Raw genomic sequence first — 69,371 nt, forward strand, 5'->3', positions numbered from 1 at the left:
GAACAGAGCAAGAAGAAAAAAAAGAGAAAACTAGTGACGATGGTACTGCGTTATCTCAGAGTCAGATCGCAACATGTAGTCCATTCCTTTCGGTGGGGTATTCCAAATCTTCAATTTCATATCATTACTTGAGCCAAATTTTGCTAGAAAATCTGCACAAGCATTGCCTTTTCTTAGAGTATGAGACAAATTCACTTCCCAATCCAAATTCAACAACTCTTTAATGTTAGCAATCACAGGAGCATACAAGTGAAATCTATTCATAGGCTTTGAAATGAGATCAATTGCTGTTTTGGAATCTGAGTAACAACAAATGTAGGTGCAACTATAGTTCATAGCCAATTTTAGCCCTTGATAAATGGTCATGAGTTCAGTATAGGTGTTATTAGATATTCCAAGGTAGCAACTGAACCCGGTCACCCAAGAGTCGTCACCTCTTCTAATTAACCCGCCTGTACCAGCCATGCCCGACACACCGAGACAACTCCCATCAACATTAAGAACGAAACAATTTTCTTTAGATGGGTGCCAAGAAACCAACTTGGGAGTAATTTGAGAATCCATAGGAGAGGGAAAGCAAATCAACAACAGGGAAGCAAGTCTTCTAACTTCAGCCACAATTTGAAATAAATGAATGGTGTCTTTTCCCACACAAACAATATTTCTAGCTCTCCAATTCCACCATAGACCAGCTAAGAATAAATTATGCAAGGGACCAGTAGCATTCAAATGCAACCAATCATCAATAATCATATTGCCAAAGAAACTAGAATCCGTAAAACCAAGGCTATACCATATAGATTTAGCCACAACACAGTCTCGGAGGCAATGAAAGATGGTTTCAACATGATTACAACATCTAGGACAAATATTAGAAGGAAAAATGTTTCTAATATTCAGCAAATCAAGAGTAGGTATGGAATGATGACATGTTGTTTTCGGATTTAAAAAACCTTTTAAAAAATAATTTTTAGCCACCGAAGAGATTACTGGGTTGAGTCGCGGACTAGGTCGCTCTCTTTAAGACGTTTCGTGGCACTGCCCAAATTGTGCAAGCAGACTATCAACCACGCCGTCCCCAGGATAAAACAGCCCAGTTACAACTGTATACCGATAGGCTACTGCACGGTAGAAATCGGTCAAAGAATACACTTTCTTGAATGGTACTACAATACCACTCGAATTGATGTTACGACATCATTCTATGTTTCATCGGTGATTCAGTGGTACTACAATACCACTCAGATTGATGCTACAACCTCAATCTATGAATCAACGGTACTACGATACCACATGTGGTACTACAATACCACATGTATTGATGATACTACAATATCAATCAATATAATGACACTAAGATCATTCCAATATGGTACTAAGACCAATTTTAAATCAAAGGGATTATGGTACTAAGACCATTCTTTATTTGAAGGAACTAGTGATACTTTGATCACTCTCAAACCAATTAACACTAATAATAATATTTTTAGTATCACATATAATACATAGAATAAAAATTGTTTTTCTATAAACAATTAGGAACAAAACATGATGCAAATCTAATTTTTCATAATCAAAGAAAGAAACCAATTATTACTTTACTATGGACGACATATAAATATTTTAATGCGATGAAAATGATTTCATACTTTCAAAGGTTCTTCACAATTCTGATTTTTAATGTCTGCATAACATACTTTCAGAAACATGGATACTAGTAAAATAATTAAAAATATAAGAATCAAGTGAGGAAAATTCTCGTTTCATCAACAAACAGTTTTACTTCTATATCATGTTCACAAGTAATCAAATTAATATTTCAATGCCTTTAGCAAGGAATTTAACACGACTTTTTGTATATTTAGATAATTTAACATGAATATAAGATAATCTAAATATGCAACTAACCTCACTGCCAGTACATTGCCTACAGTCAAACACGCATGATAATAACCAAGGACCGTAGCTGGATCGGCAATAGAGTGCAGTGAAGGAAACACATTGTTAGCAGCCACCAATGGAGCATAGCTATAGTATATAGTGCAATGGCCTTTCTTGTGCTCTTTTCTTAAGATGAGATATGGATTTTTTTTCGTTGGATGCAAAAACTCTCATATCACAATCTTAAGGAACATGGTTTTATGAGTTAACTGTACATGTCCATGATTTAATATTTTCGGTTACAAATTGATGGATATATAAATCACAATAATGCTATTAAGTTACACTTATTTATTTCCTCAAAATACACACTAGTATGCTACAACATACTAGTATGCTCTAGTACCCAATATGAGACTCAATTTTATTTTCAATTCACACACCAATGTGAACTTTATTCCAACATGACAGGCACACCAAATAAAAAACATGATTTTTTCAGGGGCAAGAAGCTTCCAAATCCAAAGCCAAGACTTATGAGGATCACAATTTCTCTTTTTGTCAATTAACCACCTATATCCAGCAGCTGCAGTGTAGTTACCATCTAAGTTCCCTTTCCAAATGAAACAATCAGGAGTAGAGGTGTTCAATATTAACTCACACTTTATGATAGAAGCTTGTAAGGAAGCAGGGACCGGCGTATATAATTGATTCAAATGCCAACAATCATGATAGTACAAGTCTTTAATTTGAGTTTGAGTATCATGAATAGCCACATAATCAAAAAGCTTACAGAGAGGCTCATTAGAGAACCAAGGGGTATACCAGAATAATGAGCTACCGTTCCCGACTCTAAAGCAATAACCATCCCTTAGAACATTTTTAGCTTTACAAATCGCATTCCAAACTGGAGAGCCATAGGACGTATCAGAAATTAACAAATATTTATTACACAAGTATTTCTCTGTTATCATGTTGACCCAAGGCTTATTAGCATTATGTTGGATATCCCACACTAACTTCCCCAACATAGCAGTATTAGCATCTCTTGCAATTCGCACTCTGAGGCCCCCATCTTTTTTAGATTGAGTAACCTGATGCCAACCAACCAGGTGGATACCTTTATTGGTGTTGCCTTGCCAAATGAATTTTCTTGTCATCATGTCAATTTAAGAGCATATCCCTGTAGGCAGCCAACTAATTTGCATATAGTAAGTGGGAATGGAATTTAACACGGATGTGGCTAAAGCCAATCTTCCTGGTTTATTGAGGAGCTTGTTCTTCCAAGAAGCTAGTCTAGAATTTAACTTATCCAGAATGAAGTTAAAGTCCTGGTTTTTTACTCTGCCAGTGATCATAGGGAACCCTAAGTATTTACTCAAGGAATTTGTGCTTCTGATAAAGGACAAACTTGTCATTTTTTCAATCTTTCTTCTAGGTACCCCAGCGGAATAGAGAGCCCTGGATTTGGAATAGTTGATATTCAGTCCTGATGCCTTACTAAACATATTAAAAATCTCAGCCATAAGCCTTCCTTGAGCACAGGTTGCTTTAGAAAACAAGAGAACATCATCTGTAAAGAAAAGGTGAGAAAATCTCGGTCCATTTTTTGACACTTGTATAGTCTTCCAAGAATTATTAAGCACAACATCAGATATGGTTAGAGACAACTTTTCCATACAAATAACAAAAAGATATGGGGATAATGGATCCCCTTGTCCAAGGCCTCTAGTGGGAGCAAAATTTGGAAGACGTTTACCATTCCAAATCAAAGACAAAGAAGAAGCAGCGACACAATGCATGATTAATTTAATAGTGATGGACGGGAAGCCAAAATCCTGAAGGCAACTCCTCAGATAATCTCAACTAACATGGTCATAAGCCTTTTCTAAATCTATTTTGTAAGCAACATCACCTTTTTTCTTTTTAGATTTATGCATTGAATGAATTATCTCTTGGAGGACTATAGCATTATCACAAGTTCCCCTCCCAGGGAGGAAACTACTTTGAAAAGGGCCAATAATGCTATCCAACAGATGTCTCAATCTATTAACCAACACTTTAGTAATTAGCTTGTTGATAGTATTACACAAACTAATAGGTCTAAAGTCTTTAAAATGCTTAGGACAATCAACTTTTGGAATAAGAACTAAGAGAGTCTCAGCAAGACAAGGATTTAAATGTCCGTTTGTCTTTATATATGATAAAAAAAAAATTAACAGTACAATTTAGTTCGGTCGACAATATTGAGATTGTAACTAGGTTAAATATTTTGTGGTTATTTGAGTGGAAATTCGAAATCTTTAATTTATGTGTTTCTAATGTTCATATGATGCTTATATATTGACAATTATTAATTTTTGGAAGGACACAGAAAAAATATTTTGACAACATAGTGGACAACTTTTGTGTGAAAGGACAATCTTGTAATAAAATAATAAAAAATTGCTACAAGAAAAAGGTATAACCCATCCATTTTTTGCCACCTCATGTTGTCAAAATTGTTATCCAAAATTTGTTGTTGGAAAATCATTACTCCTAAAAGAATTGACTTATAGTACTACCTCCAGTTTATTAACAACAAACCCATTACTCCTTGATGTCCCTTTATTAGTTTATTTAATGAAGCCTAAAAATCAACTGTTTTTTATAAATAAAAAACTGAAAGTAGTATATTAGAATGGGAAATGCTTTATCTAGCGAATTACTCTTTCACGAAAAAATCACGAATAGATTGAATGGTGCCGTTTTATTCAGTTGGCAATGCGTTTAGCTTTAGTAGCCAGTCACCGCACTAAGCAACACATAGGTGGTATATATACCATTATGTATAAGCAATTCCTATTTTCTTTTTATAGCAGAAATTTAGGATGAGAGGATGGTGTCTCAGTCCAAGACAAAAAATGAAAACCTTAAAGCTCAAATCGTCTCAAACTTAATTACATTTCGCTATATATAGCACCGTTGCATTAGAATAAGAGTGAAAGAAGTATAATGAATACAAAATTTATTACAATGGAGGAAAATATAAAGGGTACTCGACCTAAGATAAAAAATAAAAGGTGTGTATCTACTAATACATATTTCACCTAGTGAGAGAATAAGTGTTAAAAAGAGTGTTCTTCACACTCATTTTTCCACTTTTTAATTTATATTATATATAATTTTTGTTATCTTATCTCTATAATGCAATGCCTCCTCACAAATTATCAAAGGAGTAAATTTTACTTTTTAGATTCATTGAGAATTTAATTTATCTAATATATAATATGGACTAAATATATTAGATTCTTAATGAATCTAAAAAGTAAAGTCTCTTTTATATTAAGGAGCGGAAGGAGTATTTGTGGAACAAAGAACGAGACTGCCATCTTTGTTGTTAAGTGTTACCCTAGTGCAACCTAAACATGGCTTAGTGCAACCTAAACATATGGCTTAGGCTATTGTCTTCTAATTAGATTTTTTTAATTTATTTTCTTTACCTTGTAGATATTTATTCAAGAATATATATAACCAACCAATTGATGGAGCTCGATCATAGCATAACTTGGATTTTAATTTTCATGGTGTGCATGCTGACACTTATGTGGATCTAGAGAAACAAAACAATTTTTTGAAGGATTCCTACGATCATCTGATCCAATATATGCTGCTACTTTCAATATATGGAAAAAAAGATAGTTACAAATTTTCAAAACCGTTAAAATGATCGGTAGTATTACACTTTCTTCATTAGGTGGAAAAAACCATGAGAGATGGCTGAGTAAAGCTTAACTGTGATGAAACTCAAAATCATAAGGTGAGTCTTGTTGATTGTGGAACCTCAAAGGAACTTAAGCGTTAAAAACCAATTTCTGTAAGGCATTTTTGATGAAACACTCTTAGAATTAAGTATCGGGGCTAACTCAATCCTAGAAAATCGACTTGTAAGGTGAAGATTGCAACTACTTTATAAACACCGTTGGTTTTGGATTTTAAAAAAACCGTTAAATTTTTTTTCAGCCACCAAAGATATTACTGGGTTGAGTTGCGGACTATGTCGCTCTCTTTAAGACGTTTCGCGGCACTGCTCAAAATTCTGCAAGCAGACTATCAACCACGAAGTCCCCAAGATAAAAACAGCTCAGTTACAACTGTACACCGATTTGCTACTGCACTGTAGAAATCGGTCAAAGAATACACCTTCTTGAATGGTAATACTACGATATCAATCTATGGATCAGTGGTACTACAATACCACCCATATTGATACTACAATATCAATCTGACTCAGCGGTACTACGATACCAACCCGTATTGATACTACAATATCAATCAATATAATGACACTGATGTCATTCTAACATGGTACTATGACCATTCTGAATTTAAAGGAACTAGTGATACTTTTGTCACTCTTAAAACACATTAACACTTATATAAATATATCAGTATCACACAAAGATATAGAATAAAATTTCAACATTCTCTAAACAGTTAGAAACAAAACTTGGTGCAACTCTTCTTAATTTACATAACCAAAATAACGAAACAAATTGATGTGTCTAATTGGTTCATTCACAATTCCAACACCTGATTTATTAGGGAATGACAGAATTATGATACTAGAAACTTACGATTTTACATTATCACATAGCTTCACAACAATAACATAAATCCAATTTTACTATATTAACACATTTTATCCAACAGATAGAACAAGTAAACACAAAGTTGAAGCCTTCACAATTCCTAATAACATTCATTCATGGTTATAAACTGTTAGCGCAGCACACAATGTAAGGCACGATGCAAGCTCGGCAATGTTGCAGGCCTCGTGAGGCTTGGCAGCGCGCGGGGGCTTGGCTTAGGCAAGCAACCAAGATGAACACAAAACCAGAAAAATGATGAAAGAATGAGAGAATGTAAACTGAACAACAAGAAGAGTTTTTCAATTGTAATGTGTATTATTGATTGATTGAGAATTATACAATTACAAGTTTATTTATAGTAGTTACATACTATTGCTTGTGAGACAAGTAACAACACCTCAAGTAACTAACTCACTTACAAGTTGTTGTAACTAACTAACTAACTTCTAAAACAAGTAAAATCAGTTATGAATTACTAAGTCTCAACATAAACTCTATAAATCAAATGAGTTTCAATTTGAATTAAGCAGCAAATTCATGAATATGTCATGTTAGAGAGAAAGGCACTGTTACTCACTTTTAAAGTGATGCTTGAATGCAGAAAACAAAAAGGCAGAGAATACCTAGCAAATTAGATTGCAAACCAATTGCAGCTAGGGGCAAATTCAATGAATTTCTTTCATGCAGTCTGTGGACGTGTTTTCCTCTGCTGCAATTTTTCAAGACCTCATACCCTCACTTGGAGACTGGAGTGGTTAATCCTATACTCCCTTGAAGGGTGGCGGCTTAAAGAAAAAGAAAGAACAATAGGTATTCTCTCTTTTAAAGTGATGCTTTGAAAAAGTCAAATAGGAAACATTGGGTTTTAAGCAAAGTCTCACTCACAATAAAATTGTGTCAATTAATCTATATGCAATTTGTATTTTTATTCTCAAAATACACATTGGTATATACACACACACGCGAATATTCTCTAGTACCCATTGTTGTTAAAATCACGTTTTAAAGCGTAAACTCGTTCGATTTTACGTTTTTAGGTATGAAAATCGTGTTAAATCGGATGTAAACTCGATGAGGGACCCAAAAATTTTATTTTCAATTCACACACCAATGTGAACTTTGTTCAAACAAACACACATTCATGTCATCTCGGAACCGATATGAGACTTCTTAATACACCCATTCACATGCAACACTATTGGGCTTGGGGCGCGAATATAAATGGTGGATGACCTGTTTAGAAGTTGATAGTAGGCGGTCCAGCGGATCGTGGAGAAGACTTTGATACCATCTTAGAATCAATCATTTGGCCTAATTCAACCCTATAAAATCGGTTTGTAAGAGGATTGTCACTACTTTATAAACACATAACCAGGCATCTCTCGACTGATGTGAGACTTCTTAACTCTTAGAATTGGGAGTTGAGTCTAACTCAACTTTACAAAACCGACTTGTAAGGTGATGATTGCCTCTTATAAACTATTGTCCAGACCAACTCACATCCGATGTGAGACTTCTTAACATGCAACATCACATCAGCAAAGGACTTTCCTTTTTCATTTTTTTTTATGCCAAAGGATCGTGAAAATGAAATTTATAATCTTAACCTAACACATTATAGGCACAATGCACAAAGGAGAATTTAAGTACAATAAGCAACCAAGTGGCTGGAAAAATGTTATACCATCAATAAGAGATAAATATTCAATCAACATAGATATCCAAAAATAGCCCTACTACATAATTAATAAAAGCAAAACATCATATTTCAAGTCATGCACAAAAATCTAAATCGACACTTGCTTTATCTTCATTATTAACTTGAACTTTGTCTGATTCCTCATCTTCATCGTTTGTTTAAGTTGGCTTGTTATTATAAACATTAATAAGTTTTTCATACTCAACTTTCCTTTTTGCAGCCTTAGCTTCAAATGGAGTTTTTTCAGCCTTGGTCAAAGATTTTCATTTCTTTCCTCCACCTTTTCGAACGGCTGATACAACCCTCACATTAAGATTTTATATATGCCTTAAAAATCTTGTTGGAATCCTCAAGGAACACAAATAAAGCGCTTGGAGGTCTTTTTGGTTTGTTGGGATCTTTCTTGGCCGTCTCCTTTTTAGTCATCTTTGGTGCGCCGCTCTTCTCAGGTTTAGAATTGGTTGTCTTTCGCTTTGCTACCTTTTGGTCACCAACCGGTTTCAATACTTCCCTTGAAGTCTTTCTTGTTCCCTTGCCCTTTGTCATCGCCTCAGTTTCTTGAAATGGATGAACCGAACACACAGCAAGCGGAGAATCAAAGCAACAACAATTTATTTTTTTATATATTAATTGGAATAAATTGTTGAAACAAGGAGATGACATCTACTATTAAAGGGGAACTTGAAATAAAAGAGGTGTTAATGTGGATGAAAAAAAAAAAAGATTAAATAGTAGCATTGTCCGAAAGAGAAAGTAAATTAGGGAAGAAATGCAGCTTTCCAGAAAGTAAATTTAAATGTTACCACGGTTTAAATGCCGTTGCAAAATTATAAATTAGTCGTGGCTAAATTTTGTGACGCACACTCTCATAGTTAATGTGGCAAAAAATATCAGCCACAGTCATAGCCCTTTTTAGATGCAGTTTTAATCGTGGCTAAACACCAATTTTAATTGATCCAAATTTTGAATAAATATATTAATTTTTTTTATACATTTTAGCTTATATTTGAGACATAAAGGAATAAATAGTAGGAAAAGTACTGATGCTATTTTTTTTTGGTACTAATAAGATACTCGTGAGTTTTCACAAGTGTCTTTTATTTTTATGACGTGTGCAAAGAGTTCAAAGAAAGGAAGTGAGTGAAATACAAAAGATACCAAGAGAATTAATAGATCAAATAAATAATTAATATTTTGGTTTTGCTAACGAGTTTTTCTGGAGCACTCTTTAAACATCTTATTTAAAGAAATTTTTTATTCAAAAAGTTAAAAATTTCAATTTTCAATATATTGACTTCACACGTTTCTATAAAATTTTCACAAAACATATTATTTTAGATGCTTAAAGAGTGCCCCAAGGATACTGGTTAGCATTTTCCTTAATATTCAGGGTCAAATATGTTTTTTGTCCTATAAAATTAACAAATTTGGTTTTCATCACTATAAGAAAAATCATATGTTTTCATTCCCCCCCAAAAAAATTATTTTGTTTTTAGTCCCTAATACCAATTCATTTTCATTTTAATGTCAATGTTATTACTTTTTTATGTTTAAGATGTGTCTCTATTATATTTATATAGTATGTTCAACATTAAGTCCATATAATGTTCATAAAAATGTAAAAAAAATATTAAACTTTTGTCTATTAAAAATAAAGCATGAAATTTTGGGCGATTAAAACGTGTGATTTTTTATAAGAACGAAAATTATATTTAACCCTAATATTTATGATGCTTGTTTATCAAAGTTCAAAGCGATGACTGCTGAAAATTATAGTTTGTCCAGAAATAATAGAAAGTTACAAAATTGTATTCGATTATTCAAAAGATTAAGTTATTTTTTAAATAATAAATATGTAATACATAAAGGTAATAAGAATTGGAATTTACGATTATTTTTCATTACTAATTTATATATATAATATATATTATCACATGATATGTATGAATCTAAAATTCATTTAATACATAAAGAATTAGAGAGAATGATTTCTTGTAAAAATTTATTACTGGTGTTATGCATAGTTTTTTTTTTTACGGATGTGTTATGCATGTAGTTGATTTGGTGGTGTTTTTGGTGATTATTATGTATGATTGCAAGAGTCATATTTAATATGTGAGAATGAAAGAAAATATATAGTATATGGTTTATAAATATTTATTATTTTTTTTAATTTAAACTTCATAATAATATTTTAACGATGTTAGAAATTTGGTTTGTCCCGCCGCCGAAGACAGGCCCAAGGCCCAAACTACTAAAGTAAGGTCTGGATTTTGATTTTTAGACCCTCCAAAGTCCAAACTATTCGTATACAAGAAAATTATATGTATATTGGCATTTGGCAGTGAAGAATGAGATAAACAACACCAAATAAAATAAGGGTTATTCTACGGTGAGAAAGTAACCATTTGAATACATACATAGTTTGAATCTGAAAAATACACCAAGTCAATCAAATACAAGGAAATTGCTATAGTGGGAAAATAACCCATGTGAATACATAGTTTGAATATAATAAATAACAACTCATATGATTGACAAGATACTTAAAAATTGCTCAAAACTTTGAACACAACTAATACTCTCACTTTAATGCCATTTATCTCCTGACGGAAAAGATAGTCATCTTATCGTTGTTGATTCGACAAAACAAGACAATATAAATATTAGTGGAGTTTTGAAGTACTAATATTTTTTTGCTTGTTTTTAGCCGACATCAACGATTAGATCACTACCTTAGCCGTGACAATTGATAACGCGTAATACTAAGAGATTCTGCTTTCAAGAGGAGTGACATCAATTGCCGTTAGAGTTTCAATCTATTTTTAAGCATTGGTCGCGATATAGATCATGAGACATTTCTCCACCCTAAAAGGAGTACCTTACAACAATTGTACAACTACCAATTATTTCCTCCTATTCTATTCATCATTTTGATTTCCCTATTCTTCCCATACATCTTAAGTCTCCTATACATAATAAAAAATGACCAATACATAAAAGAGTACAAGAAGTTGAATACTTGTACCATAACTAAATTGAAAGTTTTTGTGGCAGAGGTAGGAGATATCAACTTCATATTATAGACATAACAATATGCAAACCAAAAGATTGGTAAAAATAATAAACCACCAACTAATCCACTTGGTGTCAAAAGATATATTGTCATGGTTGATAACAAAAGTGAAAGTGTATTTAAAATTGACAAGGTAAAAAAATCACCTTGAGACATAACTGATTTACCAATTTCCTTAGAAGTAGTGTTTGTGACATTATTATTGTCCCCTGCATTACCTTGATAAACTCCACCAGGGGGACTAAGTGCTGATTGATAAGTTGCGGTCACAATAAGAGTAGCAACTATTAAGAAAGCATTTCGTTGTTCTTCTGATATATCTTTTCTAATTCGTAGAATATAAATTAATATTTTCTCCATAAATGTGACGTTTGATCTTAATTTATCTTCAAGTGTGAGAGCATCCTTGACTTTTGAGCTTGGTTTTGCTCCAAAACTTAGTAGTATGCCCTTGATCTCGGCACTCCCCGCTATGTCTAATGCGGTCGAGTTCTCCAAATTTTTCGCCTTCAAATCTATCTTGCTCTTTAGTAACAATTGAAGCGCCTGTGTGAAAAACTTAGTTGTTATAAATATAGACATCAAATAGAGATTCAAATTATTAATTATAAGACCTATTTTTTGAACCATGAATCAAATATTAGTATAAATAGTAAAAAATAATATAAGTGACATACAAAATTATAATTATAAGCTAATATATCATATACGAATTAACCTCAAAACCATGGTTGTCAAGATCGGGAGTTAACTCCGGAGATCTTACGATCTTACGAGTTGGCCGTCATCCACCGTGCCGGAGCGGTTCGAAACTCCTAAGATACGTCGAAATGGTGAAAGCGCAGAGGAAGAGCGTGAAATCGCAGGATCAGCGATCTTCCACGCGTCGTTTCATACCGGGTTAATAAAGTTTCAGCCCGTTCCGCACCGAACCGACCCGGTTGCTCTGTTTTGACCCGATACGTATGGTACTGCCCCGACCCGAAACTGAACCGTTTCAACTAGAAACCTGCTTGTTTTGGATCGAAAATTGAGGAACTTTTGTTAACTTAGGGAATTGGTGGCTACTTGATACAAATCGCATCCCTATCCCTAATTCATCAACCGTATCTCTAATTTCTGTAGTTACTAATCATTCACTTGTATTCCCTAGTTCAATCTCTTCTATAAATTCTCTTCATCCTATTCTCATCACTTCAACCTCTCATAACTGCACTTGTCTTGTTATTTTTTTGTGTCTAAGTTTATTCAAGTTTAAAAGTCTAAGCTATTTTGATTATGTTAGAGATTAATGAAGTTTTTATGTTTTGATTATGTTTAATATTAATGAAGTTTTTATGTTTGAGAAACTTTGTGGGATCTTACGATCCTTGTTACGATCCTACGATCTACGATCTTTCTATACCCCAACGATCTTTAGTGGGATCCCGATCCTGACAACCATGCTCAAAACAATTCAAAATTATAAGTGGCGGAAGGTTACCTTCGAGTCATTGTTTAGAGCAGAAATGTGCAAAATAGTGTTTCCCGTTTCATCCTTACAATTGAGTATTAACTTTTCGCGCTCCCTAGCACCTCTCTGGCGAGTCGTCTTCAACCAACCAACCAAAACATGAAGAGCTTCATATTGATTATTTTTTACAGCAATATGAAGAGCAGTCTCACCCCTCATAGTAACATCTTCAATAGAATTTGGACAAACTAATAAAAAGTTAGCTAAAAGGTCAATTTCTCCATTTTGAGAAGCAAGATGAAGAGGAGTTAAACCTTCCCTTCCTTTGATTCTAACAAGTTCTTTATTGATATCTACGAAACGAAGCACCGTCTTCTTTTGATTGTTTTGCATGGCAAGGTGGATTGGACAAAACCCTTGTTGATTTAGCTTCCAAGCAAATGAAGGTTTCAATCTCATAATTTCAGTAGCAAATTGGAGGTGCCCAATTGATGCAGCTATATGTAAAGGAGTTTCAACAAATGGTATTAAATCTATATACTCCAAAACATATGGATCTTCCTCAATTAGTTTGTAGAGAAGGTTTACATCACCTTCTAAACTTGCAGCCTTCATCTTGTCATCAATATCATTCCTTGTGTTCATGTTTTAAAGCTTTAAATTTTTTAGATTTTAGAGTAATATTCACAGTTCTTAAATAAATATCCACACACAACCTAAATTTATAACATGTCGCCATATAAGTGATATATTTGATTGACTTGGTATACATATTGAAATGTTTACTAATGTATTTAATTTAATTCAAAGTCAATGGAGTATATGTCTTCCTCTTGCTATTATGAAATTGCATTTTTTTGAAGTTGTGGTTAGAATTTTATTCGTTTTGATTCAAACTCCGACTCTTGCATATATAATGTAATGTTGCTACCAACTGAGTTAAGCTCACAGGGATACTAAAATTGCTTTTATATATATCCCGTAAGCTTAACTTAGTTGGTACGAACGTTGCAATATGTAGGGGTGGGAGTTGGAACTCAGAATTCTCTACTCTTTTACGTGAAATTCAAGCCAATAAATTATTTAATAAAAAATTGCATATTATATTTGTGATGACACAAGGTATGTATTTCTGAGGATGAACCTTTCTCTACACTATCATATTAGATTAGGCTATTCTTTTTTTTTTCCCTAACTGTTTTTTATTGGAGATTAGACTATGCATTATCTTATCGATCATTTAATTTGTATCAAAGAAGTCACTGATACAATAAGTGACACATTAGATGGTTTTCATTTGTTTAATGATCAAGCAAAAACCAATTTGCTCATATTGAAAAGACAAATTGGGGTTTTGACGTGTTCCGAATTGAAAGAATATTATATAGAAGGTTTAAGCTTCAACCCCTAATTTCCCCCTTGCTAATAAATTAATCACCAATATTTATCTATCATTATTAAAAAAAAGTTTAAAAACCACAAAAATTTACGCTACAACATTTTTAAATTTAGACTACACTTTATTTGTCCACGACTAAAGACGTGTGGCCTAAAACAGGAATAAGGCAATTAATGATTTTAGCAATGTTGCATATAACTTACGCATATAGTTCATTTTCTAGCTTTATTTAAAAACAGTCACCTATTCCCAATTTAAACCACAATTTTCAGGTGTTGATGTTTTTGACCACGTCAAAAACCGCTGCCTATAATCATTCTATTGCCACAACTTTTAACCGTGGCCAATATATAACACTTGGGCGTTTGTTTCAAGGTTGTTAATTTTACTCTCAGGAATCATATTCCCAGGAAATAATAATGGGAACTTTATTCCCAGGTATTTTAAAAAAAACATGTTTGGTTCATATTAACTACATTCCTAGGAATTACTGATAAAAGTGGGTAAAAGAGAAGTTATTGGAAGTTATTTAAAATGTATTCCCATTTTCATGGGAACTTTTCTTTCCCACCCATTTCCTTGGGAATAAAATCATGGGAATAAAAGAAGTTATTGGAAGTTATTTTATTCCAAGGAAACTTCATATCCAGGAATAATTTCATGTCAACCTTGTAACAAACATGGGTATATTTATTTCAACCCATATATTCCCAGGAATATTATTCCTAACCTTGAAACAAACGCCCCTGGCAAAATGAAAATATATTGTTCTTTACCAAAAAAAAAAACCTTCAAGAAAACAATTTTCATTCACTAGTTTGAACATGTAAATCCCTCGTAATAACAAAAAGAAATATATTGTCCACTCACCCAAGAAATTGCCACCTTAATTAATTTGATATTGTCAAAGTGAGTTTATTTCAATACTCGTTTAAAGTTTGTTTTTGTTATATATACATGTATGTTGTTAAATTAAATTGTTGAGTTATCTCTTTGTTTTTTCTTTTCATTTTGCTACATTATAATTTTGGAGTCATTGTTAAACAAAATATTATTGTTATTTAATTTTAAATTAATATTTTAACAAAAAAAATATCACGTGACTTTCCTTGGATTTTTTATTTTATTTTAAAATTTTTTTTTTTTTGTAAGTTGTCCAATAAAATTAAGACATGTGTCACCAAAATTTCATGCCATCAATTTTTTGGTCAAAATAGTCAAAGGGACCAAGAAATGCAAAAGGGGGCAAACGTGGGGACTAAAATCGCTCGTTTGAAACTAGGGAGACTAAAATCGCACAATTAGGAAACGTGGGGACCAAAACTGCAATTTAGCCAAAAAGAAAACCCGATAGTAAGCAACAAGGAAAGGATCAAGACTTTGAGTATGAATTTTATGATCACTCATGTGTTTCAGGAGGGTAATCATTGTACAGACAAATTAAATTTGGAGTCGTATTTTGGCTTGATGTAAAAGGCAATAATCACAAATTTTGGAAAACGGTGGGAAAAACATAGAAGTTGTTCCCAATGGATACAACATGACTATTTTAACAATGCAATGCTACTACAAATTGATGTGATTGGATCCTCTCCTTCACTCTCCTCTTCATCTTTCTCAATCCTTTATATCTCTCTCTTAATTTCAATCTCTCTTTTTCTTTGAAACCCTAGCCGCCTCAACCCAAGCCTCTCTTCATCTTTGTAAAATTTCAGACACATCGAAAATCATTTGATATGTTATTGAGAGACTCTTTTTTTATATGTCGTTAATCTTTATGTGTCGCAATAACATATCAAATCATTTTGAATTTGTCTAAAATTTTACACAAATGATCTATATGATATAAACTTTCAATCCAACGATAGATTTTATAAAATTTATATCGGTTAAAACGTTATTGAGAGGTGTAACATTTGGTGTCAAACTAGTTGGTGTTATTTGATCCTGACCCATATATATATATATATATATACCCATAAAAAGGGTGACCCTATGACGGTGAGAATCAGAGGTGGTAGAAGGAAAATCAGCAGCGGAGTACTGCTTCTTCCCAATAAAGAAAAGATTAAAGAGTATAGCAAGTTTTATTCACCTAGAGAGGGACGGACATAAGGGGGCAAGTAGGGCTGAGGCCCACCCCCCCTCTTGTCGTATTTTTTTTTTTTTCATATACTTGTTCTTGATACATATATACACATAAATTGATATTTGAGAGATGTGTTTAAAGATTAGTAACTACCGTTTGGTGCAAAACATGTACCCACAACATAGTAATCGTAAGAATTTAATTTAAAATATTTTGATAATATATATTATACACTACTAAAGTTCAAATTCAATTAAGTTGGTTATGATAGTTTGCTACAAGTGAGAGATTATTTTCTGCTATGAAGATTGTGAAAAATAGGTTGAGAATTTCAAACTAATTATGTGATTACTTACACCGAGAGAAGAATTGCTAAAAAATTTAATACAAATTTAGTTGTTGACGAATTTTATGATATAGAACAATGTCGTGTTCAATTTAGATAAACAATGTGATGTATTTTTTATTTTTTATTGAGTATATTTAAATACTATTATAATTATTATTTATTTAATATTTATTATTTAGTTATTCCGGCCCCGTTTATAGATTCCTGATCCGTCCTTGCACCTAGAGTCACCTCATGCGAGGATTTTACCCATATTCGGGGACAAAGAGGCGGGATGTAATTATAGATGGGGTAGTATATGGATGTAATTTATAAGAAAATTGAATCTCATTATATATATCATATATTTATATCTATATTTATGCTAGCCGGCAAGGTAAGCGCGTTTCGCGCCTGCCTGTGTTTAACTTATGTCCAAAAAAAAGATATGTCTTATATTCTGGTCAGTCTGTTAATAAAAGATTTTTGCATATAAAAAAAGATGTGATTTATGTTATGGTGAGTTTGTTAATAATTTTTTTTTGTTGCTACTAAAAAATTCAAGGGTATTGTTAGTATTATGAAAAATTCACACTAAAACTCATGTATTCTCTTTATATATAGTATAGATTTAAGGGTATTATTGGTATTATGAAAAATCCATGCTAAAACTCATGTATTCTCTTTATACATAGTATAGATATAGTATAGACTAACTGCTAGACAGGGCGCGTTCCGTGCATGTCTATGTCTATTATGCAAACTTATGTTAAAAAAATAAAAAATACTTGTCTTATGTTATGGTGAGTTTGTTAATAAAAGAGTTTTGCTGCTCAAAAAATAAACATGCCTTCTGTTGTGGTGATTTTGTTAATAAAAGACGTTGCTAAAAAAAATGTCTTATGTTATTGTTAATTTGTTAATAATTTTTTTTTACGATTCATAAAAAAAAGTCAAGGGTATTGTTGGTATTGTGAAAATTCCACACAAAAAATATTTATATCCTCTTTATATATAGTATAGAATAGATATAAAGAGATAGTTGAGTTGCGGTTAACTTATTGTGACTAATTAAAAGTTAAAAATTTAAATTGCATAATTAAACCACCCTCAAACTCACTTTCTTCACACTTTTTCTAGAGGAAAAAGACAACCGTTAGCCGCTGCAGACCAATTGATACAAACAATGTTAGCGATATGATTTAGAGATTTATTTTTTCCATCCTATTGGTTACTTGTCCTACGCATTTCTCATTTTATTTTTTCGCTACTTAAGTAGCAGACGTTGTAAAATGAGTATTTTTTGAGAAATTTCACCCTTGTCGTCTGCTGGGTTGTGGAACAGTCGATGGTTAAAATCCCGTTAAAGGCCTGTCAAGTGACCAATTTTAATTGGCCCTTGGTGCGGCCAAATTGCTTATAAATAGCTACCTTCAGAAAATTGAAGGCACACACCTTTCTCACTTAGGTTTTCCTGCATTTTTTTGTTTAGTTTTTTAAAATTTTCTCATTTCATGTGTAAATCATCGGCGGTTAGCCGCGAAGGACTTGTTGTGTTTAAATTGGGTACGGCAAAATTAGTCGAAATGGATTCTACCACATTCACACTCAGGGTAATACAAATGAGACTCTCCCATATCCAAATGGGACTGTCCTATACTGTTGAACCAGTGGGTGATAGGAGGAGCAAGACGATGAGCCACCATAATTCAATACTACGGGGACAAAATTTCACAAGAGGGGCTCAATAGTTTATTTAATAAGAGCGAAAGAATTTAGATGAAATATTTAAATTGATGTAATTTTCCTGTCTAATGTGTTAAAGAAATATATATATATTTGAACTTCATTTTGCATTTATTGATTCTGTGTTATTTTTTTGTCTAATAGTGTCTGCTACTTAAGTAACGAAACACCATACGCTTCACATCCGTAAGCTAAGTCGCGGAACCATTAGTAGTCAATTCCCCCCACACAGTCAAAGGCCTGCCATGCGGCCAATTTTAATTGGCCAATTTTTTTGTGTTTATAGTGTTTAGTTTTTATCATTTCGTGACTAAGTGGCCGCATAGTCCTCCGTCGACTAGTCTTACCGCACCTACCGGTGTTGTTTAGTAACCATGTTGGGTGCGGTATGGTATTCGACGAGGAAGTTTTGTGTCCCAATATTTAGGTACCGTAAGAGTAGTCGAAAACGAAGGCGAAAAGAGAATCATGGTCGGTTAGACCACAATAAGATCATGGTCACTATGGTATCATGATCTACCTGCAGAGTTTTTTGTTGGGGTACACTTTGCTCCGAGAAGTTCTTAGACGTTGCGCAAGTGGTCGATAACATATGGGAGGTCAAATATTTTCATCTTTTTTATAGCACAAATTTGATTGTAATTTTTGTGTCTATCGTGTAATATTTAGTCGGTTCAGACCACTCTTCTGTCTGCCTGTTTCTGATATTGTCAAGTGGTTGTTAAGTGGTTTATCCGTGGCCGTTATTATTTATGTAATATTTGGTTTTCCTAAGGGGAAAATTTCATATAGTTGAAACGGAAAAAGTGTTTAATTTGATGTAATTTTTGTTTTTAATTTATAATGAACATATATTTGAGTAATTTTTCATCTTCTTTATCATTTCGTTGTTCTGTTTATATTTTGTTCCTGAGCAAATTTTCGTATTCTGTAAAATACATTTCTACTTAACAGCTATTCCAGAATTGAATGAGCTCGTACCGTAATGAGTGAAGGCTGTTCTAAGATAAAATCCAGAGGCGAGGCCAAAAGTTCCGACTATTGAATCAAACGCGAGCTCTACTGTATCTACGCTATTGCCCGATCATAACTCTACTGTATGAGAGAATGCCAATCGACACAGGTAGCCGGATTGAGTCCAGCTGCTTTTTTTTTACGATACTGACGAATGGAAGAATGAATGAATCAGATGAGTTCCAGTCTGTACTCTCATTGGTCAAACAGGCGGGCCGATAGACATAAGTTATGACATAAGTTACTCATTGTTTTTCTAAAATTATGACATAAGTAACTCATTGTTTTAAAAGAAAAAAGACTTAAGTTACTCATATTTCCCCTTCTTATTAACTTGTCGTAGGCCTCCATCGTATGACCTTTATTTATCGTAGACGTAGTAGATAATTATGATCCTTTGTTGGTAAACAAAGGTGACAACTCTTGCATAATACTTTTTTTTTTTGAAAAATCGGTATCCGGCCCTAGAACTGACTAATTCGAGGGGACCAATCTCACCTCTCACTTGCGGGGTCCATTTAAAATTGGAGTTTTTTTGACTCTGTATGGACTAGCTCACCGAAATATTCCGTATAATTAATACGCTTATAGAAAATTGAAAGGTACTAGTAGAACTAAAATACTACTTTTCATTTCGACAAATAGCAAATTTTTATTTTAGTCCTAAAAATTTAAAACGCGATGTTTTCACCTCCTAAATTTTGTTGCTTTATTTGCGTAAAAAAAAATTGCTTTATTTTTTGACATTTTTTTAACATATTGTCATAATAGATAGATATAATATATATGTCCACATTTTGAACATAAAATGATCAGACATTAACATAAATATTTAGTTATTAGAGACTACAAAAAAATTCTGCAATTGCGATTAGAAGAGGTTGGAACCACTTGATGCCAGAACTAACTTCGGAACAAGAAAGACAGTTCAGTTGACCAGATATTGTTGGTAAAAAAAATAAAAATTTAGGAGGACAAAAACATCATATTTTTAATTTTATGACCAAAATTTAAATCCGCTATATTCTTAAGGACCAAAAATTAACTTAATCCTTGTAAAAAAAAAAAAAAAAACTTACTTAATCCTATAAATTAATGTACGGGAATGTAATCAAAAGAGCGAAATATTATGACATGTAAGTAAAATTTTAGGCTTAGAAGTACAATATAATTAATTTTCAACTTAACTTGAACCGTTTAAGCAAACATCCTTTTTGTTTTTAGCAAATTTGAATTTGTATTACATCGATGTACTCTATCAGTTTGAATAAATGAATATCCTTTATTTTTAGTCAAAAAAAAAACTTAACTTGAACCGTTTAAGCATATACATTGATAATTAGTACAAATTTCTATCAAAGGAGAATCACACAAATCATAACAATCCTCGTCGTCAATACAATACACAGGAAATGCTGTGATTTATAACAATAAATAATCAATAATTAATAAAAAGAGATGAAAATGTATGTAATTAAGGTAAACCAAACAAAGTTGAAAAAGGTGAGAGAAAGGGCATACCGGCGTTTATGTTCCTTACAACAAAAGTCAGGGAAATCAAAATGATCATAACACAAACAAAATTGACAAATTTATTCATATTTTTTCTCAAAATTGAAATATTTTAGAATTTATGGAGATGCAAGAAATACTGAAATATTTTAAAATTATGGCGATACAAGAAATACTTTTGTCCTTTATCTACATCCATGTGCCATTGCTCTTTATTATATCTTAACTCAATAAAAAAACTAACATAAATAGTTTTTACCATTCTTTCATTATATAGGAAAATGTTTAACATGACCCATATATTATTTATTTTATGGTCTTTCATAATAGATGAGAAAACCCATAAACAACAATATAATAGTATTGTTGGAACAAATGAGTAAAAATGAAGGAAAGTTGGTAAAAAACAATAAACTCATGTGTTGAATTAAGTATGTAGTGGGAATTGATTAAATTTCAATAAGTTCAATATTTGAGGAACATTCACTTTAGTAGTGTTTATATAAGGAAGGGTGGCTTCTTGGGATGTGCCCTAAGGGGTTCCCAGTCAAAACGGGGTACCCATGTACATATCCATTAGTGTGCACGTTCCCAACAATTCAATAATTTTGTTACGGATCAGATCCAATGTTGAGCTGATCCCATGGGTGTACCCAAAGGATACCCAGATAAAAACGGGGTACCCATGTACATATCGATCTGTTAGCGTGCATGTTCCCCACAATTTGATAAATCGATCTGTTACGAGTCAGATCCAATTATGAGATGTTCTGTCTCCCTGAATTCGCTTTTTGTTTTCGGTTCCAAACTTCCTCTATAAATAGAGAAGTTCAATTCTCAGAATTTTCACTCCATATTTCCTAAATTTTAAAATCTCTCCTTCTCTCTCCTCATTTCATCTCTATAATTTTTCTTTTCTGTTGTTTTCAAAGAGTGGCCTTGCCATATCGAATTGATTTTCGTATCATCGTAATCATATAAGGTGTAATTCTGTCCAATTTCTACAGTGCAGTATTAAATCGGTATACAGTTAACTGATCTCCTTCTCTCTCATTCCCTAAATTTGAGCCACATGATTAATTCAATGGTTGACATATTAAAAGCAACTTGATAATTCCACCAAAAAGTGGAGCTGTCAAATTATTCATCAGTTGTTTGATCAAGATAATGCAGCTGCAATTATTAAAACGTCGTTATTGCCTCAAGTCACAAAGGATAAATTAATTTGGAAAGCGGAGAAAAATGGGCACTACTCTGTTAAAATTGCTCTCGATTCAAAGAAAGTGATAGATTATTTTCACAAATGAGGAAATGATATTAGTGAGTTTGGTGATGTTATGATGAAATGTAAGAATATGTTTAGTTTGTTTTTTCATTCTACATTTACTCTATTAATATTTGACCCGCGGAGCTGCTTTTTGGATTCTAATCGGCCGATTACTTTTGATTCGAGATCGGAAATTAGACTCTAGTGTCATCTTTATGGATCGGGTTGATGGTCCTCTTTGGTGGTCTGGAGGTTGAAGAGTGTCCTTCTAAGAATGAGATTAGAAGGGAGCATCTATTAGGTGGTGTTTGTTTTTGGTTTTCTTCATTGGTGTTGCGCTTATATACGCCGTCTTTGTTTTGTAATTCTGTTTATGCCTTTATTCACCTTATGCAAAGACCGATTATTAATAATAATATATTTGTCGTTTAATTAAAAAAACTATGGTTTGAAACTTTAACAACAACTGATGTTAGTTTCTTGTAAGTGAAAATTCATGGTATTATTAGTCCTCGCGACTAAGAAGATCGCTCAGTTGTCGTTGGTTCAATCAAAAACAAGTAAAACAAATATTACTGGTTTGTTATTTTTATTGAATCAACACCGATTAGGTCAATGTCTCAACAGTAAGGACAAAGAGGACCATATGTAGAACACTTCCCCACTCTATAGTTGTCTTGTTGCAAATTTACTGGTTTGTTATTGCATCGGATCGATGATCAGATTATATTGTATTGATGTACAATATAATACAATAATGCCTTGGATCAGAGGTTTAATCAAATGTTTTGTTGTTCAGAAAAAATACACAATAATGTGTTGATAAAAAAAAAAAAAAAGATTATATTGTATTAATGTAGTATTTGTGGATTAAGTCGAAAAGATGAAGTAGTAATATAAATTAATAATCCGCAAAAAGTTTAGAGTTTAAGTCACGACAAAATTAAATAAATATATTAACACTAACAATTACGGAGTAATTATTAATTTTGGCCTTTTTAAAAAAAAAATTAATATGTGAAATTAATCATAAGAGCGACAATATTATGATGTATATATAAAACTCTAGGCTTAGAAATAGTTAGATTATAATTATTACATACAGAAACATTGAAGATTAATACAAATATGGTCTAAATGAGGAGGACAAAATTCTTGACAATCATATTCGTCAATACACAACACAGATGTTCCTGTAATGTATACCAAAGTAATGTGTGTTAATAAAAGGGGATAAAAATTTGTGTATAAGGTAAAGCCAAAATAATTGAAAAGATTATTCAAAAATAATAATAATTGAAAAGATTATTATAAAATAAAAAAAATAAAAAAAATTGAAAAGATGAGAAAAAGCTTACCGGAGCTTGTGGCTCTTACAATAGATAATAGGGAGAGAAACACAATCATAACATAAACAAATTTGAGAAATTTAGTCATTTTGTTTCTTCTGGTTTCTTTTAGAACTTATATGGAGATGCAAGATATTCTTCTAGTTTTTTTTTTTTTTTTGCAAAGTATATTCTTCTAGATTTTAAGTACATTCATGTGTCATGTTTGTCCTTTTAAATCACTCAATAAATAATTTAATATAAATAATTTTTATTAACTGTTCGTTATCTTTTAGTTATTTTTAACCTTTCACGATAGACAGAAAATCAAAAAACAATAAGAGTGTTGAATAAACAACATGATATAAATAGTTTGTATTTTTATTTGCTACTAGGTTACTTGTTGTTTATATTTTGGGGGCGTTTGTTTCAAGGTTGTTAATTTTACTCCCAGGAATCATATTCCCAGGAATCATATTCCCAGGAAATAATAATGGGAGAACTTTATTCCCAGGTATTTTAAAAAAAACATGTTTGGTTCATATTAACTACATTCCTAGGAATTATTGATAAAAGTGGGTAAAAGAGAAGTTATTGGAAGTTATTTAAAATGTATTCCTATTTTCATGGGAACTTTTCTTTCCCACCCATTTCCTTGAGAATAAAATCATGGGAATAAGAGAAGTTATTGAAAGTTATTTTATTCCAAAGAAACTTCATATCCAGGAATAATTTCATGTCAACCTTGTAACAAACATGTGTATATTTATTTCAACCCATATATTCCCAGGAATATTATTCCTAACCTTGAAACAAACACCCCCTTTTAGTAATTAGTAATTCTTATATTTTGACTCAGAATATTTCATCAACATATTTGGAAGGTTGTTGGTTTCATTTGAAATGTAATCTTTTTACTAAAAAACGATATTCATTCATTTCAATAATTGACAGAGTACATCAGATGCAAGTACAAATTCACTTGAAATGTAATTGTCAGCTACAAAGTTGGTTATTCTTAATAATTGCTATATTTTGTGTTTAAAGGTAAGTTTTCATTATTATTTAAATATTGAGAGACCCGTAATTAAGAAAATCAATTTTATATAAGTATAAGCTATTGCTAAATGTTATTAAACCAAATTTTTTTATGCATATTTATCTGCAAAATACGTTTCCCTGAGATTTACCGAAGGAAATTTAGAAGAAAACCGAAAATATTTCCTGCGGATATACGTGCATCTGGTGTTTCTTGCAGAATTATCCGAGGATCTTTTTAGGGGTTTTGCTGGGAAAATTTCCTGCAAATTTTTAAATCACCGGGAAAGAATTATCCTAGAAGGTATTGCATATGGGAACATATATATGAGATAGTTAACAATGTGGTTGTCCCTCAGAAAAAGAACCCGAGCTCGAAAATTAGTCTCATAGCAGAGTCAAATGGCTTAAACTAACGGGATACCTTTGACACCTACCAGAGATCAAAGATTCTAATTACGGTAGATTAGAAAAAAAAAAATCATATAAAAATTAAGATCGGTAGATGCACCACGACAACAAGTAATACTCACATTAGTATAAAAAAATATTCATTTCTCCTATCTTTGAGACCTCATGGAGGAGGAAAACAAAAACTTGACTTGGATGAATGCCACCATCACTAAAATCAATCATGGAGAATATACACACAAATTCCTGTCATATATCTATGGATGAATCAAAATTCTTTACTAATTTACATCTCATAGTATAGTAGTTAATCCAATAAAATAATAAATCTTATTGAATTTGATCAAACCAAAAAATAAAATCACAATCAAAAGTCAATAATATTGAAGAGGGGACTTAAAGGGTGATTCTCAAATACCTATCTCCCCTTCACTTCCCCACCTTGATTTTAAGGTTGCTTATTCCAACATCCACTTTTTCGACACTAGATTCAGTTCTCATGTCATTAGGGATAGAGTCTTTTTCCGCGAGCCAAGGGTGTTTCAGACACTGCTGCGCAGTCGGTCGCTTCTCGGGTGCAAAATCAAGAAGTGGTGTAAGAAACTCCGAAAATTCATTAGCATCGCCCTCTGAAAATTTGTATCTTTCAATCAATAGTTTGTTAAGTGGCCAGTATTTTAGCCTTCGGATCCTTTTGAGATCTCCGTGTCTGTCAAAGAAATCCTTGGATTTCGCTCCTGCGGTAGCAATCTGCAATATGCAAGTATTAGATTTCCGATAGTTAGTTTCAGTGTTGTCAATTGCGGTTTGTTCAGATTTTGCTACGCTACAAAGCTATAGCACTGCTATAACCGTTGACAACACTTCGTACTAAATAAGTGTATCGCAGAACAATATCGATTTGTTCAAATTCCTCAAAGCTAAGTACATGTTATAGCAGCTATTTGACAACACTGATTTTGGTTGCATACAAATAATATGCAGAGAGGGCAAGAGGTATAACCTTCCGCGGCATTTTTCCAAGGAGTTCCATCATCAGGGCAAGGTGATCCTGAAACCAGCATAATGCAAAGATCAGTTACAAGCTATCTGAGGTTTTGTGGTCCACCAAGTTCAAGCAATCATAACTGACGTATCCTTAACCAGCTATGCAATAAGAATAAGTGTTTTCCAATTTTAGGCTAAACAAAACAAAGAAAAATTCCAACCAGTATTGTCAATTGCAGATCGTGGTAAATAGCAGATTGTTCAAATTCCGCTAGTCAAAGTGATATAGCGCCGCTATAGCTTTTATTTCACAACATTTTGTACTAAATAACATATCTCAGAACAATAGTCACTTGTTCAAATTTGGTTATGCTATAGCCGCTATTTAACGACGCTGATTCCAACTCCATAAGATGTACATATAAAGTTCCTACTGATAGAATGAAACTCATAATGCAAACATCTAACTAAGTCTACAATTTTTCTTTCAACATGGTCATCAAAGAATACAAGAGTTTGATAGGCAGTTAGGTATTTTGATAATTACATAAAATAAAGTTTTAGATTTATTCTGTATTATATGACGTGGATCCCACGTAAGAAATATATAATAGTCTTGGGACTATATTATGCAAATTCCAATCAAAATAATGTTCTTGAAGTCAAATGGAAAATACTTTACTATTAGATAGAATGCATAAATATATGCCAGCTTGACATTAAATGGCCGGTAAAACAGGTATTTCACATTAACTTCACTCATATTTTCCACAATAAAGTAACAACTATTTTAAATGCATCTATGACAAAAAAGTGATCTATAAAATCTATTATATTGTCAAAAAAAAAAAAACTATTATATCATGTATAGTTTGGAATTCTTAGATAACGGTCTTAAATTGATCCAGAGGCTTTCTTTTCATATGAGCATACAATTTCTCAAGAAGTCATTACCCAAATTATTAAATAACATAGCATATACTTAGTTATGACTAGCGATAATGGCAAGGAAATATAACGTAACCAGTCTGCGCCCTCCAACAATCATCATAAATACTACCGAGTATAAGGACTATAATTGAGTGCACAATGCTCATTTTGGTCCTTAAATGTATAAGGAAGCTTCGCTAATGTCCTTGAATATATTGAAATTACAAAAACATCCTTGAGTGTATCTTCTTTCATTAATTTGATTGGCAAAACTGACTTGACGGAAAACACATTCAATGACCAAACTAACTAACGAAAAACACATACGAGGACCAAACTGACTAACTAGAAATACATTCGAGGATGTTTTTGTAATTTTGGTTAATTTGAGGACTATAGCATTAGCACCTGACACATTCAATGATCAAATTGATTGTTTACTCAATATAATTTAAACAGCAATATCATACAAGGAAGCCATCATACCTCATCCTCGCTAAAACCTTGTCCGACCTTAGGAGTAAACAACATATCACCAGTGGCAAGCTCGAAAGCGATACAAGCAAAAGACCACATGTCGACAGAAAAGGAATAACCAGCCTGCAGTATAACTTCAGGAGCTCTGTACTGTCTTGTCTGAATTTCTTCTGCAAATGGCTTATCAGCCCAACACGCATTTCCAAAATCTACCACTTTGCATCTCACATTAATCCCATCAATATTTCTCTCAGACTTCGGAGCTTCTCCCATTCCTCCCATTGAAGCTCTTTGTCCAGATATTTTAGCTACTGCCCTCCTCGCTCTCCTTTTCAACTTTTTCTCGATAAGACTAGTAACTGTGCCGTTTATGTTTCCCTCAGGCCTCTCTAAAATTGGGGTTACTCCTGATCTAACAGGGTCTTTGGCAGGATCAATGGTAGAAACCAGAAGAACATTTTCCAGTTTTAGGTCTGTGTGGATAATACCATGTTCTCTATGCAAGTAATCCAAACCAATCAAAATGCATTGACAAATCTCCCTAACTTTATTCAATGGAAGACCTTTGTAACGATTGTATTTGACTAGACGAAGCAAGCTGTCTCCAAGAAACTCAAGTACCATGCACTGGTGCTGGCCATTAGGGCCTGTGTGCTTAAATTGGTCAATCAATTGAACAACAAATTTTAAATTTGACGGGGTGCCATCAGCAATGGCCGAAAGAACCTCTATCTCATGAAGGGCAGCCTGAACAAATTGTGCCGCACTTTTCTGGATCTTGAGAGCAACAAATGCCTGAAAATCACAAACACAAAATTAGATGCTGAATTACCATTGAAACTCAGAACCACGATGTTTCGATATTCAGCTAACTATACACCCGTCAACAAAATTAACACTTATTTATAGATGTACACACAAAAGGCACCAAGTGTAACAGTTAAAAAGGAGCATTACACACAAATTACCCAATCAGCATCAACCTATAATAAACGAAGAGGCGCAAAGACACGTCTATTACTGTTCTAGTCTTCTGCAAACAGACAAATCTATGCATTCCAGATACCCCGAATCCATGCATTTGCTAAACTTTCCACCATTGTACATCTCTAGCCATCCAATCAAGATCAAACAGCTCACATTTTTCAAACCGGTAAATTAGGTACAAAATAAGGTAGATCCAACATCATGAGATGCATAGTTGTAGGAAATTTAGGATTTTTCAAATGCAGGTAATCCAAATCCACCATCACATTACTATTGATCATTCACCAATTTCACCATTCCAACATCACATATGTCAAATCCAAATCATTCCAATTGGATCCATTCAAAATAACACCCTTAAGACACAACCATTGTAATTCAAAATAACAATAAGTTCAGACACATGACATACATTCATATTCGGATCCTCTCCTGTTGATCCTCTCCCGCTGTCTGTCCTGCACTAATTACAACCATTGTGGATCTCTACTGTTGTTTCTCTCTCCAACCACTTTATTTTTCTTTACAATCTCAGCCATTAGATTAAACCAGGAGAGATGGCAGAAGAGGATCCAAACTCCATACATTCAGCCATCATTGTTCATAGAGAGGAACCAAGAAAAAAAAAACATAAAATTTAAAATTCAATTGCATATTAAAACTTAAATATATTCCGTTACACACTATAAAAGAATAACCTTGTAACCTCCACAGCATTTAAAGCAGAAATTAAAAATGAATAAAAAAAACACAGAATTTAAACCAGATTTCAATTTCAATAATATAAAAAGGGGTGATTCAAAATCAAAAATCAAAAGAACCCCTTTTGAAGAAACAAAGATTGAAGAGTAAAGGATCAAAAAACATACAGAAGTTTTAGTATCATAAGCAAGCCAAACGGTTGAAAATTGACCCCAACCCAATTTCCTCTGAGCTATGTACCTTCCTCCGGCGAACTGATCACCGACTCTAACAGCGTGGTATCCACCTTTCCGGTAAGAATCGAAGCCCTCATCATCATCTTCAGACCCAGATGAAGAAGAACAAGACATGTTACTTTGATCTGTTAAAAATTTAATCTTTACAACAGAAACAGAGTTAGTGATTATTAATGATGTTTTTTGTTGTTTTGATGAGAAATTGTGTTTGTGAGATTATTTGAAGCTTTAGTTTCGGAATTAAAAGAAAATAGTTTGTTCTATTTTTAATCACAAGGCTTTGTCTTCAACAATGTTCCACTTTTTTCTCTCTGTTTTCTTCTCTCTTCTTTTCCTTTCAATGCTTCTTCAAATCTTTTTCTTTTCTTATTTTTGTCCTTTATTTCTTTACTATTACCCTTGTCATTTATATTATTATTGGTTTTTTTTTTGACAATAACAAAATGATATTCATTCATTCAAATTGATAGATTACATTAAATACAACCACGAAATCAACATCGCTAAAAACATAAAGGATGAATCTGCGAACAAAATTCACAGCATCCGAGTTAATAGCATACAACGGCAAAATGCCTACAACAAATAATATGATAAAGTTAAAGTCACCGAAGTATCCATGCCTCCGGATCTGCAGCGTTGAAGCCCAAATCATTGGTTGAATCTGTAATTGACTGAAGCCGATCTTTTCAATAGAAATCAAATGAACACCGCAACAATACGGGACAACAAAAACGTCGCACAAGACGACGAACAACACAACGCCGCACTCAGACGGTGAAATCACAAAAAAGAAAACACAAAAGAAAAACTTGATCAATGTGAAGATCACTTATTTAAATAAAAAGAAAAGGAAAAACAATTATGAGGGGTGATTTTGGGTCAAAAATTGACCCTAAAACCACCCCTCCTTGGTAGATCAAGAAAAAAAACTAGGTTAAGGTGGAGGTGGCGGCTATGAAAAAAAAAAAGGTATTATTATTTTGGAATACTGTATTATAGTTACAAAGTTTCAACCGCTATTTAACAGTGATTAATTTATGTTAAAAATTTATAACACGCAAGATTTTATTTTTAATATTGTTTACTAATAAGGATAATAATCTTTTTTTTTTCTTTGCTTTATCCATTCATTTACTAATGAGAGATAATAATCTTAATTTATGATGATTGTTGTTCTAAATTGTAGTCGCAAGCTTATGTTGTTTCGGCATCACACTACAATTGCAATGTGAATTCAAATTGTGTGTAACTAGCTCAACGCCGTCATGGTACCGTCATAATAGATCCTCTTATAACTCAATCACGAAATTTGTTCGAATTTCTTTCAGAAAAATGAGAAAGGGGAGAGTTTAAGATGAAGAAATTGTTGATAAAGGGAGGTTCTACTCTCATCTGCCACTTTTGTTACAGTTGTTGGGAGTGCATTTATCGTCTTTGTATGAGTGTGACCCTTTGCACAAGTAAAGATTTTGTTCTCCACTTTAACATTATTCTTCTTGCTATGGCAATGTCGATACAATTTCTTTGCACATTTTCAATAAAGAGAAAGAATATTTAGACATTAAATTCGATAAAGAAAAAGTTGATTAATTAGCATAATTTAAATATGCCACTCAACATAAGAAGGATTTAATTTATTTAAAAAAAAAATCAAATGTTAAAATGTTGTGACGATCATATTTCAATTTTTATCAAAACTACAATTAAATAGTTTAACTAAAATATGATAAATTCTAATATGGACCACTTCATCAAGTGGTCCATGGTGGACCAGTCACGAATAACATTATAACGAATACGAATTTTACAAAATCCATCGTTGGATTGAAAGTTTAGATCATATAGATCATCCATAGAAAAATTTAGAAAAATTGAAAATCATTTGATATGTTATTGAGACATATCAAGATTAACGGTTTATTAAATAACGTAAATTTTGATGGGTCTCAATAACATATCAAATGATTTTCAAAAAAAAATTAAAAAATTTATAGATGATCTATACGATATAAACTTTCAATCCAATAGCGAATTTTGTAAAATTCATATTCGGTAGATCATTTGTCCACGGTGGACCACTTATGATGCTAGCTTAAGGGGGGGCAAGGATCATATATATATATATGACAGAATCGATTTTGATAAAATTAAGTTTGACAGAATTGATTTATGTTTGGATATATTTATACAAAAGTGAGTTGAACAAAGAATTTGAGTGTAAAAATATTTCTAGCTTCAAGTAGAATCAATTCTAGAGGCAGAATCAATTATACTTTTGACAAACCAAACAAGCCAGAATCAATTCTACACATCTAGTCTAGAATCAATTATGGTTGTTCCAAAATTGAAACCAACATGCACATAGTACAATTTTAAGTTTTGATAATTCTCTCCAATTGTTTTCATGTTTGATGGGTATTTTGGGAAACAAGTTGTGTTAATTTAGGTGAGGAGGGGTAATCAGGATCTGGAAAAAGGTAGGGAGTTGCTACCACTTCCTGTCTTTATACTTTTGCTTGCTTTTCCTTTTTCCTCTTCACTTCTCATTTCTTTCTTTTATTTTACCACATTGTGCTAAGCTTGTAACATGTATGGTTCTCCTTTTTCTTTTGAAAATTTCTTTTGCCTCCCGCACTCTCTCTGAATTTTTAAAAATATTTTCTTCAAGTTCTAAAACTTGAACCGTAATTTATACATTTAAGTTATGGAACTCAAATATCTCCAATGCATATCTGAAAATATTAGGATTTTACACGCACAAGTTCTAAAACTCGAACAATATATGTAAGTTATAGAACTTGAGTAGTCTGTTTTGAATTCTAGAACTTAAAACTTTTTTTTTACCGAGACAATTATGGTTTTCTAAGTTGTTTACGGTGCTTCAAATGTTGATGCCCCACAAGATTGTCCTGCTGATGCGAAGTTAGACATTGCCACAATTCTAGTTTTGTGGTTGAAATGATCAACAATTTTAGAAACATCGTAATTTTCAATTTTAAACATTGACTGACTTCGCATAAGTGGGAAAATCACAAGGAGCGTCAATATCTGAAATAACTTAAAAAAACATAATTGTCTTAGTAAAAACAGGTTTTAAGTTCTAGAATTTTACCGTGTAAAATCCTTAAATCTTAAACATGTATAATGGGTGTTCGATTTTAAAACTTGAACATATAAAATCCTAAAATTTCAGGTTGGATTCTAAAATGATGGAAAGTGTGGACATTTATATTAAAATGATGTTTTTTGACTTTTGAATCTTGCATATTAAGAAAAACGGTTAAAAGAAGATAATTCACTTACAACAAGAAATGGTAATAACATTCAGAAACATCAAGCTTATATTTACTTAAAAAAAAAATTTTTTGAGGATTTACTTAAATTTTTTAGTACTAATAATTTAACCTTTTTTTTTTGTAAAAAAAAAAGGTAATTAAACTATATTTGAAATTTGAATGGTTCAGCTCTCCCAGCCGTATACATGGATTCATACAATTTATTTACATGCATATGTAAAAATGAATGAACCTTGTGAGAAATTACAGACAACTTATTAATTAGTTTAAGTAAATATTTGAGTAAATAGTTTATTAAGGGGATTTTGTTTAGGTAGACTAACAAGTGAGCAATAAACTTTGCCGCTAAATCTTTTTAAATGACAAAATCAATTTTTCGAAAAATTATATCCATATGGATTTAGTATCCCTTGTAATTTAACTAATTTATATATAATTCTTCTTTGTTGTTTAAAAATAAAAGTTCAGTAAATCTTTGAACCTATTATCACATTCAAGTCTTTTTTTCCCTAGTTATTTGCATATGCATCCCAGCCTCAGGTGCTCATTCAGTGTGCTATAAATTGCACAAAACACAAATATAAGCAAAGATAGTAAGTAAATGAACTATATTTCTCATGGAATTAAAGTTCAAACAAATCATGAATCTCTTTATATATTTTCTTATCATAAATATTAAGAAAATATGTTGCAACTGTTACAAAAACAACAAAATGCAACAAAAGAAATTATAGGCTGATTTGTTGTGGACCACCCTCAATTTTAATAATAAACTATGTAACACCGATGCTTCAGGTCGAAGGTGTTCTGGTGTCTGACACATCCAGATTGGAGGTGTCTCTAGCTCCATCAAGAAAACATCAACTTTAAAATGCAGTTGTTGTTGTAATTACGTTGCGAATTTTTCTAACGTGACAAAATGCCAAAAAATGCAGCTGATATGGTAAAAGTTGCAGTTTGTGATGTCGTTGCAGAGACCTCAAAATCTTCTATATTGTAGCAGTAATTGCAGTTGCGAACTGCAATTTGAAACCATGATCAAAACTTTTTATCCTTTAATCAAGCCTTAGGTGAAAAAATATCCATTAAGCAAGACCAAGTTCCACTAACTGCAATAACAATTCCAAACACAACAATTGCTCCATCCAAAATCAAACATTTCCAACCCAATTCATCTTTGAACACCAAAAAATGAAACAAAGCAGGAAACACAAAGCTAAGAACAACACAAACACTACTCCCAACTAGTGACAAAAAATCAGCAAAATTAGGAACCAAAAGTGCCACCAAAGTTACCATAAAAACCAACAACCACCTTAGCCACAAACAATATTTAGAATCACAAAATCTTCTCTCAACAACTTCATAAACAGGATTCATCATCATTGGAAAAGTAAAAAAGAGATTAATACAAAGACCCAATTGTACCAAAGCACTTAACATTCCATGTCCTAGATTAGTAGTAATAATCCCTTGAGTTTCTTCACCAAAAGCAAAGTAACCTAAAGTAGCAAAACCTCCATACAACAAAGAAATTAACATCATTCCCAAACCTAAAATTCCACCAAATTTATCTTTATCTTTTGCTTCTGATTCCAAAGGCAAAACCATTCCTATACCTTCAAAAGCATAAACAGCCACACCTATACCATATAGAAAAACAGATAAACCACCAAAAGTTTTCAAAGGTGGCCTATTTTCTAAAAAGACAAAAATATCCTCAACAATTACAACTCCCATTGCTCCAATATCAACAACATCAGCAAATATACTCAAAGGAGCTAAATGGGTCAAAGTTGGAATTGCATTCAAACCCAATTGAAAAGGAAAACAAGCCCATATAAACAAAACTTTTGGTGTTAAACCAAAAAGTGATGAACTTGTGTTGTGATTAGAAAGATGTATCAAAGTGGATGAGATGAAAATAAGGTAGCTAACACAAAAACCACATTGAGAAAGCAAAATCATGATATCAATGCAAATTTTTCCAAAATGGCCACTTGTTGCATAGCCTAAATCACCAAAAGAATTGATTTTGCGGAACCCCACGTTTAATTCGAGCCTACGACGAGTGTGGATAAGGAGCATCATGCAATGGTAAGTTAGAAATGCAACAGAGAAAAGCATGAGCAATCCCATGATCCATCCTGTTTTCTTGAAACTATAAGGGAGACCAAGAACACCAGCACCAACAATTGAAATGAAGATGTTTGCAAAGGTTTTGAATTTTGAGGATAGAGGGGGTGGAGAAGAAATAAGAGGGATGTGTTGTTCTTCTCCATACCCCATTGTTGCGTTTTGTTGTGTGCTTCTTCTGCAACAGAGATTGATAGTTGATTGCAGAAGAAGCAACAACAAAATACAAATATGCAAAAATGAGAATGTTTTATATTATGTTTTGTTGATGTAATTAGGAAGAAAGAGGATGTGGTGTTACCTTAAGTTAAGGTTTGGAAAATGCTAATATAGTAAGTTGACTAATTAAGGATTAACATCAACAACATTAATCATTGGCTTAAACATTAGAGATATTTGTATATTGGGGTCATCTTGCATTGCATTGATGTATCCCTTTCATTGGACAAATAAGTAATAAAATAATATTCTTGTTACTTGGACATACAAAAGTAAACATGATACCGTATTTGAATTCCTACAAAATACACACTTGATCTAGTTTGTTTTTCATGAAAAAATAAGGATTAAAAAAATCCAAACTTATGTTTATAGGGTGTTGGATGTTAAATTGTGTATCCATAAATATAGAGCATTGTTATTTACACACATTTTTTTTACCTCTTCAAATGATATAAATTCATAAAGTTATCATGCAAAGTGAAATTTGGCACGCAGTGAACACAATGCTGCACAAGATGCTATAGCACACGTTGCAGCAAGACAGTCGCAGAACACAATAAATAAATAAATAAATTGCAGAACAATAAATAAGACAGGTAATTGTTAACCCAGTTCAGTGCAACGTCACCTACTTTGGGGGATACCAATCCAGGAATGAATCCACTATAATAGCTCTAGTTCAAAGCCCTCGACCAACACCCGGTACTTGACTTATCACCTAGACACTACCCGTGCAATCCTACCTAAGAACCTCTTAGATAATGAGACCCTGTCCCAAATTCCCTCTAACAACACATACTATGTTGCTGTCAATAACAATAATCAGGATGAAGATACTCTCCTAGAAACTAGACCACACTCTTGCTTAAAAGCTTATGAGTGAAACACACACACTAACTCCGTGCTTAAAAGCTTAGGAGTAGCTTACAATTAACAATAAAAACACAGTCCTAAACTTGCATCAAAGTGACACAAGAAAGGCTGACAAAAGACACAAACTCTAAACCTTAAAAACTCACACTTTGTAAAAAACACGGTTTAGAATACATGAGTAGAATAGCTTGAGGCTTCACATATTTATAGTCTTCAATTGTCTTGATGTCCAAGTTAGGTCTTCAGACATGTACAGCTGTAGGAATTGCGGCTCAACCCTAAATTATTTTTAGAAATATAATTCCTGTTGTTCCAAACAAAAAAAACGCAAAAATATAATATAATTATATTTTTGTTTTAAATAATGTTCCTTCAGCCGACTTCAATAAAACTTGCTGAGCAAGGCTCGTTTTGCCCAGGCGCACGTGCTTGAATATAGTTCTATTTTTCCTTTCTACTACACCATTTTGTTGTGGTGTAATGGGAGATGAGAATTCATGTATGATGCCTTCAGAGGCACAGAAGTCGGAGAATCTGGAGTTTTCAAACTCCTTACCATGATCACTTCTGATCCTTAATACAACATTGTTTTTCTCCCTTTGAAGTTGAATACATAGATCTTTGAACACATCAAAGGTTTCTGATTTCTTTCTAATAAAATTTATCCAGGTGTATCTAGAAAAGTCATCAACAACAACATATGCGTACCTTTTACCTCCCAAGCTTTCAGTTTGCATAGGACCCTTCAAGTCCATGTGTAGAAGTTCAAGAACTCTGGTGGTGGTAAGATGCTGCAGCTTTGGATGTGGCATCTTGGTTTGTTTCCCAATCTGACAATCTCCACATATGCTACCTTCTTCAATTTTGAGATTTGGCAGTCCTCTGATGGCTTCTTTAGATATTGCTTTCTTCATGCTTCTTAGATTAAGATGACCAAGCTTTTGGTGCCATAGTTTTACTTCATCTTCTTTAGTGATTAAGCATGTTGACATATTTGTTTCTTCTTGGGGAACCCATAGATAGCAGTTGTCTTTTGATCTGACACCTTTCATCAGAATCTCACTTTCGTTATTTGTAACCAAACATTCAGACTTGGTGAAGTTTACTTTCATTCCTTGGTCGCATAGTTGACTAATACTTATCAAGTTTGCAGTCAATCCTCTTACTAACAGCACATTGTTTAGTTTAGGCAAGCTATTACTTCTGAGCTCCCCTATCCCAACAATTTCTCCTTTTGCACCATCACCAAAGGTTACAAAGCTTGTTGAATAAGACTTTATACCAACAAGAAATTTACTTATTCCGGTCATGTGTCTTGAACAGCCACTATCGAAGTACCAGTCTTCCCTTGATGAAGCTCTAAGTGATGTGTGAGCAATCAGAGCAGTAGTCTCTTTTTCAGGTTGAGTTGTATCACTTTTCTTCTCATTTTCACCTTTAGGTTTCCATTCTTGTTGAGTAGAGACAGTTGTGGAAACAGGTTTATGCTGAGGACGTCTGTTAGGGTACCCATATAGTTTGTAGCAGTAAGGCCTTATGTGCCCTTTTCTACCACAGTAATGACATCTCCACGCATGGTGTTTTCTTCTATTTCTTGACATGGAATGCTGCTGATGATGCTGCGGCTTTTGATAAGGCATCCTTTGCTTTTGAGTTTCTCTAGGATCCATGTACATGAGGTCAGGACTATAATTTTTGAATTTGTTGACATTCTCATAGCTAAGCCCAATATTCCTAGGCTTTCGAACATTTTTCTCTAAGATTTCCTCCAGTTGACCATCAGCCTTATGAAGTTTGTCAAGATGCTCATCATCTTTATACAACATGTCAGAGAATTTTCTCAACCGCCAAATGTCAGCATTTAATTTTTCAATGACTTCCTTAGCTTCTTCAAGATCAGAGGACAGATAATTTACCTTCTTTTGAAGTTCCTCCATCTTTGAGATATTCTCAAATTTTTCTGCTTTTAACTCATTGATGGTTACCTTTTGTTTCTCAATAACCCTGCAGATTTCAAGATCAGAGGATAGATAATTTACCTTCTTTTGAAGTTCCTCCATCTTTGAGATATTCTCAGATTTTTCTGCTTTTAACTCATTGATGGTTACCTTTTGTTTCTCAATAACCCTGCAGATTTCTTCACTCTTAAGACAAAGTTCCTTGTAGGATTCAGCAAGCTCTTCATAGGTTACCTCTCCATCATCAGATTATGTATCAGATGTAACAATACCTGTTAAGACTGAGATATGTTTAGCAGTTACAGATGCTGTATCATCTTCTGAGTCATCATCCTCAGACCAACTGACAGTTAGCCCTTTCTTTGTTCTCTTCTGATATGTTGGACACTCAGGTCTGATGTGGCCATATCCTTCACATTCATGACATCGAATGTTTCTGTTTAAGCTTGATTTTTCCTCACCTTTTGGTTTTCCTTGATTTTCATTGCTGCGCATAGTGCCTGGAGCATTGTTTTTGAAATTTGATCTGGGTCTCTTATCCATTCGTTTTAGAACTTTGTTGAATTGTTTTCCCAATAACACCATGGCCTCAGAAATAGTCTCATTAGATTCTTCTTCATCCTCCAGTTCTTCTTCATTATTTTTAGATGAGAAGGCAATGCTCTTATTTTTCTTTTCACTTCTTCCATTTGCAACACTTTCATAAGTTTGGAGTGATCCAACCAGTTCATCCAGCTTCATCTGAGATATGTTTTTGGCTTCTTCCATAGCTGTGACTTTCATATCAAATTTCTTTGGAAGTGATCTAAGCATTTTTCTTACTAACTTTTCTTCGGGAATTTTCTCTCCCAAAGCATCAAATTGATTATCATAGTCTAGAATAGTCATATGAAAATCTTGAATTGTTTCCTCCTCCTTCATACGTAAATTTTCAAACTGAGTAGTAAGAATCTGTAATTTAGACATTTTTACCTGAGGAGTACCTTCATGAACAGTTTCAAGAATCTTCCAAGCTTCCTTTGCTGAGACACATTTTTTGATCAGTTTGAAGATGTGTTTGTCTACCCCATTGTATAATGCATATAATGCTTTTGAGTTTCCCAAAGCAAGCTCATCCTCTTCTTTAGACCAGTCCTCCTCAGCTTTTAGTTCAAGTGTTGGCTTTCCATCCTTGTCTATGACCACAGGGGGGTCCCATCCTTTCAGAACAGCCTTCCAAGTTTTGCTATCCATAGATTTTAGGAAAGCAATCATGCGTGATTTCCAATAATCATAGTTGGAGACACCAACTAGAAGCGGTGGTCTGCTTACAAGCCCTCCTTCTTTTTCCATGTTGCCAGACATTCTCCCTAGAGCTCACCCTATAACCAGAAAGGGTGCCTGCTCTGATACCAATTGAAATCTGGCACGCAGTGAACACAATGCTGCACAAGATGCTATAGCACACGTTGCAGCAAGACAGTCGCAGAACACAGTAAATAAATAAATAAATTGCAGAACAATAAATAAGACAGGTAATTGTTAACCCAGTTCAGTGCAACGTCACCTACTTTGGGGGATACCAATCCAGGAATGAATCCACTATAATAGCTCTAGTTCAAAGCCCTCGACCAACACCCGGTACTTGACTTATCACCTAGACACTACCCGTGCAATCCTACCTAAGAACCTCTTAGATAATGAGACCCTGTCCCAAATTCCCTCTAACAACACATACTATGTTGTTGTCAATAACAATAATCAGGATGGAGATACTCTCCTAGAAACTAGACCACACTCTTGCTTAAAAGCTTATGAGTGAATCACACACACTAACTCCGTGCTTAAAAGCTTAGGAGTAGCTTACAATTAACAATAAAAACACAGTCCTAAACTTGCATCAAAGTGACACAAGAAAGGCTGACAAAAGACACAAACTCTAAACCTTAAAAACTCACACTTTGTAAAAAACACGGTTTAGAATACATGAGTAGAATAGCTTGAGGCTTCACATATTTATAGTCTTCAATTGTCTTGATGTCCAAGTTAGGTCTTCAGACATGTACAGCTGTAGGAATTGCGGCCCAACCCTAAATTATTTTTAGAAATATAATTCATGTTGTTCCAAACAAAAAAAACGCAAAAATATAATATAATTATATTTTTGTTTTAAATAATGTTCCTTCAGCCGACTTCAATAAAACTTGCTGAGCAAGGCTCGTTTTGCCCAGGCGCACGTGCTTGAATATTTAATTGGAGCAAATCTTGACTCAGATTTGAAATAAAAATTCTGCACGAAAACAGAGTATCAGTATGCTGTACTATAATGCTACAGCATCTCAGTCCAGCATCTGGCTGGTTGGCTTTTGCAAAATGTAGCCAATCAAAATACCAACACAAAGATTGACATAAAAACATAAGAAGCAATAACCATCGATAAAACACAAACGAAATTATAGATATGATCAATTAACCACTTCAACTCCACTTTCATTAGGTTCACCTATCAACACTGAAAATATCGGTTCAATCAGGACAGTACAAATTATTGGTGCTATCAGAAGCGCACAAAAAACTACAAACTAAAATTACAAAGAAAAAAAATTGAACTCTAGATTCCAAAACTTTTTGAATTTTTTTAAGTTTAAAAAACAAATTCCAAATAATTCTAAAGACGCAAAAAAGTAATTTTAGAAGTTTAAGGAGAAACATTGAATAAAGAAAAAATTCTTATATATCCATGTTAATCACGTACTCTTATAATATCAATTGTTTCTCCACTTTAATTAGTAGGATATATTCACTATAAAATTTTCAATATAATACTACGATAATCATATTTATATACTCATTCCATTACAAATATAAACAAAAGTTGATCAATAAAAGTGAATGTATTTGGTCCTAATTTTGAATCACCTATATACATCAAATTTCCTCGACTCATTTTGCTTATATTTTGGGACAGATGAAGTATGATATATAGGAAAATTCTACTATATAACTCTTTATTTTGACAGTCTTAAACCCAAGTCTTAATACTCCTATCTTGTTTTTCACACCGTTCATGACAAGAGACTGAAGAGAGAATCATTTCTGATTTCTAAAGAATCATTTCAACTATAAATAGTCTCAGAATTGTCCAAAATCCAAATAAATCACATGTTTAGAAATCAAATCATAGGTGGTGACAAACTCTAAAGCCTGCATATTTGTAAAACGAAAAAGTACATGTACTAGGTATGATTAAGTATTGGGTACACCTCAAATGATCAGGTATTGGATAGGATATCAAATTGGAGCGGTTAGGAATGATTAGGTATTGGATTCAACAGAGGATTTTACAACAAGCATTACAAGGAGCTCTTGGAATTCTGAATAGTTGCTTAAACGAGTTACATTTACGGACGATCAGTGCTAATATTGGTATGTTTGGGGTATTGCTCAATGATCACTTGACATCTTTGGATATTAGCAAATAACATGTTGACACCTCTAGCTTTACATTCATTCAATAATTCTTCGACAAATGTCTCATATGGACCCCTCTAAGGCATTCCAAAACAATTGACTGGTTTTATGATTGCGGATTTATGCAAACAACTGGTTTATGCAAACAATTGGTTGGTTTTATGATTGATTTCCCAATTTTTTTCATTTGTGAAGTTTTTTTCTCTCTCTTCTCTCTTGTACGCTCTATCTCTTTTCTCACCATCCTCACACTTCCATCTCTCTTTACCCTCAACCATTCCAAATCTCTTCCTCTCTGCTCTCCCCATCTCATCCTTCACCATAACATCCGGGTATGAAATTGGAGCGGTTAGGATTTTGATGCATTCAGTCAAGAACATCGATAGTCATCCGATCTTGATTAGATAGTTCAGATAGAAACAATTTTTTATTTTTATTTTCAAATTAAAAATATCAATATTAAATTTGAGTCATCTAAACTTTAAAAAACTATTGATATCCAAGTATTAAGGGTTCGTTTGGTTGAAAAGAAAGAAAGTGAGAATAAAGAAAAACACGAAATCGAGAAATAAACTTGAATTAAGAATTAGTTTAAATTCATTCATAATTTTCGTGTTTTCCTTCCTTCACACTTTCTTTCCTTACAACTAAATGAACCATAAATTTCGTATTGTCCTGACATCGGGAGCGAATTGTCTCCCGTGAACAATCCATCCAGTCAAATCATCACCTTCCAATAAAAAATTTAAAAATATAAAAATAAGAGACAGGATGATCTAATAGCTGTCATTAAAACTGAAGAGGATCCTTTCCCCCTGACATCACTACTTTAGCCCTATATCCTCACAGTTAGTGTATAAATTTAAATTTCCCTTTGTCTTTGTAAATATTTCTAAGATATCCAAAACATCACTTCTATATAAATGCAATTAAAAAATCCAACCACATTTGAACAATACATTAACCACGGTTGAAATAGGAACCATGATTAAGACTGTCAGAAGATCCAACCATACATAAACCTTAGATTTTACTGTCATTAATAATAATAATAATAATAATTATTATTATTATTATTCCCTATTATTAGGAAAATGCTAACCAGTGCCCCGGGGCACTAGTTAAGGATACTAATTATAGTAAAATTACATTGAAATTTGTGTAGTCAATATTTGTAAAGTATAAAAAGTGTCATTTTTAATGCAAAAATTACTTTTTTTTTATCCTTAACTAGTGCTCCGGGGCACTAGTTAGCATACCCTTATTATTAATACTATTATAACAATAAAAGTTGTTCAGCCATCAGAATAATTTATCCACCCTGCATTCAGCAATTGACATCAACTTCATGGCAACTACTCTTTGTCCTTTTGTCGTTTTCACACACAAGTGGATAATTTTGATCAAAGTTACCAAAGAAACATATGCCTATGATTTTGTTGTGCAGAGTGGCATTCTTCATTATTGTCTTCAAGTGAATGAAGATATTTCCTTACTGGAACCTTTCACTGTTCCAAAAAATTTGATGCTATTGGCTTTGTGAAAACAAGAATCAAAAGTGAAAGCAACAGCCATAATAGCAACACCTACCTCTCTCAAAGTGGGTACCATTCATTCAATTCATATTTTCCACACAAAACAGTCCTTTTTTAAGATCTATCATTTTCTTTATTTAGTGTTTCTTTCCACGTTTTATTAATGTTCAGGTTTCCAAAAATTGATATTTTTTCAACTGGGTATAGTAAAGTTGATTTTTTTTTCTTCATATGGGTATGTAAAGTTTCTATTTCTATGCTCAAAATTGAAGAGAACATAAAGTTTTCTGCATCATTTTGCTGCTAAATGTTGGTCTCAGCTATCCAAACTACAGGTACATTAATCTTTTTGAGTAAAGTTATGTTCTTGAATTATTATTCCCCTTTAAAATTTGATACTTTTTGCTATAATAATGAGAGCCACTTTATTGCTTTATTCTCTCCCACGTTGGTTGAGTATGATATGTGCTTTGCATCTGTAATTATGTTATTAACTTCCAAAAATAGATAGAAAAAAAGGTGAGTGTAAAAATGGGGCATGAAAAAAATCTAGAGTTGTGCTGTTTTTTTTTTTTTTTCAAGCTTAAGTTTGTGAGTAATATATATGCATCCTTTCTGGGATGAGTGGTTTACTTTATACTTTTTTCATTTTTGTTTTGTATTTGTTGAAGTTTTTTTTTTTTTTTTTTGAAGTTGTTTCTTTACTTGTTTCTTGAGCAGGTGATTTATTTTTCTGACAGTTTCTTGAGCAGGGTGATTGTTACTAGCTTTTCAATAGGAAATTGCAACTATGATTAGAGTTTGGATTGTACTGTTGATGCTTGTCTCCAATTTGTTCTCTTCAAGTGTGGTTGGCTTGGATAATTCCACAGTACCTCCAGTTGTAAATATTGGGGTTCTCTACTCTTTCAATACCAGTGTTGGTAGAATAGTGAAAATTGCGGTAGAAGCTGCGGTTGCTGATATAAATTCTGATCCTTCTATTCTTGGTAATACTAAGTTGAATCTCTCACTGCAAGAAGATTCCAAATATAGAGGCTTTTTGAGCATTGCTGAGGGTACACCCATCATAATCCCTCTTTTTTTTGTTTGTTAAAAAATTAACTTTTACTGTTAGACAAATGACTTCGTTTTCAGGTATGCTAGTTACGTCTTGGGCTCTGTTTGGGTAAATAACTTAATTAAGCGCTTATGGCATAATTGCTTATCATATAAGTGTTTATGTTTAAGTCATTTTGATAACAAAATATAAAATAAAGTCAAAATGTTTTGATTTAACCTATAAGCTATTTTCATATGCTATTTTTGAGAGCTTATAGAGATAAGCTGAAAATAGTTTATAGACATGTCATAAGTTGTCTCCATAAGCTCTCTCAAACTATCTCACAAGTACTTATGTCAGTAGATAATATAGAATAGGTCAATCCAAACAGACCCTAAGTCTAACAAATTATGGTTATTGTATTTAATACATTGTAATTGTAAACAGCGTTGCAGCTCATGGCGACACACACTGTGGCCATTATCGGTCCACAGACCTCTACAACAGCTCATGTCATATCTCATATAGCAAACGAACTCCAGGTTCCTCTGTTATCATTTTCAGCAACTGATCCTACTCTTTCTTCGCTTCAATTCCCGTTCTTCATTAGAACTGCCTTCAATGACATTTTTCAAATGACTGCAATAGCAGACATTATAAGCCACTTTGGTTGGAGAGAGGTTATCGCAGTCTATGGTGATGACGACCATGGGAGGAATGGAATTGGTGGGTTAGGGGATAAGCTTGCTGAGAGACGTTGCAAGATCTCGTTTAAAGCACCGATGCCTCCTGAGGCAACAAGTGAGGAGATTACTGATGTGCTTGTTCAGGTGGCGTTGGCAGAATCCCGGGTTATAGTTCTTCACACAAGTACTGCTTGGGGTCCAAAAGTGTTGAGCGTGGCAAAGTCTCTTGGAATGATGCAAAATGGTTATGTTTGGATTGCTACTACTTTTCTCACATCTTTTATTGACATAGATAGTCCTCTCTCTTCAGAAGAAATGGATAACATGCAAGGAGTTATTGCACTAAGAATGTACATACCAGATTCAAAGCTCAAAAGATCGTTCTTTTCTAGGTGGACGAATTTGACTAGTGGAAAGGAGGGAAACGGTCCTCTTGGTTTGAGTACTTATGGTATCTTTGCTTATGATACTGTTTACGTTCTTGCTCGTGCCCTTGATACATTTTTCAAACAAGGGAACCGAATTACATTTTCGCCCGATCCAAAGATATCACAAATAAGTGGAGACAGCTTGCATCTTGATGCTGTGAAAATCTTCAATGAAGGAAATCAGTTGCGCAAAAGTATTCACGAGGTTAACATGACTGGTGTAACAGGTCCATTCAGGTATACATCTGATGGAAACCTTGCTAATCCAGCATATGAGATCATCAATGTGATTGGAACAGGGACTCGCAGGATCGGTTATTGGTCTAATTACTCTGGATTATCAATTGTTCCTCCAGAAACACTTTATTCAAAACCACCTAATCGTTCCATTGAAAACCAAAAGCTACTCACTGTGTTTTGGCCAGGTGAAACAACCCAGAGACCTCGCGGTTGGGTTTTTCCAAACAATGGAAAGATGTTAAAAATCGGAGTACCGAAAAGGGTTAGTTACCGCGAATTTGTTTCTCAGGTACAATCCACCGACACGTTCAAGGGATTCTGCATTGATGTATTTCTTTCTGCAGTAAACTTGTTGCCCTATGCTGTCCCCTATAAGTTTATTCCATATGGTGATGGTCAAAGTAATCCTAGTAACACCGAGCTTGTGCGCCTGATCACTACCGGGGTGAGTATCATTCCATTAATTTTTACAAAAGTTTGGATGTTTTATGTTACTTTTCTGAGACAACTTTTGTGTCTTTACCATACAGGTCTTTGATGCTGCAGTAGGTGACATTACAATTACTACAGAAAGAACAAGGATGGTGGATTTTACTCAGCCATATATAGAGTCTGGTCTAGTGGTCGTAGCATCGGTTAAGAAGACGGATTCCAATGCTTGGGCATTTCTGACACCATTTACACCAATGATGTGGACTGTAACAGCTATCTTTTTCCTACTAGTGGGAGCTGTTGTTTGGATTCTAGAGCATAGACTGAATGATGATTTTAGGGGACCTCCTAAAAAACAAGTAGCCACAATTTTATGGTAATCAAAACTGGTCTTTCTCTATCTCCTCACTTTTCTCGGGCTCATCGTATTGAACCTTTTTCGAATTCAACCTATGTTACTGATGCATGAAATAATTATATATCAACACTACAGTTTTCGAACTGAAATTACATATAGCTCCATGTTTGTAACTTATTTGTGTTTTAATTGGCAGGTTTAGTTTTTCAACTATGTTCTTCGCTCACAGTAAGTCTCGTTTCTCTGTCTTCTTAAACACTTATGATCCATATATAAGTGATAGAGACTTCGGGTGAATCAATTTTCTCTTTTCTATACAATGTAGGGGAAAATACTGTAAGCACTCTTGGTCGTTTTGTGCTACTTATATGGCTATTTGTAGTACTAATAATCAACTCGAGTTACACTGCAAGCCTGACGTCAATCCTCACAGTGCAACAACTTTCTTCACCTATAAAAGGAATTGAAAGTTTAGTAAATAGCAAAGAGCCCATTGGTTACATGCAGGGTTCTTTTGCCCGGTCATATTTAATTGACGAAATCGGTATTCATGAATCCAGACTAGTTCCTCTAAAAACACCTGAAGAAACTATGAAAGCACTGGAGAAAGGTCCCCAAAAGGGTGGTGTTGCTGCATACATTAACGAGCGTGCTTACATAGAGCTCTTCCTTTCAAGCCGGTGTGATTTTTCTATTGTAGGTCAAGAGTTTACCAGAAATGGTTGGGGATATGTAAGTTCCTCCATTCACATACTCCTTATAGTCTTTTTAGTGGTTGGTCTTTACAATTTATTTTGGAATTACGACATGCTTTTCTCTTTTGCCTTCCTGTTTTCTTATAAGACCCCTACAGTAGACACGTAATAGAACCAATCCACAAAAAAGTTTACTGCCAAATCATAACTTACAAGTTTATTCCCAATTTCATAATATTAAATAGAGTCTTTTTTTGTGGTCTACTAGAAATTCCATGTTTGGTGATGATAATGGAAGCTTCTCTAAGCCAACTCAAGAGTTTTACTGAACAGGTTGTGATCATTATACTTGATTATGTTTTACCAGAACATATTAACTACTGAAACAGCTCAACATGTTACTCTAAAACAGGAACAAAAAAGTTGTCGGGACACTATCTTCCCTCCATTTTAAAGTTTTATGTTTTGTCAGTATTACAGTAAAGTTCAAGGTTAATTTACCATGCTTAATTGTTGGTTCCCTTGTTCAAATTTATCAACTGATATAGTAGTAGTCTTTATCTATTTCTTGTAATAAATTTTTCTTCAGGCCTTTCCACCAGACTCACCATTAGCGGTTGACCTGTCAACTGCCATTTTAGAGTTGGCAGAAAATGGAGATTTACAAAGAATCCATGACAAATGGCTTTTGAGCAGTGCTTGTCGATCACAAGGTGCAAAGCTTGAAGTGGATAGACTCAATCTCAAAAGCTTTTGGGGCCTCTATCTAGTTTGCGGTTTGGCATGTTTCCTAGCTCTCCTAATATATCTTATTCAGACCATGAGGCAGTACAAGAAACACAATCCAGAGGAACTTGAGTCTTCTGGCCATGGTTCTGGATCTTCACGTCTGCGGACTTTCCTTTCATTTGTAGATGAAAAAGAAGATGCAGTTAAGAGCCGCAAGAGAAGGCAAATGGAGAGGATGTCATATAGAAGCACAAGTGAGGTTGGATCCAACATCATCTCCAATAAAGATTTGTCTCGATCATCGACATCATTAAACAGAATTGATTCTGCTAATGAAGTCTGACCAACTGTTGCATGTTTACTTTTACCCTAATATTTTGGATCCACTGCAGTCAAATCTGCATTCCCTAATGCAGCTGCTGGGTTCCTACTACATTTCTTTTACTTAGAGTAAATATATTTGTAGGATATATCAACTTGTGCCTGACTGTAGTGTAATTTCTGGGCGTCGGTATAGAACAAGATCCCTTTGCAATTTTTATTCTTACCTGTGGTTTCTGTAGTATATATAATATATAATTTAGAACAGAGTCACCTCATTATTATTTAAAATGCAATAGACCAATTGGTGGCTCCATTCTCTTTGTTGTAGCATAACAGCTAATATTTACTCGGCACAGTAAATTGTTAGGTCTCTGGTATAATTGATATCACAATGTAAGCCTTTTTACCATTTATATATCTAGGCAATTTTATTTTACTTGACTATTATTTTTAAGTTCTGAGAGGGTAAAGAGCAAATCAAAATGATTGCTTGAGTGTCTTAACTTGGCTTTGCGTTATAAATTGACATATTCAGTTTATATACTAAAACCTTCTAATGCTAGAGATTACATTTGAATATCAACAGTTCATGATAGCATGATACGAAGTCAGAAATATATTTCTACTCAATTGTGATAAATTGGTGAAAAAACGAAATCTAGGCGCAAATTAGATTGATCAGGGACCATATATACATACATATACACATATCATTGTTTTTTTTATAATAAAATATTGACATAATTTGCTATTCTGCTCCATACTGCAACCGGTCTTCCCCATATGATCTATTTTCAGGCCATACAATAAGTCAATGCAATAAATCATTTTTAAAATACCTTTGAAAACACTCTTCCTCCTTGCAATGCTTGCATATAACATTATAAACTTCAATCAAGAGTCTTGGGAATCGGTTTGCAAAGTAGTCATTGAATCCTTCAGGAACAGGTCCAACTAGTTCCTGAAAAGCCGGTAAAAAAGTTAGAAGCCATAGATATGGATGTATAGCTTTCATGTCCTAAAGTAAAGATGTCCAACTAGATATCAGTATTTGTTTTTCATGTGAAACACTTAAGTAACAAGAATAATTATAGTTTTAGGATACTTGTCTCGGTCCTCACATGTTAGTTCTTCAGGTATTTCCATACCTCTAATTATCCTTTGAAAGTATTTGGATGAAAGATAAGCTGAAAACAACTTATGAATTATGTCAAAAACTATTCTAAACATTTCCACAAATATCAGTAGTAAGATAAGCCCAAATAAACTCTACCAACAACCTTAATATGCTACCTAAGTTTGGAATGCTGACTGCTTTGAGCATTTTTGTCACAAACCATCCATCTTATGGAATGTAAGGAATTTGATTTTACCATGAAAATGTACCACCGGTTTAAATTTAAATATTGGGAATTGATTCAGTAAAAATTGAAAAACATAGTCTGGGTGGATACTGTAATGCAACATGCGTATATGGGACCTCGGATATCATGAGAATTAATTATTGCAAATTTGTCAGGAGTGAACGAAAGTTGTAAATACATGTTTCTGGACAATGAACATTTATACCGCTCGGCTATAAATGTTCCAACTTTATTAGTAATAGTAAAAATCTCATCTGCTAGGCAACTTGAAGTTGAACCCACCCAATGGGTGTCCAACCTGACCCTGGGTTTTGGAATCATTCAGAGTTATTTATTCCCATATATACAAATTGGGTGCTGAGTTAAGCGCCAATCCTGCCCACGTGCCACATCGATTTAAAACCTATAACTAAATTTTATGATTGGTTATTTATATTTTAGCTTTCAAGATGTCTTTTTAAGTTATGGCAAGCTGCATCATGATTATTACATATAAAAAACAATGAAAAAATAAAAAATCTATTAAATGCTACTAGTCCAAAAAAGAACCTGGATTTCTTGAGGCAATTCTCCATAATGATTTAGCTTGTTTCTCATAACCCGCAACAAGTCTCGAACACTGTTAAACTTATAACGCCGGTAACGACTAATGTTAGCAATGAAAGCTGGTTCCATATTTTCATCCCATTTACCGCCTAAGGCTGTTGTGGCAATGCTTTCTAACGCCCTCAAAAGACCAGAACTAAGATTTTTATCTTCCAGTTCCACCCTATCACTGGTGTCACGTAAAAATGAAAGTCTCGTCTCGGAACTCCAGAAAAAAGGATGGTGCAATACTTCAATTGCTTTTGGCCTGGAAATAAAGGAAATAATTTCTTAAATGAAATCGCTAATTTGAAACCGAAATAATATTTGTGATTCTTTATAACGAGAAGCAGCAGAAATGACAGAGTTCAGTGGCTGACCATGCTTATATTGTGGAATGCCCTAAAGTGCCAACCAACAAAATTAACACATTTGCTTTATGATTTTTAAAATTATATTGACTTTTAGAAAGAAAAAAGGAGAAGAAAAAAATAAGGACTTAAATATGATAAAAGTGTAATATGATTGATTTACTTATACTAATTTAATACAAAAGACTGTACCAACTCCTATATATAGGGATACAAAGCTCCTAATAAGAGTAAAGTATATTGTCATCCTCCAAAAACAAAATGAATGACAAAAATTTACCTTAGATCAGGGTCATGGTTTAATAAACAACTAATAAGATCCTCAGCTTCCGGAATGAATTGCACTAAGCAAAGATTTTTTTTATTTTTCACGATATTGATATCACGTTCAATATGTTGTCCGAATGGATGTCTTCCTCGAGTCATACAGAAAAAAAGAATACATCCTAAACTGAACATATCAACCGCCCGTGTTTGGCGCCCTTGATCAAGCTGCTCTGGGGCTTGCCAACCAGAACTTCCCCCACCTGCAATTAAGCCATTAAACCTTAGTGCAAGAACATTAAGTACAAATCAGTTAAATGTAGGCTTTGACTAAAGCAGGCTGCCCTATTTTTAAAATTTTAAAAAATGAATTTGGAAAGAGAAAGGAGAGAAACAACTCTGAATAACATTAGATTGGATCGATATGGAAACAAATTTTAGAAGAAAACGAAAATTAGGAAATAACTCCTAAGAGCCTGTATGTTTTCTATTTTCATTCCTTTTCAGTAATAATTATAGAAGTGCATCCTTGATTTCATATTGTTTTCTAAAGCCTTGTACAATGCAGTGAAAACATGATAATTTTGTAATTATTATTGCCAGTAAGACAAAAATAAAAAGCATTTTATCAAACCAAACATAATTAAATAAGGAAACAAATTAGGAAGAAGAATAAAATTAGAAAACAACTCATAAGACTTTCCTCAATTAGATGACTAGTTGAGACTTGAGACCACAATAATTATAGTAAAAGCAGAATCTGTCTTCGGTGGTTCAGCTCAAGCATGAATGGCAAAGACTCGTTGAGGCCCCAATAAGTAGGGTAGACTATAAGGAGGATAACCCAGCCGTTGGAGGTAGAAAGACCAAGAAAAACAAGGCCAAACCATCAAGAGAGGTTTCATTTTAATAGTCTATGATTAAATATGATTCATGATAGGACATTATGTCATCATTTGATACATATCGTCAATCCCCCTAGTTTAGAAAAAGATTTGGCTGTTGATTTTCTAAGATATGTTGAAGATAAACCAAGAAATTTAAAATACCCTAAAGATATTAAGAGATATCTAACAATCGCCATATTGTAATTTACAGATGCTAATCTCATGCTAGACATAATTGGCCCTTCCCATGGCACATGCAAGGAAATGCTAATAAATTTTAATTCTTCTGAGAAGTTCTTACCAGTAGCATTATGACCCAAAGAGGACATATTTTCAAGAAGAAGTTTGCTAATGCCCATGTCAGAAAGCTTTGCACATAAGGATCTTTCGTTGTTTATTAGAACATTTTGGGGTTTCAAATCTCGATGTATTATTCCTAGATCATGCAAATGAACAACCCCGGAAACAATATCCCTAAGTTACAAAAAAAATGGAATTAGTTTATAATTTATAATAAAAATGTGTAACATAAAGTACACTTAGAATGTAGGCAACCAAGAGCAAACAACTTGGATCAACTACAAGAATCCAGATGGAATCTAAATAGGTTTTTTCTTAATCATCCTTTTCTAGTCACTATTATGCTTTCCTCCTTTCCTCCAACCAGGACTACCATATTTTATTACCTGCATTTTGTGTCATCCAAGGTCCCCTCTTATCATCCTTTTTATAATCATCCTTGGATTATCCTACTAATACATTGTACTGCCAAATAATTCTAGCCAATTTTGCCTCATTTTCTATTTACTCAATTTATCTCACCCTTAGATGTCAAATCCAACATCCCCATTTTCTTTTACAGTTATCTTTTCTCACTTGCAGCAATGATCCAACACATCATTTGCTAAGCCTAAAACCAAGCTACAGTATAAAACCATTGTTTCAAATCTCAAACTAAATTTATTAACTGTCCCACGAAGGTTCATTGTTAAAAGTTGAAGAGTTAAAGTTAAAACATTAAGTGCATGCGAGTTCTTAACAGACACCACCACCGTTCTCCTCTATGCATCAAGTACCTCACTAGTCAGCAAAATCTAGTATCTAGTCCGCAACATCTAGTATAATAGCATTCACTAACCAAATTTTTTCAGAGTTGAATGCGAAAGAAATAAGAAAATTGCAATATCATATGTCTATTGGTATTATCTTTTGGTTGAATGTGTCTTTTAATAAATCAGTAAATCAAGAAGAAATAATATCAACCTCATCAATTTCAGCAATAGAGCTGATGGATAGCCATTTTCTTTCCAAAGATATTGCGTATTATCCTTCCCTGTCTCCATTTGGCCCTTTATCAAATCATCCAAGTTGCAAGTACAACGTTCCAGTGCAAGGTAAATAAAATCTTGATCATACTCCACCCCATGCCATCGGACAATGTTTGGATGACGGTCAGACACAATGAGGTTTCGGATTTCTTTATAGGCTACCTTGTGATGAGCTTTGACAAGACGCTTAACTGCAACTGGTCGACCTTCATATCTTCCGTCCAGTACAATTGTACCATTGCTTCCCTTAGCAATCTCTTCATTTGAAACGAATAATTTACCAATTTTCCGTCCATCAAAACCTTCATCAACTTGATTAAAGTTCTCCCATTCTTCTCTATTAGTATCGTTTCGTGTCAGTGCGTCTTCATCTTCTGAAGAAAGATAGTTTTCCATTTTATCAATAGTGTCGCTGTTCTTTCCTGACTTGTGCATTTTCTTTCTCTTCTTTCTCTTTGCAGGTGAACTTTTCAATTCATACTCTCTGTTTTGGTCCTTTGGTATATCTTGATTCTTAACCACCTTCACCGTAAGAAAGCAGATGACTGAAAAGCCCGACACCAGAAGAAAGACCGTAAGCACTATAAGATGTAATGGAGTTGACCATCCACTCTTGTTCAAATAAACATCACCTGGTGAAGTAATCTCAATGAGAGGCTGAGGGAGTTTATATGCCTTATCATTATTTTGTTGCAGATAAGGCATAGAATATGGCAAAGGCGTAGGAAGAAATGTGATAATACCATCATAACCATAAAAAGGCCCAGGTAAACTTTCAGTGATTAAAGGTTCTAACAGAAAATTCTTTTTCAGGCGAAAGACGTTTTGCATCTCTTGACATGGGTAAGGCATCGCAAAATTGAGGCCCCTGTCAGAAGGAATTTCATCCTCTACATCAACTGTAGTGTGTTGGCATAATAATACAGCTTCAAATTCAGTTACTGTCAAATTCCACAATACTATTTTCGAGCTGGTGTTAACAGACTTCAGAGTATAATCTTTCCTAAAAAGCATGAGCAGCGGCTGTGATGAATTTAGCTTCTTAGGATCAGCAAGATCCTTATTATCTTCAGTGATGATATTTTTAGCACTCAGCCTGTCATCTCTCAGAGGTGCAGAAGCATTACCAGGATCAGATTTAGCGTGAATTTGAATGATCGACCCAGTTTTAGCTTCAACTTCAAACAGACTGTCTTCTTTGTATCCAAATATAGCAGTTCCGTCATCTGAAATGATAGGTGCACGATGTACAAATTCTCCAATAGATTCTGACAATCTCTGCATACAGCATGATAAACAATCAAAAGAGCATCAAGCTCAGAATTCCTCAAAAAAATAATGGCACTTAGCTAAACATAACCTTGAAACAAATTGCCAATGAATATAGTATACTTTTTTATAATAAGAAAAAGAACCCGCTATGTTGTTGATATCATTAGGAGAAGTATTAGAATATGGTATTGTTGGTTACATGCCATAACAGAAATTTTCTGAACAATGCAGGATGAGAAAGAAATTATCTGTTGAATTAGGTCTATTGTTGGACTTGGTAACAACTGCAACATTACTCAAAACCAACATGCCACATGAACAACCTGACTCATCATTGTAAATTTGTAATATCTCTTGGAGCTAACTTCTTAATTCGATAACAATATCTTGAAACAGAATTCTATTTTGGGATTCCTACCACTTTGTATGCCATTCTGATTAAATGCAAAACATAAACTGCAAAATTTTCATCCATATTCAATCAAGAACAAGGGTAACTTCCTAATGCAACAGTTAAATTCATGAAATCACCGCCAAAACACCATCACTTTACAAAATCCATGAATACAACAATTACAATGTTCAACTTCAAACATATATAATATACGTAAAGAGACAAATACCATTTTACCGAGGATCTTGTCGTGCATGTACAAAGACCAATCATCCCCACACTCCACGAACCCACTAGTTGGTGCTGAAGATGTATTTGTTTTACCACGGTCCTTATTGATTGGAGCTTGATACGAACTGTAGATCGGTGATCCTGTAGAGAATGACCATATTACCCTCACGGCACCATTCTCCTGGCTGGCCACCAAATACATGGTTCCATCTAGTGCAGCAACCAGTGCTGTAGTTGCTGCCTTGCTGTCATTAAAAACATTTCACAAATTTGAAACATGTGTTTCCCGCCACTTTTAATTTCTCAGATTATAGCAATGAATTTTGCATGAATAAATTTATGAAGAATAATGCTAGCAACACACTCTTTAACAAAGACACTCCAACACATTCTCTTTTGTTGATTTAAATTCACATGGGTCCCATAAAAAAATGTTGACCCATATAACATTTATGGGACCTATATAAATTTTAACCAATAGAAAAGAGTGTGTTTGTTAAAAATGTATGTCGCTAGCACTCCTCATTTATGAATAGTTTATGAATAGTTGATGTGTATTGAAATTTGAAACATGTTGATAAATAATATTTATGAGACCCATAAAAAAATGTGGACTCATGTAATATTTATGGGACTCATATAAATTTTAACCAAGAGAGTGTATTTGTTAAAGAGTATGTTGCTAGCACTCCTATTTATTTTGATGTGTATTGAAATTTGAAACATGTTGATAAATAATAAATAAAAATAAAAAAAGAAAGAAGAAAATGAAAAATAGAGAATTAAAAAGAGTTAATTAGGAACTGACGGAGGAGGAAGAGAGAGAATGGAACGTGATGTAGGTGAGCGAGACAGGGTGTTGACGACGGAGCAGTGTTGTTGATTGAGAAGCGAGAGGAGGAGAAAGATGAAGAGAAATAAAAGTTTCATCGTTTTTTGTGTGGATTGTGGAATGGGATGGAAATAAAATAGGGAGAAAGAAAGAAAGAAAGAGGAAAGAAAGAAATAGGAAAGAAGGAAAACAGCAAGAGAAAGCATCGAAGATTCCAAACTTGTTCTTATTCTTGTACAGTTCTACTCTACCAGCGCAGCAATACAAACTACAAACGTCACGTTGCAATGTTGCTTTTCTTAACCCTCATCCCAATATCACCAAGGGCGGCGCAGGCCCATGTGCGACATGGGCCGTGGCACAAGATCTCTTAAAAATGAGGATCACAAAAAAAAATTATAGGGTAGTAATATTAGTAAGTTAGGGGGTGTAAAAATTAATTATTTATGTTATAACATGTTGTAAGGCTCAACCCGTTTTTCTAAGAAAAAAAAAAGTAGTAGAGAAGAGAAACGTATAATGTACGATCAAAATCAAAACATCAAAACAAGAAACTAACTCCTCCTTCTATTCTCAAAAACTTCATTAATCCACCACCACCACCAGCGTCGACCTGCCACCATCACCGGCAGCTTTAACCTACTCCTCCTTGACTACTTCTATTCTCAAAAACTCTATTAAAGTTGAAACAAATGTAAAAACTAAATTTTACAAGTTAGTGTTTCTAAAATTTGAAATTAAAAATCACAATTTTACTATTTTAATTGTGTTTCCCAATTCAACTCACATAATTTCTCAATTTCCATCATTCTTTTTCTCCCAAAGTCAATTACGTTTATTTTTGTTTTATTAAAGGGTCACTTTCATATTTCACACAGAGCCTCCAAAAACTCGGAGACGCCACTGAATATCACAACCACGTTGATTCATTTTTATTTTTCACAAATTATTTTTTTCACAACATTCCATTGGAGTATAGAGTATTTTATTAATGCGTCAAAAAACATACTATATTTTACTATTTTAAATTTTAATTTAGTTTTTTACGTTTATTATGTTATCCGACTTTATAAATTGCAATTTTAATATTCATATAATATATTTTGAAATTTAAAAAGAAAAAACGTTGTATCATAAAAAAAAAATTAAACCAAAGGTACGCAACTGCAGAGACCAATCTCCTCGAGGTAACTGAAATTTATTTAAGGGGTTGACCTCTCCCAACAAATGTTTTTCCATACGCACCGGTTAAGGATTTAAAAAGTACTCGTAATTACAATAGGTAGGGTATAGGTAGAGTACTCGTAATTTAAAAAGTATTTGTACAGTAATTGGACTCATATCCGCGTGAATAACAACTTTTATACTTGTATCCGTGCCCTCTGGATATTTAAGTGCTTATGCCCGCACCTATTACCCGTAATTTCATTAAGAAAAAATCAATCAATTAAAAATTGTGATATTATTTTAATAGAATTAATTAAAAAGTTTTCAAAGATTTTAATGTTTTATAAAATTATAAACAAAATTATTATTAATCATACTAAAGTTCATATTTTTGTTAACATCTTCATAATGTTTTTGCATTATTTTATAAATAAATATTACTCGTAGTAGTGTAAAAAATGTGTAATAATTTAGTAGTGTTGTATTTTTTAAATTTGTTATACATATATAATTATGCGGATGGAGCGAGGTGAGTATTAAAATACTTGTATCGACTTCCATACACATTCTTTTATTCGGGTAATTAACCATTACCCGTACTCGTAATGTGGATTTTTATCCTACTCATTGCAAATATTTTTTGCAGACACCCACTTGGTATAAGTCTAATTGTCTCTGTTGAGTATGCCTTGAAATCTCGGTCACAAAGGAAGTCGGAAAATCCTGGAAAGTTGTCAACTGCGATGGGCGCAGGATTATTGCGCTTGGCGCGGGGCAGGCGGCGCGGAGCGCAGGACCAATTTTTGCATCTTTGTTGTTTTGTAGATTTTTTTAGAAATTTTTTTTTCTTAAAAAACACTCTGGCTTGAATTTATTTTTATTTTATTTGTGTGATTTTATAGACAAATTCACAACAGTCTACATATCTTTGCCTCTTAAAATCTTGTTTGGTTTTTTCTTCCTCCTCCTCCTTGTGAGAGAATTTCCAAAATATACTTGAAAGGATGCGATGGTTAGTTTGAAATAATGTGTCTATTGATTTAGTTGGATATTTGAATTGGCTTAATTTTGCTAAAACAAATATACTAACAAGATGTTGGAAAACATGTTACAACATCATATTTATTCAAGGAAATCTCGCGCATTTATGAGAGCATCTGCTATTTATGGAAATCCACTTAGAGAGCACGCTTAATGGAGATTTGATCTGATCAGGAGTTTTAAGGATAAGACAAACTTAATGATATAGCTGGATGACTTATCCTATCATATAAAGTCCTTTAAACACTTTTGGAAAGTCTTGATATATCCTTAATGAAGATTGAAAAAGTATCAGATCATCCTTTATGATTCTCAAGGAGCGTCTGAGCATTTGTGAAGAAAGAGGAGCGTGCCTAATCACTATATATACGAAGACCAAGCTCAAGACTAAGTATCTCATTGAAAAATATCAGTTACACATATTGAGTCTTTGTTGAGTCTTTGTTGAGTCTTTTATTATTTGATTGTAATTCTTGCTTGTGGATTCTATAACACGAGCTAAGAAGTAAGTTTATTAGTTTAAGGTTACTCCTAAGCTTTGAAGTACGGAGTTTACCGTGTATGATTCACTTGAAGCTTTTAAGCAAAAGTGAAGTATTGTCTTGGCAAGTTGTCGCCACATCTTTCCCAACATTGTATAATCAACACAGGTTGTGTTGTGTGAGTGGAAGTGAGATGGGATCTCATGTCTAGGAGTTCCTAGGCAGAAGTTGCATGAGTAGTGTCGAGGTTATAAGGCGTAAACCAAGGGTTTGCTGGAGGTCTTAGTTTAAGGCGTAAATCCTAGGGTTTGCTGGAGGTCTTAGTAACTAGAGCTATTAGTGGATTTCCTTCCTGGATTGGTATCCCCCAGAGTAGGCAGTTGGCTGAACTGGGTTAACAATTGCTTGTGTCATTTATTTATTTTCTGTCAGTTTTTAAATGTTATATAAGATGTGCCAACAATAGAAAACAACACTGTTCACAAAGTAGTTGTTGGGACATCTTAGGCAACATCATTCTAGTGATACCAGAATTTCAATTGGCATCAGAGCAGGCACCCTGTTCTGTTATTTTGGGTGAGCTCCAGGGAGAGTACTTTCTGGTACAATGGATAAAGAAGGAGGGTCAGTGTCTAAACCCCCCTTACTGACAGGTCCTGAGAACTATGATTATTGGAAATCTAAAATGGAGGCTTTCATAAAATCAATTGACAGCAGGACATGGAAGGCTGTGTTACGTGGATGGGAACCACCAATGGTTCTTGACAAAGATGGCAATAAAACTGATGTCAAGAAGCCACATGATGAATGGACAAAAGATGAGGATGATCTAGCACTTGGCAACTCCAAAGCCTTGTATGCAATCTTCAATGGTGTGGATGCTAATATGTTTAGGCTTGTAAAGAGATGTGTTACTGCTAAGCATGCCTGGGAAATTCTGAGAAAAGCTCATGAAGGAACATCAAAAGTTAAGCTGTCTAAGCTCCAGATGCTCAAAACCAACTTTGAGAATCTCAGAATGAAGGAGGAAGAAACCATTCATGACTTTCAAATGAATGTGCTTGATTTCGCAAACTCATTTGATGCGCTTGGAAAACCTATCTCAGATGAGGAGTTAGTTGGAAAAATACTCAGATCTTTGCCTAAAAGATTTGATATGAAGGTGACAGCCATTGAGGAGGCTCACGATCTCTCCAGCCTGAACTTAGATGAACTCATAGGATCACTTCAGACCTATGAAATTGGCTTGAACAGGAGAAATGAAAAGAAAGATAAGAATCTAGCCTTTGCCTCAAAAAACACTGCTGATGACTTACAAGTTGAATCTGAAAGTGAAGAAAGCTTAGCTGAGTCCATGGCTATGCTTGGGAGACAATTCAACAAGTTGATGAAGAAAGTAGATCAAAGGGCCAAGCCAAATGGTCGATTCAACAACAACAAACAGTCCAGCTTTCAGAAGAAGACAAATGAAGATGAAAGAGGAGTTAAGTGCCATGAATGTGAAGGTTTTGGCCATATCAGACCTGAATGTCCAACCTTTCTAAAAAGGCAAAAGAAGAGTCTTGTGGTTTCATGGTCTGATACAGATTCAGAGGAGGAAGAATCTGCCAATTTTGTTAATGCTCTAACAGGGGTATGTGTATCTGACTCAGAATCATGTGATGAGGAGGTAACTTATGAGGAACTAGCTACAACTTACAAAGATCTTCATAATAGAAGTATAGAAGTTTGCAAAGCATTGGAGAAACAAAAGAAGATCAATGGCAAACTACAAGCTGAAAGAAATGACTTACTCATGAACATTAATAATCTCAACATTAAGGTCGAAGATCAGAGTAGTCAAATTCGACAGTTGGAAATGGAGAAGTCTAACCTCCTGTGTAAAGTTGCTGAACAAGGTGAAGAAGTGACCAAGTTAAATGCTGACTTGGATCAAATCACAAAAGTGGCTAAAATGATGACCAAAGGTACTGATGCCTTTGAGGAAATGTTACAGAGACAAAACTATGGGAAACCTAAGCCCATTGGTTTTGAACATGAAAGAGTAAAGCAGCAGATGAAGTTCAACAATGCTACTGTACATACTCCAATCAGCAGCACGTTTGTGTCAGGAGGATTGTCGCAACATCTGATGGGACATCCTATGCCCAGGTTCTATAACTGGACATGCCATCATTGTGGTAGGAAATGACACATTAGGCCTTTCTGCTATAGGCTGCACGGATATCCAAGGAGAGTTCATCAAGAAAGCTATGCACCTGCTTTCCCTAATGTTACAACCAGAATGGAATGGAGAGAAAAGAAGAAGATCACGGGTCTAATAGCTCATACATCCTTGAGAGCTTCTTCAAGAGAAACTTGGTACTTTGATAGTGGGTGTTCTAGACACATGACAGGTGTTGAACACTATCTTGAAAATTTGAAGTCATATGCTTCCAGCTTTGTGACCTTTGGAGATGGAGCCAAAGGAGAGATCAAGGGAGTTGGTAAACTTGCAAACCATGGCTTACCAAAGCTAGATAATGTGCTGCTTGTAAAAGGGCTTAAAGCAAATCTAATCAGCATAAGCCAACTTTGTGATCAAGGCATGAAAGTCAACTTCACAAAAGCTGAATGCCTAGTTACAAATGAGCAAGGAGAACTGTTGATGAAAGGAGTAAGGTCTAGAGACAACTGTTATCTCTGGATTCCTAAAGAAGAAGATGTATCCACATGTCTTATTAGCAAAGAAGATGAGGTAAAATTGTGGCATCAAAAACTTGGCCACCTACACCTCAAAGGCATGAAAAAGGCAATAGCTAAAGAGGCAATCAGAGGACTTCCAAAGCTCAAAATAGAGGAAGGGAGTATATGTGGAGAATGTCAAATAGGAAAGCAGACAAAGATGTCGCATCCAAAGTTGCAACATCTTACCACAACAAGGGTACTAGAATTACTGCACATAGACCTGATGGGGCCAATGCAAGTGGAGAGTCTTGGAGGAAAAAGGTACGCGTTCGTAATGGTAGATGACTTTTCAAGGTTCACATGGATTGAATTTCTGAAAAACAAATCTGAAAGTTTTGATGCATTCAAAGAACTTTGTCTTCAACTCCAAAGAGAAAAGAACTCTACTATTGTTAGAATACGAAGTGATCATGGTAAAGAATTTGAGAATGCAAGCTTCCTTGAATTCTGCATCTCTGAAGGAATCAAGCATGAATTCTCAGCTCCTATCACACCACAACAAAATGGTGTTGTTGAAAGGAAGAACAGGACAATACAAGAGTCAGCCAGGGTAATGTTGCATGCAAAACATCTTCCATATCATTTCTGGGCTGAGGCTATGCATACTGCCTGTTATATTCACAACCGTGTCACACTCAGAACTGGAACCTCTACCACACTATATGAACTGTGGAAAGGCAGAAAACCAACTGTCAAACACTTTCATGTGTTTGGAAGTAAGTGTTACATCCTAGCTGATAGAGAGCACAGAAGAAAAATGGATCCTAAAAGTGAAGAAGGATTATTTCTTGGGTATTCAACAAACAGCAGGGCTTATAGAGTTTACAACCAGAGAACCAAAGTAATAGTAGAATCTATCAATGTTGTGATAGATGACTTGACATCTGCTAAAACATCTGACACTGAAGATGATGTTGCAACAATTTTGCCAACATCTGAAGAAGCTGTAGCAGAAAAGGAATCAGACTCAGATGATGAATCAACCATTTCTTCACCTCGTCCTGTGAGTAAAGTTCCTTCAATAAGAATACAGAAGAACCATCCCAAGGATCTCATCATAGGAAATCCTAACCAGGGAATTGCTACAAGAAGGACAAATGAAGTAGTTACTAATTCATGTTTTGTTTCAAAAGTTGAGCCTAAAAATGTAAAAGAGGCTCTCACTGATGAGTTTTGGATAGAAGCCATGCAAGATGAATTAACTCAGTTTAGAAGGAGTGATGTGTGGGATCTTGTCCCTAGACCCAATGGTGTTAATGTCATAGGCACAAAATGGGTGTTCAAGAACAAGTCAGATGAAAAAGGTGTTGTAACAAGAAACAAGGCAAGGTTAGTGGCTCAAGGGTACACTCAGGTTGAAGGACTTGACTTTGATGAAACATTTGCGCCAGTTGCAAGACTGGAATCTATTAGGCTACTTCTTGGTATAGCATGCATCTTTAAATTTAAGCTGTACCAAATGGATGTCAAGAGTGCCTTTCTAAATGGGTACTTACATGAAGAAGTCTATGTGGAGCAGCCAAAAGGTTTTGTAGATCCTACCAATCCTGATCATGTGTACAAGTTAAAGAAAGCTCTTTATGGACTGAAACAGGCTCCAAGGGCTTGGTATGAGAGGCTGACAAACTTTCTAGTTAGTCAAGGATACAGAAAAGGAGGCCATGACAAAACCTTATTTGTTAAAGAACAAGAAGAGAAGCTGATGATCGCCCAGATTTATGTTGATGACATAGTATTTGGTGGAATGTCTGAAAAGATGGTGCAACATTTTGTACAACAAATGCAATCAGAGTTTGAAATGAGTTTGGTAGGTGAGCTGACATATTTCCTTGGTCTGCAAGTCAAACAAATGGAAGACACCATATTTGTTTCTCAAAGCAAGTATGCGAAAAATATGATCAAGAAGTTTGGAATGGACACTGCAGCACACAAGAGAACTCCAGCTGCTACTCATCTGAAGCTAACCAAAGATGAGAATGGCATTGATGTTGACCAAAGCCTATACAGGAGCATGATTGGAAGTCTCTTGTATCTTACAGCTAGTAGACCAGACATCACTTTTGCTGTTGGTGTTTGTGCAAGATATCAAGCCAAGCCAAAGATGAGCCATCTTGTGCAAGTCAAAAGGATTCTGAAGTATATAAAGGGCACAGTGATTATGGGATTCTGTATTCCCAGACCAAGAACTCAACTTTGATAGGGTATTGTGATGCAGATTGGGCTGGAAGTGCTGATGATAGAAAGAGCACTTCAGGAGGATGCTTCTTTTTGGGTGATAATTTAATCTCATGGTTCAGCAAGAAGCAGAATTGTGTGTCTCTATCTACTGCAGAGGCTGAATACATAGCTGCAGGTAGCAGTTGTTCCCAGCTGATGTGGATGAAACAGATGCTGAAAGAATATAATGTCGACCAAGATGTCATGACATTATATTGTGACAACTTGAGTGCAATCAATATATCAAAGAATCCAGTTCAACACTCAAGAACCAAACATATAGACATCAGGCATCATTTCATTAGAGACCTTGTTGAAGAAAATTGTGTGGAACTCAAGCACATTGGTACAAGTGAACAGCTAGCTGACATTTTTACAAAGGCGCTTGATGCTAATCAGTTTGAATTTTTAAGGGGCAAATTGGGAATTTGCCTGCATGAAGAAGCATAGCAGTTACAGCAGTTGAGGCGTGCAAAAGGAAACCGTTTTCTCTCCCATCAATCAATGCACGCTAATTTAGGGAAATCATTACACACTTCCCTTAAATATGTCTGTACACGCAATCAATACACTTTCTCCTAAATCCTAATTTTTTATCGTGAACCCTATTCAACTGCTTCTCACGACAACCTTCATCCATTCAACTTCTCAAACTTCAAAAACCTTGATCCAAACATGTCTGAATCGTCACAAACTACAAAGTCCGGTCGTTCTACTCGATCAAAGGCGAAGATCAATTCCTCGAAGATCATCAAGGACGCTGTTCCTGTTACAACTGTTCGTGCTTCCAAACCCAAAGCTCAAACAAATGTCGCTGAGAAGAAAGGGAAAGGAAAATCTGTTGAGAAAAAGGAAATTCTAAAAGTAAGTGATGATATCTCTCTTTCTACTGTTAAATCTGGTAAAGGAAGTTCTAAGAAGAAGAGAAGGGATTATAAGTCTAGAATTCCGCTTTCTATGTCTGATCTGGTTTTTGAATTGAATGTTAAAACATCTGAGCTAACAACTGAAGTAGAATCTCAGAACCCTAAATCTGTGTCTGAAGTTGTTGAAACACTTATTTCAATTGCTGGTAACCCTAATCAAGATAATTTGGGATCTGATGCTGAGAAGAGAGATCTGAATAATATGCCTGTTGATACTGAGATGGAAGACACTCCTACAGAGGTTGAAAAAGAAACTGCTAACAAATCACCAACAATTGCTGAAATGGTGGCTGAAAAATCAACCCCTGTTGTTACTGAAGAAGTTGTTATGAAGGATGTTGAAACATCCTTGAATGAGAATGAAGAAGTTGAAACTGCAACTGCTGAGGAAGAACCTGTGAAGGAAACTAATGCTGAAAAGGATGTTGAGACAACTGCCACAACATCTGAGTCCACAGATGAAGAAACTGGAACTGCTGATGAGGGTACTTCTGATAATGAAGGGGACACTCAATCTGAAGAAAGTAACCAGTCCATCCCTACAGATGAGCAAGAGGTTGAGGCTGACAAGCCTGCAGAAGCTGAGAAAGAAAAGGATGTAGTAGATGTTGATGATTATGTCACCACCAAGACTGCTGTAAAACCTACTGGTGGTATAACAAAAAGGTTGAGAAGCTGTACAGGGAAGGCTGTGGCCACTGCAAGCAAGACTCCTGCACCAAGAGTGAAAACAAAAGGTGTTGGACCAGTCAAAGGTTGGAGTAAGGTTCTCTCCCCTCCTGCCAAGAAGAAGGAGACACTGAAGAGAAAGAAGGAGTCATCCAGTGACTCAGATTATGATGCTGCTGAAGATGTTGCCAACATCTCATCTCCAAACCCTAAGAAGGCTACTATAAAGAAGGTTCCTCAAGGTATTGAAGAAGCCCCCTGTGATAACATCTCCTTTCATCGTGCTGCCTTTGCACTGAGATGGGACTACATTTACCAAAGGAGATTGGCTGTTGAAAGGGAACTGACCAAAGATGCTCTCAAATGTCAAGACATCTTTGACTACATCAAGGAAGCTGGTCTGATGAAGACAGTCTGTGACTTCAGTCCCTGCTATGAGCTGCTGGTGAAAGAGTTTCTTGTGAACATCCCTGAAGAATGTGATAATCCACTGAGCAAGGACTACCACAAAGTTTTTGTCAGAGGTAAATGTATCAATTTTTCTCCTGTTGTCATCAATGAATACTTAGGTAGGCCTGTTGAACCTAAGGTTGAATTAGAAGTTGCTAATGATGTTGTAAGTGCTGAAATAACTGCTGGTAAGGTTAAGGTCTGGCCAACAAAGAAGCTGATACCCACTAGTAAGTTAAATGTCAAGTATGCCATCCTCAATAGGATAGGGTCAACAAATTGGGTGCCAACCAAGCATGCAACCAATGTTGCTACAAACCTGGGTAGATTTATATATGTTGTAGGAACCAAGTTTGACTATGACTATGGGACCTTTATTTTTGATCAAACCATTAAGCATATTAGATCAACTGCTGTGAAGATGCCAATAGCATTTCCATCTTTGCTATGTGGAATTATCTTGGCCCAATATCCAGACATCAAGGTTGTGACTGACACACCTAAGAAGAGGGAATCTGGTTTTACTTTTCATCATAAGCTTTTTGGTAATCACAATGTTACTGATCATGTTGGGACATCTGCTGCTGGAGCTGGTGTTATGACCAAAAAGGAGATTATTGCTGGTTTAAAGGTTCAATGTCAGGAAATAGATAAACAGCAGGCTGAGCTTGAGGAAAGAAAGAAAGTGTTCTTGAAGATGATTGAAGGATTGGAAGCTGATGAAATACCTGTCAAAGCTAGTGCAAATGTGGCTGCTACAGGTGATCAAAACAATGCAGATGAGGATGAAGATTATGAAACTGCTACAGATGAGGATGAAGCCTCTGATAGCAGTGATGCTGAATGATTTTGTAATCTGTTTAATGTTTTACTGTACTTTGTTATTTGGATTGTGGGTGTTTTGTGCCCTGGATTTTAGCACCTTCTGAGTGCATGGTCTGTATTTTGTTTAATTCTGCACTTTGGATACTTAACTTTCCTGTTTTGGCACATTTTGTGGCTAAAAAGGGGGAGTAGTACTTTGATTTGTTTGTTTCTGCTACATGTTGTTGGGTCTTTTGTTATGACTTGTTTTAAGTAGCAGTAAGCAAGTATTCAGGGGGAGTAAAAATTTTACCCTGAGATGATGCACAAGCTGATGAAGTCAGGGGGAGTTTGCTGCTGAATAGATGCTGCCCTGATTGGACGAACATGTGCTAGAAGATGTGCTCCCATATGTCACAACACCTTTGATGACATATGACATATGATATATGTTTTGCTCTGATACCACGTTTTTATTTTGCTCGAGGCTATTTAATGATAACTCCGCTGCTGCTGCCTCTGATGCATATATTTTTCACCTATGTGAAATTTTGTTTAAATGATGCTCTAACATTCCTTCTTTTGTGTGATCATGGTGATTTGAAGGATTGCGCTTTTTATATCTCTCAAAGGTAATGGCCTGAAATTGTTTTAGCCAAAAATTGCCAAAGGGGGAGATTGTTGGATATTTGAATTGGCTTAATTTTGCTAAAACAAATATACTAACAAGATGTTGGAAAACATGTTACAACATCATATTTATTCAAGGAAATCTCGCGCATTTATGAGAGCATCTGCTATTTATGGAAATCCACTTAGAGAGCACGCTTAATGGAGATTTGATCTGATCAGGAGTTTTAAGGATAAGACAAACTTAATGATATAGCTGGATGACTTATCCTATCATATAAAGTCCTTTAAACACTTTTGGAAAGTCTTGATATATCCTTAATGAAGATTGAAAAAGTATCAGATCATCCTTTATGATTCTCAAGGAGCATCTGAGCATTTGTGAAGAAAGAGGAGCGTGCCTAATCACTATATATACGAAGACCAAGCTCAAGACTAAGTATCTCATTGAAAAATATCAGTTACACATATTGAGTCTTTGTTGAGTCTTTTATTATTTGATTGTAATTCTTGCTTGTGGATTCTATAACACGAGCTAAGAAGTAAGTTTATTAGTTTAAGGTTACTCCTAAGCTTTGAAGTACAGAGTTTACCGTGTATGATTCACTTGAAGCTTTTAAGCAAAAGTGAAGTATTGTCTTGGCAAGTTGTCGCCACATCTTTCCCAACATTGTATAATCAACACAGGTTGTGTTGTGTGAGTGGAAGTGAGATGGGATCTCATGTCTAGGAGTTCCTAGGCAGAAGTTGCATGAGTAGTGTCGAGGTTATAAGGCGTAAACCAAGGGTTTGCTGGAGGTCTTAGTTTAAGGCGTAAATCCTAGGGTTTGCTGGAGGTCTTAGTAACTAGAGCTATTAGTGGATTTCCTTCCTGGATTGGTATCCCCCAGAGTAGGCAGTTGGCTGAACTGGGTTAACAATTGCTTGTGTCATTTATTTATTTTCTGTCAGTTTTTATATGTTATATAAGATGTGCCAACAATAGAAAACAACACTGTTCACAAAGTAGTTGTTGGGACATCTTAGGCAACATCATTCTAGTGATACCAGAATTTCAGATTTAGTCTTGGAACCTTTTTAGAACAAGAGTGAATCATAGCATTGTTTCATGTAACATTGCATGATATCTTTCAAGGATTGTTCCCTTCATCAAATGATACGAGTTTCTCTATAAATAAAGACACTCATGAAGCAGAAAAACATCAAAACACATCAGAAAATCATGAGTTTCATGAGTTAGAATTCAGTCAGAAAATTATACTAAATCATTCTTTTATTTCTCTAGTGCACAAGAGTCAATGAAGGAACTTTATTTTGTAAACTACCATTGTTGATACGCTTGGTGTGAATGTGCAAGTCACATCAAGGATTTCAAAGTATCGTGAAGGGGATTCGCCGGTTATAATCCATTTGCATCCGGTTTACATAAACTGGTGGGGGCGAATTGAACCTAAAGCTTAGTGTGTTCACACACGCTTTTGAATTTTTGTGCACCATCATCATGTTCGTCATCTTCTTCTTCTTGTTCGAGTATTTGCAACAGTCCCCCAACAAAAGTTCTCACAATCTTTAGGTTCGATTTATGATTAATTTATGGCTGCAATTTTGAAGAAATGTGAAGAACATCAGAGTTTGACTTCGAAAGATAAGTATCATGATCCCTTCTTATTTTATATGTTCGATTTATGACGCTGAAATGATGTGTCTATCATTTTGGTTTATGAAGAATTGTGACTGAAACTATTCAATGATCAGGTTTAGTGTTGATTTTAGCAAGTATTATTGAAGGAGAAATGAACATGCATATACTCATGACTATGGTGAAAGGTACACAGTTAATTATCTTGATATATGCATGATTTTGAAACTATTCAAGTGCATGTGAATTTTGATAAGTATGAATAAGTTTGATTATGAGACATGTGTTTATGCCAATCTTATTTTAACATAGAAGTAGTGTATATGACTTGTCATAAATATGAAATGCATATTTTGATAATATTGTTTTGTGCAAGAAAGTATTAAATTTAAAAATTGATGATCTCATATTATATGCGTATAATTATATATGTAAGTTATTGTTAAATTCTTGTTTATCCTGGTATTAAATTGTTTGGATAATTTTGAATAATTGTAAGTTGGTAATTGTTCATGGAAAAAATTAAATTATAGAAAATGTTAATGATTTTGAATCATTGTTTATCATTCTATTATGATGATTATTTGAATTTACCATAGAACATATTATACTTGAAACTTGATTTTGACATTTAGAATTATGATACATGTATTAGTTATGTGATAACTAATATGAAAAAGTTTCTTTTAATAAAATTGAAATAAATTCTAAAGTATTATTGTCTTTTTAAGTTCATGGAAGATATATGACTTACGAAATAAAAGTTGGTCATGGCAAATCTTTAAGATCATGTTTGTTGGTGTTATACATATTTAATGCATTGAATGTATGATATCTTGGATACATTCAAGTGGAAGTAGAACTTCATATTGAAATGATTATTAAACATGTAATAGCAAGAAAAGAATGACATAAAGTTTGTGCATAACATAATGATAATAGAATTACAAAAAGTCATGGTTTTGTGATAGTGGTTAGAACTATCAAGAGTATAAAGAATATTAAATGTTTGGAAAATCGTAGCTATGTGGTTGATTAAATATTCAAAAGGTTAATAAAGTTGGAAAATCTTGCAATTCTTTCACGAAAGAGTTGACAAAGGATATAATATTTTTGGATATGATGGTTAAGTCATTGAAGACATCATTAGGGATGTGGTACAAGCTCAGTTATATTTGATCACCAATGGTGGAAACTCAACTCACACTTGAGTAGCATCAAGTCTTGAACTCTGTAACACCCAAACCCCTTAACGCAAATTTATTGAATATAAATAAATAAAACACTTAAGAAATTAAGGCGTCACGATTATAATACAAAACCACAACAGAATTAAATCATGCTAGCACAGCGGAAATTAAAATCAAATATAGTTCATTGTGCATATCATACAATAACCATATAGTTCACACAATATCCCTAGGCTCTAGGTCATATCAACAACAAGAATATTATGTTTACAACAAAAAGTAAGGATTAGCAAGGTCAAATAT

General features: G+C 34.1%; 4 protein-coding genes, 1 long non-coding RNA gene and 2 pseudogenes across 18 annotated transcripts; 1 reads left to right on the forward strand and 6 right to left on the reverse strand.

The window, feature by feature from the left end:
* Nucleotides 1-8,231: 8,231 nt before the first annotated feature.
* LOC123881421 lies at nt 8,232-8,757 on the reverse strand (annotated as a pseudogene).
* Nucleotides 8,758-10,605: 1,848 nt separating this feature from the next.
* LOC123881422 lies at nt 10,606-13,443 on the reverse strand (annotated as a pseudogene).
* Nucleotides 13,444-23,166: 9,723 nt separating this feature from the next.
* On the reverse strand, nt 23,167-23,640 carry LOC123881423. The gene is made up of 2 exons (XR_006799460.1): nt 23,454-23,640; nt 23,167-23,288 (listed from the first exon to the last, which is right to left on the reverse strand). It is a non-coding gene; the product is annotated as an uncharacterized LOC123881423 (long non-coding RNA).
* A 1,400-nt stretch (nt 23,641-25,040) lies between these two features.
* LOC123881424 (SRSF protein kinase 1-like) lies at nt 25,041-29,572 on the reverse strand. 2 transcript variants are annotated; one of them, XM_045930104.1, is made up of 4 exons: nt 28,666-29,570; nt 27,276-28,061; nt 25,876-25,923; nt 25,041-25,622 (listed from the first exon to the last, which is right to left on the reverse strand). In XM_045930104.1, the coding sequence occupies exons 1-4, from the start codon at nt 28,669-28,671 to the stop codon at nt 25,302-25,304; spliced, it is 1,161 nt and encodes a 386-aa protein (XP_045786060.1). In that variant the 5' UTR covers nt 28,672-29,570; the 3' UTR covers nt 25,041-25,301. The 2 variants fall into 2 exon arrangements, with proteins under 2 accessions (XP_045786060.1, XP_045786059.1); XM_045930103.1 differs by having other exon boundaries at nt 25,064-25,622; nt 29,123-29,572.
* Nucleotides 29,573-33,077: 3,505 nt separating this feature from the next.
* On the reverse strand, nt 33,078-34,834 carry LOC123881425 (amino acid transporter AVT3B-like). Its single transcript, XM_045930105.1, has one exon. The coding sequence runs from the start codon at nt 34,777-34,779 to the stop codon at nt 33,550-33,552; it is 1,230 nt and encodes a 409-aa protein (XP_045786061.1). The 5' UTR covers nt 34,780-34,834; the 3' UTR covers nt 33,078-33,549.
* Nucleotides 34,835-42,443: 7,609 nt separating this feature from the next.
* Nucleotides 42,444-48,007, forward strand: LOC123881426 (glutamate receptor 3.6-like). Of its 12 annotated transcripts, XR_006799461.1 has the most exons (9): nt 42,487-42,999; nt 43,405-43,722; nt 44,154-45,505; nt 45,591-45,868; nt 46,047-46,078; nt 46,176-46,582; nt 46,814-46,878; nt 46,958-47,036; nt 47,135-47,238. XR_006799461.1 is itself a non-coding variant. In XM_045930111.1 (7 exons), exons 2-7 carry the CDS (start codon nt 43,455-43,457, stop codon nt 47,615-47,617), a joined length of 2,820 nt encoding a protein of 939 aa, XP_045786067.1. In that variant the 5' UTR covers nt 42,444-42,999; nt 43,405-43,454; the 3' UTR covers nt 47,618-48,007. The 12 variants fall into 12 exon arrangements, 11 of the variants coding, with proteins under 11 accessions (XP_045786067.1, XP_045786068.1, XP_045786062.1 ...); XM_045930111.1 differs by lacking the exons at nt 46,814-46,878; nt 46,958-47,036 and having other exon boundaries at nt 42,444-42,999; nt 47,135-48,007; XM_045930112.1 differs by lacking the exons at nt 46,814-46,878; nt 46,958-47,036 and having other exon boundaries at nt 42,453-42,999; nt 43,417-43,722; nt 47,135-48,007.
* A 54-nt stretch (nt 48,008-48,061) lies between these two features.
* On the reverse strand, nt 48,062-55,263 carry LOC123881427 (serine/threonine-protein kinase/endoribonuclease IRE1a-like). 2 transcript variants are annotated; one of them, XM_045930118.1, is made up of 7 exons: nt 55,103-55,263; nt 54,293-54,539; nt 52,333-53,675; nt 51,371-51,543; nt 50,199-50,445; nt 49,512-49,815; nt 48,062-48,559 (listed from the first exon to the last, which is right to left on the reverse strand). In XM_045930118.1, exons 1-7 carry the CDS (start codon nt 55,222-55,224, stop codon nt 48,410-48,412), a joined length of 2,586 nt encoding a protein of 861 aa, XP_045786074.1. In that variant the 5' UTR covers nt 55,225-55,263; the 3' UTR covers nt 48,062-48,409. The 2 variants fall into 2 exon arrangements, with proteins under 2 accessions (XP_045786074.1, XP_045786075.1); XM_045930119.1 differs by having other exon boundaries at nt 48,097-48,552; nt 55,103-55,260.
* Between the last annotated feature and the right edge of the window lie 14,108 nt (nt 55,264-69,371).

This window comes from Trifolium pratense, linkage group LG4 (assembly GCF_020283565.1).
Source record: "Trifolium pratense cultivar HEN17-A07 linkage group LG4, ARS_RC_1.1, whole genome shotgun sequence".
Taxonomy (NCBI): domain Eukaryota; kingdom Viridiplantae; phylum Streptophyta; class Magnoliopsida; order Fabales; family Fabaceae; genus Trifolium; species Trifolium pratense.

Coding starts and splice junctions, on each gene's coding strand:
- LOC123881424 (XM_045930103.1), bottom strand. CDS start 29,305: ATGTCTTGTTCTTCTTCATCTGGGTCTGAAGATGATGATGAGGGCTTC. Junction 25,924..27,275: donor AAGGTTTTAGCGAGGATGAG/GTATGATGGCTT, acceptor TGCTGGTTTCAG/GATCACCTTGCCCTGATGAT. Junction 25,623..25,875: donor TTGGAAAAATGCCGCGGAAG/GTTATACCTCTT, acceptor TGCATATTGCAG/ATTGCTACCGCAGGAGCGAA.
- LOC123881425 (XM_045930105.1), bottom strand. CDS start 34,779: ATGGGGTATGGAGAAGAACAACACATCCCTCTTATTTCTTCTCCACCC.
- LOC123881426 (XM_045930111.1), top strand. CDS start 43,455: ATGATTAGAGTTTGGATTGTACTGTTGATGCTTGTCTCCAATTTGTTC. Junction 45,506..45,590: donor TGCGCCTGATCACTACCGGG/GTGAGTATCATT, acceptor TTTACCATACAG/GTCTTTGATGCTGCAGTAGG. Junction 46,079..46,175: donor AACTATGTTCTTCGCTCACA/GTAAGTCTCGTT, acceptor TATACAATGTAG/GGGAAAATACTGTAAGCACT.
- LOC123881427 (XM_045930118.1), bottom strand. CDS start 55,224: ATGAAACTTTTATTTCTCTTCATCTTTCTCCTCCTCTCGCTTCTCAAT. Junction 54,540..55,102: donor ATTCTCTCTCTTCCTCCTCC/GTCAGTTCCTAA, acceptor TTTTAATGACAG/CAAGGCAGCAACTACAGCAC. Junction 51,544..52,332: donor CTATTGCTGAAATTGATGAG/GTTGATATTATT, acceptor TTTGTAACTTAG/GGATATTGTTTCCGGGGTTG.